Raw genomic sequence first — 57,928 nt, 5'->3', positions numbered from 1 at the left:
CCTGCCTTAAGAACATAATTTTCAATATAGGGACACAAAACTCTTCAAATATTATCCATACCTACATTTTGCAGTGATGATGACCAGTGAGCTACTGGCTTGCAGTAGAGACCACACATGCCATGCTTTAGTGAATGCATACATCTGACCCAGGGGATCCCAGTAAAACACTATGTACCTTCTGGGCACTTGTCAGTTGTCGCCAAGAGGTTCCTGGGTCACAGTCCCCTTGAGGCCATCTCTTCTTTGGGTGCTCGGGAATCTGGAAGGGATTTCCCCAAGGCAGTACAACTGCACCTCTGCCTACATCTCTGCTCTCACTGCCTCCTACCTCCACATTGTCCATACACATCTCCCTTCTAACAGCTCCTGGCATCTCTTTTCCTTCCCTCCAATTGCTTACGACCTTCTTTCATACCTCACAGTGCGGTCCTGTGATCTGCACTGCCTCCTTATGCCTGGATCTGTATGTCCCACTGAAATCAAGATGGCTTTCCTCTCTGTTTTCATTTCTCTTGCAAAGCATTTTTTGCATTTTGCTCAGTTTTGATAGCAAAACCTGTCTGCTCAGTTACTTTTTGGCTTTCAGTACTGAAGTATTGACCTCAGGGAGTCTACTCATTGCTCAAAGGTTAAGCATGTGCTTAACTGCTCTGCTGAATTGGAGCCACAGGGTACATCTGCTCTGCAATCATTGCGTGACTGCAGCACTTGTACACATACCCAAGCTAGTTTTGATCAACCTAGCTCAAACAACAATAGCAGTGAAGCTGCGGCACTATGATAGCACAAGCTCACACAGTACCCTGGGGATGTATTTGAGGGATTAGCCCTTGCCAAGTAGGCTATACCAAACACTCCACTTAGCTCCCTGCTGGACAGTGCTGACATGGTGTGAGGAGGGATAGAGGGCTTCCTTATTTTTTGTTTTTAAGGACTGGAAAAAAAGAAAACAAAATCTTTAGCCATCTTTGGCAATCTCATTCTGTCGCTTTCAATGGAAATGAATGGCCTAAGACTAGCCTCTACAATGCAATGTCAAATAACTGTACAATACAGCTACAATAAATCGAAGAGTGACATTTCATTGTGTGAGGGTTTGTCTATAAGTTAATCTAAGTCGCATATCTGATCTAATAGCCAGAAACTGGACAATTGTTTCCCAAACCAGCACTTTTACTATCTTTAAAGGTTACAAATCCATTTTTCTTCTTGAGGTTAACAATAAATCCTCTTAACTTGATCACTGCACCACCTTGTGGCGAAATACTATTTCACTGACCGTACCCCTGCATCTGAAGCTTATTCTCTCTTTCCGTTTTCTTTTCTGAACACCATCTTCAGTGACATTATTGGCCCGCTGGGAGGATTTGAGGACTGACACTAGCCCTAAGGTAAATTGAGTTTGAGATCCCTGCTTTAAAACGTTCCTTCTTGCACCTATTGAGTCAAATTCTGCTCTCAATTATAATTGTGCCCAGTTCACTGAAGCGAGAGGGGTTGCATGGGTGTAACCCAGAGCAGAGTTTGGCACAATCTATCAGAGCGGGCTTAAAATTCTTTGATAAGTGGAAAATTGAAAAAGACAAAAACACATGAACTGAAGACAGGGAAGATGAAGGATGGCGATATTAGTGATTTTACCATATTGCTAATGCATCACCTTGGCTTTCTCGGTAGCTGCCCATGACTCTATCGTTTGAGCCCAGATAACTATTCCTGTTAGGTTTTCAGGGCAGGCAGTTTTACTGGTAGTTTTTTTCCCCCACACCCATTTGGCACTGATGTACTATCTAAATGGAGAGCATCTGGCCGTCAGATCCTGGGAAAATTATAGAAGCAATGATCTCAGCCTCTGGGCATGAGTGGAGAAGAGAACTTGGCTATTACTGATTTCAGTACCCATACCTAGTGGCCAAGGCTTAGGCACCCACCCTTAGCTCTGCTGAGGAAGATTCAGGTTTTACATCTCTGACCAAGGCATTTTGATAGGCTACAGAAGGGGGAAGTGTTTGCTAGCAGGTAGGGCTCAGAGGAAACAAACTTTTTTTTGCCTCACACTAATATCAGGATAATTATAGTTTGTCAGCAGCATGTGTCCCTTTGGGAGTTCCTCACTTTCCCTTTGCCCCTACTTGGGGATAGGGTGGGGGAGGGAAGGCTGGAAAAAATAAGTACCCTCCCCTCCTTCAAAGCAAAGGAATGAAGTCGCACAGCTGAGCTCCTATTTCATTCTGAAATCAGCTCTCTCTAACTAAGATGATTAATCTCAATTTCCTGAGACCAGCGGAAACTGACTAAGCCTCAAACATTAACATATGTTAAGTAATTTCTTCCCCCCCCACCCCCCATTTTCTAAATAAGAGTGCATTGAGATTTAATCGTAAGAGCAGCCAGCTCGGCAAGAAATGGAGCTTGGCTCACACATTGTAGATTTGAAGTGGGATTTGTTTGCGTTAGTAGCAGGAATTTATTAAATACTGAAATTGTTGTTTCTTCAACAATGGTAACATTAATATGCATGTCTGTCCGATTACTTTACAACAACAACGAAATTGCGAACCTTTAACCAGCACTAAAAGAAAACACCTTGTCATTTATTGTAGATTAAACAGACAAAAGAACTAAAATATTTAAAATTCAGCCACTTTCCTTGAAGACCTTTTTCTATTCCAGATGTATACCGTTATCTACACTGTTATATGACTTTTAGGACATTTAGGTCACTCAGACCACATCCCTACTCTATTCAACTCCTTCCCATAATCCTCTGCCCTCCCATTTCTTGGGGCTTGTTCCTGCAAAGTGTCTGGCACTACAGCCTGTCTCCAGCAAAGCACTTAGGCACATGCTTCACTTTAAGTATGCAACTAGTCCCACTAAGTTACATGAGATCTCAAGTTGAGCATACGCGTAAGTGCTTTGCTGGATCAAGCCCAGAGTACTGAGCACCATGAAGGATTGGAGCCCTACTGAATCAAGTTTCATATGATCGCCCTTGGCTGACAAAGCTCTCCATACTTCCACCCTGCCCTACGTCTCTGTTCTTGTTTCTTATCATGTCCTACCTCACCAGCTTTGCTCCTCCAAATGATACCAGCCACATCACTTCCTTTGTCTCCTGTTTCCATTCCTAGTCCTCTTCCATGCTACTCTCTATGGCTGGGATGACTCCTGCTAGGTCAGCACACCAGGCTCCCACCCTCTATTCATTTAAATTCCTCCTGAAAACCCACTTGTTCCACAAGGCTTACAAACACTAACCCACATCAATCCAATGCCATCACCAATCCCACCTATGAAGAACCCCAAAGGAGATGCAGAGGTTTTGTCTGATCTTTCTTTGTTTTGACTGTAAGCTCCTTGGGGCAAAGACCTCCTATAACTGCCACAAACAGCTGACCACATGTCAGAGCTTAAGAAAGAATAAAACATAATATGTAAAATAGACATCTGTATGGTTTGAGATCTACTGATGCAAAGCACTATGTAAGAACTAGATATTATTATTGTTGGTACTACAAAGCCCTTCCTTGACTACACAATAATTGCTATAATATGAACACAATGCAACACAGAGGCTTTCTTCCCAAAGCACCTTACAAACTAGTGGCCTAACCCTGCCAGAATTTACTAATGAGCGCAGTGCTTACTCTTGAGTAGTCCCATTAGTCAAGAGTGTAAGCACTATGCTTAGCAGTATTAATAGATGGGACTTACATACATACCGCACCTCTGAAATACAGTTGCCTTTGAGATGGAAGGCAACAACCAGGGAGAGAAGAAACTTAGAATAAACCCCCCTCCTCTTTGAAATTACTATGGGTTCAATTATTGGTCACCCAGAGCACAAGGCCTCAAATATTATGACAGCTATCCTAGAAATAGAAGACTTACGTTTTCCAAGAGGCCTTTCATCAAACTCAATTTATCGCCAAAGGGTTGCAGTGCCCAAGCTGGGATCTGAACTTGTGCTTCCAAGGTATCCCTTTGGCTTAGGTCACTCTGTGTTTTGCAGTGGCTAAAATTTCCAATGAAAATAAATGAATCCTTATCGTGTGCACCAAGAGGACATGTCTTTCAGTTAATAAACAAATCTTGTAGGCTTACTTTATAAGGAAACAAAAGTGTCACTTTTTCAAAGCTCACATTTTTCCCCTCCCCCATATAAGGATAAATGTTTGCTCCAAACCTATTTCAATGACTAAGTTCAGAGCCACAGTTTGGTAGCATCCACTAAAACATAGTGAACCTAGCGCTAGCATAGATATGCTTGCATCTCATTTAGCATTTGAAATGTGACTTTTGGGAGTTGGCGTTTAATAGTTAGTTGTTCCTAATTTATTCAATTGAAGTAGCTCACAATTGTCAGTGTTGAGGGACTGATGCTGTTTTAACTTGTCCAAGGGCTGGTGCATTATGGTTACGAATGAACTGCCTGTAAAAAAGGGCTTTCAGAAGAATATTAATGTAGGTCTCCTTAGGAAAGATGTTAAAAAAATAAGAAACACAGAAAACATCTTGACATCTCAACTCTCTATGAGCAAAAACTGGAATTCATTTTATCAGATGAAGATTAATTCAAAAAAATGCCTACATACTCTTGGTAAATACATTGCAGGATTAATCTATAATAGAAGGCAGGCAGAAAAATTTGGACAACTATGTGGTTAGAGAGAGAGAGAACCTGTATTTATTTTATGAAGGACAAAAGTTATTTGTTCAGTGCACCTGAAGGCTAATGATTCATATACAAATCAGGGGATTCCATTGCTGTATCTTGAGTTCAGAGGCCCTGATTCTGCAATGAGACTTAGGAGAGCAGACCCCCGTGCCCATGCAGATCTCATGGCAGGGATGGAGCCAGAGTGTGTTGCTTGCAGGCAGCCTGACTTGCCAAAATGGCTCATCTAAAATAATGGAAGTAGTCCCCTTCAGTCACAGAGTAAAAAGCAACAACATATGAGCACACCCAAATGTAGGATTTCATCTTTGTGTTCAATTTTTAAAGGTCGTGTCTTAGTAACCATCCATAATTATCTGTGGCACTTCCCACAGGCAGGATCTAGTCTTGCTGATGGCGAGATAAACTTTAATATGAAAAACTAAATTCTAAAACAAAATTGTTACACAGGATAAATTAATCATGAAATATATCATATTTAAGAACGCAGCCTATTGTCCAATACAATACAGGAGGAGATGTGTCACATTTTTAGTCCTACTGCTTCTAATACCGAAACTACAAAGGATAAAAAGTGCAGATTTTACACTTGATTAAGATAATTAGTAGTTCATTTCAAAATAGGGATCCTTCTGATATGGCTCATTGAATCAGAAATTGTGGCAATTTTTAGAGTGGTACCACTCAGAGAGAGGGGAAAAAACCTATTAGTAGTAACAATTTATGCTTCATGTCACCATCGGAGGATCTCCCTGACCTTTAACGATATTAATGAAGTAGTAGTACCACCCCGGGTTGACAAGAATCCTCTCTAGCTGACAGACGAGGAGACAAAGGCACAGGCTAATGCCACAACCTGTCCCGGGTCACTCAGCAAGCCTGCGCAGAACCAGGAACTCAACTCCGGTTGCTTTAACCACCAACCAAGCCTACCCTTGATGGAAGTGGTAAGTGGCAGAACTTTGCTATTTCTGGAATTTCAATTCAGTCCTGAAGTTCACGTAGGTACCTTTCCAAACTTTAACCTAAGTGACTTAGAAGCCTAAGTACCATTGACTTTGTGCTGCAGCGAGAGCAGGAGATTGAAAGCAAGAGCTCAGAGGGACAGTGAAATAGAGGATTTACCATTTCTTCCTGCAGTAACAGAAGGAAACAGAAGTATCAGGTGGAACTCCAGTTGTTACCTCCCTGAGAGCACGCCAGCTTTTACTCTTACATTTACAGTGCAAGTTTTTACAGGCACACTGGGTAGTTACGCACCTGCACCCAGATTGGAAACGGAACCTCCACATGAGACCGTTCTTTTCCACTTCACTACAGGTCTAATTCAGCCTTCAGATGCCTACATGTGACTCTCCTTCACGACTGCAGGCACCTCACAAACTCTACGGGCAGAGATCAAAGATCACTACCCTCTGATGGCTGCTTGTTGGCCTATGTAAAAATGAGCTCAGGGGTCTCAGTGATGTTTCTACTAACCAAGTACCTGCAACACAAAAAACAGCCACAAAAGGCATCCTTGGTGGCAGTCTCAGCATAAAAAAGCATCATCACCTTCTCACCACGGCAGTGGCCACTCCGGCTCAGGGTGGAAACTTCCAGTCATAACCTATAGTATGTGTTTGGTGTATCAGGGCACCTTACATCAGCACTGAATACTCTCATAAATAAATTGCAACATGACGTTCCCATCTCTGTCTGGGAGCCATTCTTGCTTTCAGCATCTAATGTGGATCATTATTTTCTTGCTGCCTTAATCTTGTGATAGGTTTTAAATTTATTCATGGACTTGAGTTTAGCTCTCGTTAAGCTCTTGGGGCTCAAGCTGCCACTTTCTCTCAAGCTTTTGCTACTCAAAATAATTTTTATTTCAAGATCTTTCCATTGCTTACTTCCTAATAACCCTGCAGAACCAAATACATTGCAAATGCAATGCAAATGAATCCATTTTATTTTCCCCAGAGAAGGACTGACAGTTATATATTTCATGTTTATGAAACAGAAGTTGGTTCAATCAATGCACAATTTTAATAGGGATGAGCCTTTGCTACACATCCTACTGGGAAACTATATTGTTTATTATCAGAGGGGTAGCCACGTTAGCCTGGATCTGTAAAAGCGGCAAAGAGTCCTGTGGCATCTTATAGACTAACAGACATATTGGAGCATAAGCTTTTGTGGATGAATACCCACTTCATCAGATGCACGTAGTGGAAATTTCCAGAGGCAGGTATAAATATGCAATCAAGAATCAGGCTAGGGATAACAAGGTTAGTTCAATCAGGGAGGATGAGGCCCTCTTCTAGCAGTGAGGTGTGAACACCAAGGGAGGAGGAACTCAACAAACCACCAACAAATTGAAGGTCATTAATGGTGAAGATAGTTAATCTAAAATAGCTATTTATGATAGATACCATTGTCTTATAACTTCAGCCAAATTCCAGCTAATAAAGTGTCTTCTGAATGTAGACAAATATTCCCAAATCAACACCTTATAGTTTATTCAGCAGGAGCACTTCCAATTCGCAAGCTCAATAAACTAACATATATTAGAAAAGAGCCCCATGTTAACAAAAACAAAGGCTTTAAACAAAACACTAGCCACGTAGGCTGCAGCTAATTTATCCACAGACGACATAAAAATAAAAACCCCAGTAAGCTAAACCATCAAGCAAATATTTGCTCAGTTGCTTCAGTCTACCCAAGGTCTGTGAGAGTATATAATGGCCATTAACATCAGAGGTGTTTGTAGTCTTATTTAATCAGAGGTCAGATTCCCTTGCAGCCCAAATTTGCACTCTTTCCAGATGATGTTTTTAAACCTTTAAAATAAATAAACGTTCTCTGTATAACACATCATCTGAGAAATGTATTTGGTTTTGTCTCAACAAAAACTCTGAACAAGTTTACAATATACCAAAACCATGCCAAGAAAAAAAAAAACCCACCTCACATTTGTTGTAATACAAAAAGTGCTTTTGATTACATTTCCATTTCACAACACAGCAGAATAGACTGTGACTCTATTAAGGATTTTAATTAAACAGTGTTTGAACCATCAGTGTTTCCTAGCGCTCTGCTCCCGCATTCCAAAAAGAAGAATCTAATTAGTAACAACATGCAGTTTGCATGCTCCATTGAACAGGTCAGAAACTTACTATAATATATAGTGCTCTATGTTCTCGTTAAACCAAACGTTTTGGGTAACTGTTGCATAGCTATGCCACTTCTTTTGTACCAGCAAGAATGTAGTTTCACTTTGTTATTTATTGTAGCTTACAGAAACATGCTGACTTTTCAAAATATTTGTATATGTGCTTCCTGGGTTCACATACAATATTGATATATTTCTTCAGCACAGACTACATTCTGTACCCTCGCTGGATTACAAATAAGATTTAAAAATGTAAGCCCCAATCCTGCAAAGATTTAGGTATGTGGCGAACATTAATTATGCGAGTAGCTCCAATGGACGAAAGCTTTAACAACATTGGAGCCTTATACTTATTCTGTCCATTTGAGAAAATAAGAAATGGGATAACAAAGATCTATATAAAAAATTCATTTAAATGACCATTTAAAAAGAGTACAACTACAATGTTTTAGGGACATCAAAAACATTTAGCAAAACAGGTTAACGTGAAAGGTAGGGGGCCAATCAGCTTGTGATGCACAAGAAACTCATGATTCAGATAAAAGTTTTGGCTGAACAGGGGTTAGAAAAAAACAAAGATTATTTTTTATATTAACTGTTCCTCATGCTATACAAAAACTGGTTGTTTAGGGAATTACAACCTACCTCCCAGATGGCCTCAGTAGTTTCTTTCGAATATGGATTTCCTTCAAATCCTGGTCTAAGTGGTTGTCATTCAAATCACTCCTACAGATCCACCTCCTTTGCTACAAAACAAATCATGAAAGTGATCAGATGAAGATCGTATTGTTATAAAAATTCTCTCAAGCAACAATTTTATCTGCATCTCAGCCCATTTTGATTTTCTAGGTATGATTTGGGGTTGTAAGTGTTCTGACAAAAGGCACTTCATGTTTACATCTTCTTTCCCCTCCCACTTGTCTATTTAAAATACAGTACAAGCTTTTTAGGGTAGGGACTCTTACTCTGTGTTATACAGTGCCTAGCAGGAGGCCTTGATCTTCATTAGGGCCTATAGGGACTACCACCAAAAATAATTCTTTTACAAAACTTGTACACCACAACAAAGTAGACAAGTGTTGTCATTTTACAGGCCGGCGGTATCCCCATTTCAGAGATAGGTGAAGTGAGTCAGGGATGCTAGAACTATTTTTATGAGGGGGTGCTGATGTTGGAAACCATGGAAACCGTATATTTGGTGTTTGTTAATACTACTTCAAGGTAGGGGCTGCGATGGCACCACTGGAATGGACTGCTGCATGTAGTTTGAAGTCCTTTCACAGGCAGTGACCCCATGCTGTTATTATTAATCATGTTTTTTATAGTAGTGCATAAGGACCAACCAACAGTGGGGCGCCATTGTGCTAGGTGCTGTACAAACAGACTAGTAGATGGTCCTGCCCCAAAGAGCTTACAATCTAAATAGACAAAACCCAGGGGGATGGGGAAAGGGATAGAACATAACAACAGAGTTAACAATATGATGGCAGCAAATGGCAGGTTAGTTCTAATTTTTTTTTTTTCTAAATGGGTTTTGTTAGTTAGGAGGCGGGGGTGGGATCAGCTATATGTAAGGAAAGGGGAAGAGAGGGTGAGGGGGCCAGGGTGGAGTGAAGAGATTGTGAGGGAGGGAGAGGCTTGGAGCACACAGCACAGAGCAGAGAAAGGCCAGTCAGAACTGCAGAAAGTTCTCAATGTCCAGAGCTCTGTGCTTTGGCTGCTTCTGCCCCTACCAGCTAGAGACTCTGGCGGGCTCCTTTCTGCAGTTTTCTCCTAAGCCCACAGGGAAGGGAGAGGAGTGGCCCCAGCTAGGCTCCATTTTTCCTCTCTCCCCTCAGTGCAGCAGTCCTTGATTTGGCTGTTTTTGCCACTACCAGCTAGTGTCTGTGGCTGGCTCCTCTACAGTTTTCATCCCTGCCCCATGTTGATTTTGGGAACCACCCAGGTTCCAGTGCCTTCCAAGTTTGGGGGTCTCCCCTGAACAGTTCTGGGTCCAGGGGATGCTAGAGGGAGGGGAGCTCTGGCTGGGCCCAATTTTCTCCCTTCCCCAGAGTGCGTCCCACTGTGACTGCTTCTGCCCCTACCAGCTGGAGTCTCTGGTCTATGAATACATGAGCATCTCCTTAAATTAGCTGAATATATCTACAGTCAGCTTGGTTTCTATATTGCTAGTAACAAGGTCCAAATTCTTGCAACGTATCTTTAACAATTTTTTTTTGATAAAAAAATCAGCACTACAGGAAGCCAATATTAGCAAAAGCAAACTAAATTTAAAATCTCTCCCATAGTGACACCAAGTGGGCAAACTTCTTCAGTAATTTTTCAGTGGTGTTAAGTGGCTAGTTCCAAAGCCTCAGCAAACATGTTCAAAACCAAAAGAGATTATAATGAAGTAATCTTTGATACCCCACCTTTATACAGTAAAACCAGATACTGGTGTGGTAGCATATCAAATAGCAGACATGAGTGCCACCAGATTCCTCGTTGTTTTTGCAGATACAGACTAACATGGCTACCCCTCCGATAGCAGACATGAAGTTTCTCTATTACTAGAATCCTGGCTTTTTAGCCATTAGCAAAGTTGATCTCAGACTCAGATACCCTGTTTACTTTCCCCGCACAAGGGTTGTAACAAAGTCAAAATGAACAAAATTGTGCCAATTCATCATACTGGTTCACTTTTATACTAAATCCACAGGTGCTACCCCTTCACTTTTTGCATTTTAGTTTGCAGTCCAGGGCAGGGATTAGTTATGTTCACACAGAACTGAACTAGTGTAATATATAAATGCTTACCAACGATAAAGAACATGGGTAAGTTGGACGGAGTCTCCTCTAGGTTGTCCACTGACTGGAAGTGAATGTTACCCATTTTCTACCTAGGCAGTTGTATCCATCTCAGTCAGAGCTAGGACAGGTGGCCTGAAGTAGATTCTTTCAGTTAGTAGCATCATTGACCACTGTTTGCTGACAGAACATGACACCATCACATATCAGCTCCTTAGAGCAAGATCTGGCACTGCAGTGCTCTGCCTCAGTTTCTCCCTCAGGCTCTTGAGCAGGGAACTTCACAGATTCTGCATTTTGGTAACATGTCTTTGGGCTATTAAGACCCACTTAAGTCTTCCAAACCCAAAGATAAAGTCCTCATAGTCCAAATCTGAAAATGTCCAACAGACTAGGAATCATAAACAGGGAATCTTCTGCCACCATCATGCTGACCTTCAACAATGGTCTCACCATGTCTTTAGTAAACAAACTTAAATTCAGCCCCTTTCTTAGGCACCTCTTCTGCATGCTTGGTGTTCCTGGGCTCTGCAGGGTGCTTGCAGTTTTAGCTGAGCACTGTCTCCCACAAGGTCCCTTTTTCCACAGCAGTTTCCCCACTGTCTCCCTTTCCCTTCCTTAATGACAGCCTGACTCCTTATAGGGAACACCTGCCCCTGCCCCCTCAGCTGCATCTCATTAATGAGCAGGCCTGCTCCAAGTTCCTAAACAGGCAGACCAGTTATAGCTGAAATTTAAGCTTATGAGCCCTTTCATTCCAAACCCCATAAATGAACTGAGATAGTAAAAAATACAAATAAGCTATTTGCTTATAAAAACCTATTAACACATAGACATTGACAACTATTGGACACAAGGAGGAAACCGGTACTTCAGACTTATAGGAAAGGAACTTTGATGCCAAATATTAAACCTGAAATGTTGCCTTACCCTACAAAGAGTGGCTAAATGTCACAGCTCAGCCCCCTGGATTCCAAGTGCTGTGCACATCTCACTAGAAAACAGTCTCCTTAACAGGTGAAGAGATGTGGCTTCTTCCTATGCCATTTTCATTACACCCAAGCATGCTACTTCACAGGCCTCACATCTTGCGGGCATTTCCTTTACAGCTTTCAAAATTTGTTAACCAGTTATTTGAAATTAGTATTTGTCTGCAATATACACAACTCTGACTGGAATGCTACCCTGCCCCTGCTACCTCTGCAAATCCTACTGTATACAGGAGATCCTCAGCATCTATTTTTTCCCCAGAGACCCTGCAGTTTAAGGCCAAAGAGGGCGGTGATACAAAAACCCTTTCAATTTTGTTTGCTGTAGAATTACTTGCTTGAAAGTTCCATTGGAGCTCAACCTTTTACCTGTCTACAAAACCTTGTTAATCACCTGGTGTTTTGGATGATTGAGCAATGTATTAATCATTCAATGAGCTACCCACATCAAAGATTGAGATACACATCTACAACACATAGGAAGATTTCCTCTTTTAAGTATTTAAAGAAATCAGTGAATTGTAAACAAGTCTGTAAAAAATGAAGGGCAGCAGCTAGGTATGAAGAGACTGCTGTGCAATCAGCACATTTTAAATCTTACTTGCTCTAACTAAAGGGTCATTGCAAGAAGAATCAGTCATTTAAAGTTATATGCAGTGTTGCAGTTGTGGGTGTTAAAGAGGCAGGTGAGGTGACATCCCTAATTGGACCAGCTTCTGTTGGGAGACAAATTTTCAAGCTTACAGAGCTCTTCACAACCACCTGTCTTTCTCCAACAGAAGCTGGGTCAACACGAGATTCTCTCCTTTAAAGTTAGATTACATCACATGAACAGAGAATTCAGATTCTGTAACTGAGAACAAGTGAAGTGTCCCCTTCCTAACTCCCTGGACTATATCTGAGGAATGTTTCACTAACACTACTTTACCTTAAAGGATGAGCACTCTTTAAAGGAAACAGTCCAGCTACAAGTAGTGTTTTAAAAAGGTAATTGTGTTTAAACTAAGCAAAGAGTCAAAAATCCAGTATGTTCTAGTTACAAAGTTTATTTGTATTACCTTAGATCAGTGATTCTCAAACTTTTGTACTAGTGACCCCTTTCACATAGCAAATCTGAGTGCAACCCCCTTTATAAATTATTAAAAAGGGTTTTTAATTTAACAGCATTGTAAATGCTGGAGGCAAAGCGGAGTTTGGGGTGGAGGTGACAGGGCATGACCCCCCCCACCCCTGCTGTAATAACCTCGCAACCCCAAGGGGTACCAACCCCCAGTTTGAGACATAAACCCTTATGTTTAGTGCAGTTTTTTTTCCAATCTGTTTGTGTAAACAATGCTGTATTTTAAAGTATATAAAGAGGTATTTTCTATTATAAACAATGAGTTTCGATTATGCAAGTTATTTGAAATAAAGACCAAGAGTACAATGATTTGAACATTTTAATTTGTGCACTCAACAGTACACATCTTTTACTTGTACAAGAGTGAGCAGAGACATTTGGTAGTGCTCACCCAAAAAAAAAAAAAGTTGCTAATTCTCAGGCTCAGTTGGATGTTCTTCTATTGCAAGCCTGTTGGGTCTGCGATATGGACACCTGCAACACAATAACACAAATAAGTTACAGTGCAATGTGAACTTCTACCCAACCAATTCATTAGTATACAAGATGTCTTCAGAAAACCTTTGCTCACCACTAGTCAATCTGCCGGTAATTCCAGCTATTTTTGGTGAATTTCATCATTTGATATCTTGTACTGAATGGTACACATTTGTAAATATCTATACAAAATTCCAGGATCATCACTGAAACCTACAATGTTTGAAGCGATGAAAAAAGTTACAAACATGGCTCTAAGTTTTTTTGTTTAGAGTATCATCAGGTTCAATCACCATTGGGATTTGATGTCTTACCACTTAATTTAAATTCTCAGCCATTTCCCCCCCCCCTTTTTTTTTTTACACACTTAACCACATGGGCTTTCACCTCTAGTTCACCAATGTCTCAGTATTATTCAGTCATTTGCACTTGATAAGATTTCAGTGAACAAATATTATGATGCAGGGACAACTCTCTTGTACATCAAGCACATCAGTGGTTAACTTTTTTAGCCATTGAAGTTTAACCTAGCACTGCATCAGTATGTTTTTAGAAAAGGTGGTATCACACTGAGTCTGCTAATCAACTACGCCCCCTAGAATCTAAATTGAATAGAAAGTGTAGCTGACAATTTCTCATTTAAAGTTTATGAACACAACATGTAAGATATTAAAGCTAATGTTAAAATTTAGGTGAATGAATTTAATACAGTTTAGATATCTAGCATCCATACATTCAGGTACATTACTCACGAAAAAAGTTTTACACAGTTGGTGGTGGAAAGCAAAATATATTTGTATTCAAACTCAGCCAAAAAGACTTTCTAGTGCTGTACTTTCTTTACTGCAGGAATCTCATTTAACTTCCCTGATATTTTTTGGAAAAAAAAATGCTGTAACACACAAGTTTCCGAACCAACATTAAAAGGATAAAGGACAGGTTGCAGAGGAAGCTGCTAGTGATGTCTAAACACATTAGTTCTGTGAACTAAGACTCATTATGGGGGAGAGGTTTAGTAAAGAAGGGAAAATTGAGAGTTCACTCAGAGGGGAGGGAAGCAGATTAGTTACAAAACTGAGGGTCTAAACTCACAAGGGATGTGATTAAGAGTTGCTTGACCTCATTTTATTTTCTGATTTCTAAGGATGTACATGTGTAAACAGTTTTTACCAGTACAATTGTGTGAGACTATATACAGGATTCAATCTTTACAGTAGCATCACATTTCAGCAGGAAAGGGAAAAAAGTACCCGTAGACAAGTGATCTGGAATGACAACAGATGGCGGGAGAGGCAATTTTTCTGTCCAGATTCCTGAATGACTGCATTACCAGTCCACTGCTGCCATATTAGAGAACTGTACAGCTGAATTTCACTAGAAGCTATTCTTATGTAGAACAGAACCCTCACACGTCTTCTATTAAGCTAGTGAAATATGACAGACACTTTGCACACTTTAAGCTATAAGCAAGTGCAAGGGGAGAGAGCTGGAGAAATCTGCCTCCTGTGGTGGATGCCCAGGTATTGTGGGGACAGGATGGTCTGTCACAACTTACATAATTATGCAATATCCAGTTTCAGCTCTTGACCTTGAATCTGTGTATTAAGAGCGTCTGAAGAATAGAAGGCTCCACTTTTCCACCAAGTCTTGGTAAGCCATGACCCAAGGTTCTCCTTTCCACCCAGATTAGGTCTGGTCCAAGGCCCTCCATAGCTCAAGGGAGCTGCTTTCCACCTCTCCCGTAGGCATCTCACTCCTCTGAAATATCAAAGTCTACAGATTCTGCAGAGTAAATGGAAACAAGAGAACAAAAATGGACATTACATGATGCCCTGAGTAGACTGAGGCTGGAGTGACAACAGCAAGCATGGAAGAGCCAGTCTTCAGATAAACTGCATGCCTGATTGTCTTTTGGCTCCTAGTACTAATGTCATTTTAGCATATCACAAACAGCCAAGTTCTAGCATACAGGCCTCCAGACAACTTTAATTCAATATACATGTAGCTGTATTTCAGACAAGTTGAGAAGGTTATCGTCAGTTCTCGCATCTGACGGCACTTCCTATTCAAGGGTATCATCATATCAACAGCTTTTTGTTGGTTTAGATAAGCAATTAACACAAGCACAAAACTTGCAAATTTTGCTCTAACTTTCCCCTTGATTAGGAGTAAGTTGCAAGGCATTAGTTGATCAAATCAGTAACTTAATCAAATCTAAGGATCAGCATTAGATTGGAGTATTCACCTGTAAATTACCAAAGTGCTTCTATTTCAACCCTCCTGAAGCAGCTCCAAAAAAATCTTTATCAGCTTTTCCTTAGGTCCAGGTCCATATGGTGCACTACCAGTCAAGTGCCTAACCAGAGTCTGTCCCCCCCACATCCAGAAGTGGATGAATGGGACTGCCATATTTCAACTTAGAGTTTGTCAATATGCAAGTAAAATCCCAAAACTGACTTAAGGATTTATACAAGTTAGTGCAAAAATAAAGCTTACCTTATACTTCAAGACACCATTTTGCCCTAAAAAGAGAAAATATCAATTATTATATGACAATATTACAGTTTTATACAAAGGATATTTTGTAGGTTTATTCAGAAAAACCTTCTCACCACCAACAATCCGTCGGTAATTCCAGCTATTTTCGGTTTATTTCATCATTATGCACCTTTGATTTGACCAATTCTATAGGAATATTAAAATACGGCTTTCAAAATGAGCTTTAAGACTCTAGATTTTTGCACGTAATTATCTGCAAAAAAATTGCCCAGTCATGAATCACTGTCTCTAAAGTTCAGTAATTCCCTTATTACAGCTTGCTATCCGTTAGCCGTAACTTCAGTTTGTGAATTTAACTGCACTGCAGAATCCAGAACTACCACCACTGCTACAATGATTGAGAAGTTTTGTAGTCTGCTCACTAGGCAAACTTTTTTAGCCTGAGAACTATTAAGGAAATTAAATCTTGTATTCCTATTTCTGACTGGAGAAGCGGAGAGCTGCAGATCTTACTCCAACTTCTCAGCCCTTAATATCCAGCATGGGTATCTTTCACAAAAAAAAGTTTCAAACAGTATGGGGCACAAACGCCACTGGCTGAGTCTGATCATCCCTTCCACTCCCTGCTCAGGTTCTACTCTTGATGCCGACGAGAACATTTTGTTTCGGTCACCCATGAGGCCTGCTGAAGGAAAACGGGGTAGAGACCAGAGCTGAATTTAGAAATCGTGAGCCCGTCTTTCGAAGACGCCGAAGGCACCTCTCGTTCCCCTCCCTCTGCGGTGCATTCCCGAGCCGGCCCCTTACACAAGGGAGTCACACTGCGGCAGCGAGTCTCAGTCTCTCCCCCCCCCCCCCCGTGACCCCGTGTTAAGGGACAAGGGGGTCCCGAGCCCGACAGCGAAGCAGGGCGGGCACAACCCCATGGACCCCGCCAGGGCGCCTCCCCAGCCCGGCTGCAAGGGGCAAGCGCCATCTTACCTCAGCCGCGCACGAGGCGCCCAGCCCCGGCCGCGCTCGGGCAACCGCCGCCACCGCCATCTTCTCCCCGGCGCCTCAGGGCCACGCAGGTCACCCAGCTTGCGAGACAGACACACGGCGGCCCCGTCAGTCCCCAATAGCTGCCCCGGGCCCTGCCCCCTCCCCGCAGCGCGCGCAGCCTCGCCCCCTCCCCGCTGGAGCCAGGGGCTCCCGCCCGCCGCACGCGCACTCCGTCCCCAACGGGCTCCCCCCAGGCCCGGCTGCTGCGAGCCCATCCCCCCGCGCCGAGCGCGAGGCGAGGAGAGGAGACAGGCACCCCGCTGCCCCCAGGGTAGTGCACGAGGGGCCCAGCCCCACGCCCCGCTTTCCCGGCACGGGCCCGCCCCCAGCGCCGCTGCCCGCCCCCCAGCCAGACCCGCTCACGCGCAACGTACCGGCGAGAGAGAGCGAGAGCCGAGCGGGCGGCGGCTTTTAAGGGGTTGGAATGTACCATCCTGTGGGGGAGGGGAGGCTAAAGCGATAGTGGAACGTACCATCGCCATCGCAGGATACGGGGGGAGCAAACATGAGCTCGTCTGCCTGCCCTTGGAAGGGACCGAGGGTCTCACTCTGCAGAGCGGACAGTTGCACAGCTCAGGCAGCTGTGGCACAAGAGGCCCGCTGGCGGCTCACGCTTCTGTCAGCAACCCACTTCAGGCCTGACACACTCACTCCCCTCTCACAGCGCTGACCCAGAATGATCTACCAAGACGGTCATGGGGGACATCAGAGGAAAGCTTATAGCATCCTGACCGTCCTGAGCCTTGATGTACCAGCATCACTCCAGGCGGTGTGTGCATGTGCTAAAAAGATCTTTAAATCATGCAACCAGGCAGCTGTTGATAAACGTTTTCCCCAAACAACAGAAATGTTCATTTCCCTCTCTGCCTAGATCTCGGACATAAATTAAGTAGGATAGGTCAAATACAATAGGCGTTCATTTGCACCTGAGGTAAACGAGAACCGAGAAAGCAGCAGGCCGGAGAATCTTATCAGAGTGTACACGTCAAAAGGATACATTTCAAAGGTTTACTGGTCTGTGAGAAGAAGGAAAAAGAAACATTCAGTTGTCTATGGCTAAGGGAGCGAAAAGGACAACATTTTTTACCGCCCATGAAAGTTGAATCCTGAACGCAGTGGGGAGGGGAAAGGGGGAAGGCTAGTAACCCTGAGCAACTTTCTTTAGACAGGGCTTGTAGCCTGCTAAAGTTATGTTCAGTCTCTTATAAGCATATTATTGTGTTTTGTCTTATTTGTAACCAGCACTGTTTCCATTATTCACACTCAGTTATTACTTGAATCTGAGAAGCTCTGGTCTTTGCTAAGACATATTCTGTTTTTACTATAAAATCATCTCAGTGCTGTGATGTTATATAGGATGCGTCTTCTTCGTCGAATCAAGAAAGCAGGTGTGTACACTCTTTCCTTGGAGGTAGCATACATTGTATTTTCTGTGAGCGGCTAGTGACAGGAGGTGGATGCTACAGGGGAATGCTTTTCAACATGGCTTGGGGACCAGGGTGGACCTAGTTAAACTGCAAGGCAAAGTAAAGGCTGACTGCATCTGAGAACATTGTTTGGGGTAGCTAACAGACTGGAGTGACAGGGAGCAGACATCCAGTTTATAACCAGCAAATCTTTCTCTTGCTGAGGCAGGGTGGGGGTAGGGGAGATACCAAGGTGATTTATAAACCTGCGTGCCAAGAAAATGTCACAGTAGCCTAGGGCTATCTACAGGGAGAAGGGGATCATGGGGCTATTTATACTTTGTAGGGTATAGGCAACCTGCAGCTATAAGATAGAGGGATGGATGTGATTATTTTTAGTGTTAAAAGTCTAGAAATCTTTTTGATCACATAGAAACATAGGGCTGGAAGGGACCCCAAAATTACATGAAGTCTAGGCCTCTGCACTGACGCAGGACTAAGTAAACCCAGACCATAAATGTCAGGTACCTGTTCAACATGTCCTTAAAATCCTCCACAATTTCCTTGGAAGCCTATGTCAGATCTTAACAACCCTTGTAGGTAGAAAGTTTTCCTTGTTATCTATCAGCCTAAATAGCCATAGCTACAGAATTAAGCCCATTACAATTAATCACCATCCTCTTCATAACAATATGTAGCAGGGCACACGGTTCCTGGAATTCACCTTTGATAAAAAGGTGAATACTTACATGACCCATCGTCAGCCCTTACACCAATTTCTGTCAGACTCCTAGAACCAAGAGTAACCCAGCTTCAGGAGTTTTTGTGACATACAGGGCCCTGTATTGAGAACCGTACTGAGACCATCAAACACCCATTGAATTGTAACAGCTAAGTCAGTCACTATGACCTAGGCTGTACTCAAACCAGCAGTCAGATGAAAGACTTTCTATCCCTTTACCTACCTAAAGTCCCACAATGTATGCCCTGCAGGTTCTCCCAGACATGGCATAACCAACTCACTATGGCACTGTCCCCCTCGCCTGGCATCCACACTGCATACAGAGTTTGAGATGAGCCTGCTACACCCTGGGCTAATTTTCTGCACAGTGTTTTATTAGGTAATATCAGCATACTGTGATCTGTACAGAACACAGCTGCTGACCTGAGGCATCCCACAATCTACCAGTGGGTGCTTTTCTCCACTGCAATCATTCAGGCTGAACCAGTTGGTTTTTATTCACCAGTTGCTTGAAGGGCTTTTCCTCACATGCACATCTCTGCTGAAGTTTTGCAACACGTCTACGCTAAAAATTAAGTCAACCTATCTTACATTGGCATACAGCCACCACAGTAATTACATTGCTTGTATGTGTCTACACTTTGCTCCTTATGTTGGCAGTACACATCCTCACCGGGAGCAATTGTATCGATTGTACTGTCAGTGTGGGGCATTGTGGGATGGCTCCTGAAAGCCAGTAACACTTGACGAACAACGCAGTGTCTACACTGATGCTGGGTCAACCTAACTACATTGACCTTGACTCTATGCTGCTTGCATAGGTGGAGTTATTAAGTCAGCCTAGCAGGGAAACATCATCAGTCGAAGTGAAATTTACGGATAGACACTTCCAGTTAGATTGATGTAAGCTACCTTGCGTCGACCTAACTCTGTTGTGTAGAGCAGACCTAAGTCTTCAGATTCTACTTGGCAAAGAAAAAGGACACAGCTTCAGTGAATCATTAAGGTCTCATGAGCCTCACTCAAGAGCTTATCTAGACTAGAATACAAAAAGTGCATTTTTAGTACATTAATATATTTTAACATGAGCTGGGTTGAATTTTTTTCATTGAAAAATGGGGTTGTGATAAAATTTGTCCACAAAAAATGTTAATTGAATTTCCTCATATTTCAATGACATTTCTACATGAAAAATTGACAAAAATCTTGATTTTTTTTTTTTGTTTCAAAATTGGGGGTGGGGAATCCACTCACTTTTTTTTTGTTTTAAAAGCTTTACTCACCTCCTCCCACCCTTTTTTTGGACTGTGGGGAAGAAGTAAAATGAAAGAAAGTCGTTTCTCCTACTTTCTCTACCATTTATGGGGGAAAGAAAGTGGACTTTTTCCACAAAGCAAAATGAAAAAAAATCATTTCAATTTTCAAAAACTGTAAACTAATTGAATATTTTTCAACATTTTTTGCAAAACATTTTACCTTTTTCTGATCAGATCTATTTTTAACTAAGGGCTTGTCTACACAGGAAAATTGACTGAAATAACTATTGCAGAATAACTTATTCTGCAAAAGCAATTCTATAATAGCTGTCCATGGGGACACTATTCTGTAATAAAAGTGATTTTATTCCAGAATCATTATTCCCCTCTGGACACACACTAATTATTCCAGCATAAGGTGACTTTTTTATTCCAGAACAGTGTCCACATGGGGAGCTATTCCATAACATCCCTGCGTAAACAAGCTTTAGGTAGTAGGCCCCTTGGAGCAGACTGCCTTTTTGTTAAGTATTTGTACAATGTAGAGCAAAACGAGATCCTTGTGTGCATGAGGCTCCTACATGCCAGCAAAACATTAAGTATTTTAAAACACATTAGCTGATTGAACCTTAAACTCCCCTCCTACCGTCCACCATTGACCATCTAACCCAAATTAGTATTATAAAACATTTATATTGAGGATAGTGTCTTAAAAGGCACAACCCGGTTGAACCTTATTGCACTAGGCACTGTACAAACATGACAACAGTTCCTGCCCTCTTAAATACATCACAAAAGAAAAAAAGGGTTACAAACCCAAATATTTTAAATCATTTGCAAGAACCCTTTACCCAAACCTCAGAAACTAGTAAGGCTCCTTTAACCTTGACATAAGGGAATACCAGTTTGCATTGAAACACCGTATGACCAGTTTGAGTTTGAATTACAGGACCATGAAATAAAACTAAAGGTTGTTTAATCCAGATTAATTTGTTTTTCACCTCCATATAGAGAGGACAATGAAGGGCTAACTGATGCACCCACAGCCTCTATATTAAAATAATCACATCTTTTTCTCTTAATTTATGTAATTGCTAGGGTCCTGACTGTACCGCAATAAGCCCTTTTCAGGAACTGATTTAATATGACTACCCAACAGAATTTCAGTAAAATTGGACGTTAATGTAATTTCTAGCAGTTTTTATTTGGAAGAAGACCAAGCCAACAGACATCAGCAATATCTGCTTAAATAAAGGTTTAAATATTTTCACATTTTTTTTTTTCCAATTCAAGGCAAAGAATATAATGTAATGTTGCTCTCTTCTTCCTCTTGTCTGTTATTGGATGTACTTACCTGAAAGGAAATCTTGATTTTAAAGTCCTAAGGCCTGCTTCTGCCCATGCAGACAGCTTGGAGAATTGAGGCCTAAAATGCCACATGCCCATTTCTTTTGAGAAACAGAATGCAAGTCACCTGAACCACTCACTAAAAGAGGGTTTTTTCCTTTCATAAGAAATGATCTAAAGAAGGTCTTAAGGTGTTCCTATAACAGTTCACTTAGAATTGAGGAATGCTCATTTCCCTTCCTTGGTGTAGGTCCTACGGCAAAACCAGAATATTCATTCCCAAATCTGAGAGACTTTGAACAGACTTCATTTATTCTATTGGCATTCACAGGTCAAATTTCTCACATTCACTATCTGAACATTTATCATCAACATTAATCACTTAAAGGTGCCCATTTTTCCTTTCCTTTTTTGGTTATGTGCTTTTTGCTTCATTATGTTGCAGGCTTAATTCCCCCCCCCCCCCCCAGCTTGCCTTTTATGTCACTAATTTAATTTGTCTTGCACAGAAGACACAGTAATGACTTGAGAACTAGTGAAATGCCAACCAAACAAGAATCAAGAGAGTGCAAAAAGCCAAGCAAAATGGGGGGGGAAGAGGAAGGATTTTTAGTAAATCTGCTTAATACTTTTTCCTGTGTCTTTTGTTAACATCTGCTTAATTTCATTGAGTAATTAACATTTTGGGGAAAGGATATATCTTTGTTAAAAAGACTCATTACCCACTTTTAATGAAGGTGAGAGAAAACAATACACACCCCATCTGAGACAACGGACAGGGTCCTCTAACCAAACCAGACTTTACGCATGTGATACTGGCAAATACCTTTCAAACCCTCTTTATGCTTCATAAAGCAGCAAAAATGGGCACAAGGTCAATTCTAGAAGAGTCCTTTGTACGGTCCCTTTAATAATACACTTACATTACACTCACAATTAGGGCTATGAGGACTCAGGCCTAAAGATTTTAAAGATATTGGACCCTCCTACTGTGAAATGTGTGAAAGGCATAGCCACTTTCTGGCTGAGAAGGAAGACACAGCAGACATGCCCATCAGCAACACTAAAAGCAGATTAAAGGCCCAGTTACTCTGCCTAGGCAGAAACCTGCAAGGGCTCCAGAGCAGTGCCTCTGACATGATCGGGGCCTACACCATCTCTACTTCCAGAAAGAGTAAGATGTGGTATGGGAGTCAAGCCAGCAATACAACCCAAGTAATTTACTAACAGAAACACAGCAGTTAAGGGAACTTTTATCAGGATCTTATATTGATAAGGTGTCAAATGTATTGTTAGATATGGTTCTATTTTAAAGCTTTATAAGGGGAAATATATTAAATGAAAGTACACATCAAAATAATCCATTACAGTGATATTACAGTCATTTACTCTTGTCATGAACAGTATTTTTAGGCAGCCATGTTTACCAGACAATATTCAATATTAAATATATAAAAAAGGGTGAATGTCACAAAAGCAAGGAAATAGTTAAGGCTAGAAGCCCAGTCAGTCCCCAGATTACCCTGTTGTAATTAGTCACTGTAGCTTATCTTCAGTTTCATATACTGCTATTCTTATACAGACACACAGACATAACGGAGGTTAACTGCAGATTCCTTGCTTTTGCAAAACCCCAAACCTATTTCAATATAGTATGAAAAAATTAGAAAAGGGAAGAAAATGTATGTTAAAAAGGAAGAAGGGGAAGGACACTGACATTTTGGGCTAACAGAACGTATGAATTAGATACAATGCAAACAGATTTGCAGGCTGTCAAATCTTGGCAGGTAATATTTTGCTACATGTTCTATTTACCAGAATGTGATATACATTATTCCTTTTCCCGGAGTTGTGGGCAATCAAAATAAATGCCACAATTAAAAAAAATCCAGTTACACATTCATTAACCTTTTTACCTACTAAGGAAGAGGACAAGGGTAAGGAAAGTGAAGTGAATGTAACTCGTCAGCCATGTGCACGTCCACATGTACTATACAATTAGGACATTCAAAAATATTGACATGAAACACTGATCCTATATTTTCCTTTTCTCTTTTAACAGCACATATGAAAACACCACTATAAGCTTTCACTGTAGCCAACAGAATTTTCACAAATATAAAAATTATTTTAAGCTTTTAAATTGTTAGATTTCTTCAAACATAATACAGCTACATTGAAATAATTTTTTAAAATTGTTTCAACATTTAAACTCCAAAAAAATTAATCATCTCAGGAAATTTGCACAATTCTGTCAACAATCCAACTCTGCAGTCTTGAACTTGTCAATCTTCACTTAAAGCAAAAAGTTATCACCAAAACGAATGAAGCAGAATCCTTTCTGAGACTAGTATAGTGGTGCTGCTCTGATGTTATTTTGAAGTATTACTGAACTAGGAGGTCTAGTTTAGATTTACATTCAGTATTTTGGAGGAGTGGGAGACAGCAATCCCTTTATAAGCTTTACCCTTTACTGGCTGCCCACCCAGGAAGCATCATTGTTATTATCCTATGAGGAGAATAAAGGTGCTGGTAACAGCTATAAGGGCAAGGCAATAGTGATTATTCTGAAGTTCCCTGTTCTTTGGATGAACTGTGTAAAACATTTTCTTAAAAGACTCCATGTTAAAAAGATTAAGAACAAAAAGTCTTCTACAAAATCCAGGAGTAGTTCTGCCCCTTCTTTAAAGTTTGAAGCTTGGGGAAAAAATGGTTTTGCAATAACTACAGGTTTGCTGTAATAAATGTATATGACAATGCCCTACACAACACAGGGCCACATATACTGAAGACAAATGTGATTGATTGCTTTAAATGTCAAGTGGTATACAGGTCTTTACTTCTGTGTAAACAGAATGGAGAGGCTCCTGGAACCTCAATCAGAGTCCTGCCACGCTTCCATAATGTTCAGCCTTTGGGCAATGGAAATCTTGCCATGCTGCAGAGTTCAAATCCTGAGGATCAGGGTCTAAAGAGCATCATGATTCAGTATCTGACCCAGAACTACTCTCCCGGCTAATTTCAATTTGTAGAGATGGCAAGTTATCTAATCGGCTTTTCTTCTGGCGAGATTGTTCTTTTTCTTTTATTAGAGCACCCCATGCCCGCTGGAGCTCTGAATCATCCTCCTCTGGAGATGTTACTGAGTTTTCTGATTTATCTGGAGTCTTTTCTTGTGTCTTAGGTGCTGATCCTAAGCGGGTCCATAAATTACCTAATTGGAATAAAAACAACATGTTTGAAAAACACAGAAATGGATAGTAATGAAAAACACTGGAAAAACTTTCATATGTTCAAAAATGTCTTCAATTTTAACCATTGCATTTCCTAAATTTTGAACACTTCAACTATGCAACCTTAATGTTCTCAACATTTTTTTAAGTAGAATTTAATATATTTTAAAGTGGGGGTCTACTCTTAAAAGTAACTATGTAAAATGGCGCTTTTATTCAGTTCTGCGACTGTATGTATCCAGAGCAATCCTTGCTTATAGCAGTGATAGTTAGGGCTCTGTGTTTCTCACAAAGGTTGTGGAAGTCATAGATTCTGTGACTTCTGCAGCAGACAGTGTGGCTGACTCCGGAGCCAGCTGCTGGAGGGGACCTGCAGCCGGCTGCTGCTCTTATGGCCCCAGGGAGCTGGTCCTTGGGACTACCCGAGCAGCGGCCGGTGCAGCTGGCCCCAGAGACTGCCTGAGCAGCGGTCCCAGGGTGGCCGGAGCAGCAGCTGGCCCTCCGGGGCTTCCTTCCCCACGGTGCCCAGAGCAGCAGCTGGTGGTGCAGGCCCCCAGATTCCTCCCCTCCAAGATTCAATCAGGGGTATTGGACAGGTCACGGACCATGATTTTTTGTTTCTTGCCCATGACCTATCCATGACTTTTGCTAAAAATACCCATGATTAAATTGTAGCCTGAGTGATAGTACATTTTAACTAATTTTACTTCTGTTAGAACTGTAGAATCACACGTCTTTGAATAAGGCTTTGTCTACACTAGAAAGTGGTACCACTTTAACTATACGAGTATAGTTAAACTGGTGCAACCCACCCAAAGTGGGCAGTTATATCAGTATAAAGGTGCTTTGTACTGAGATATAACTTATTCTCCTTCCAGTATGAAAATAGCAACCCACAGAAGACACCTTTATGTTGTGTCCATGCTAGGAGCTGTACTAGTAAATGTACATTGGTTAAAAAAAAACAAAACAAAAAAACCCCACACACCCCTTAACAACACAGTTATATTGATAGACCTGGTCTACACACAGATTTTGTAAGAGAGCAGGATTCAAATGCATCATCAAAAGCAAATACAGTCTTCCCCTAATACTTCCCTTATATCTATGCAGCCTCTATGTGGCCTACAGATGCTTTATTACTGGTGATTTACAAGTATGAAAAAAAGACCGTACAATTCCCAGGTTAAGTTTTCAGGGCTGTCACCAAGAAAAGCTTTCTTTCTGTAAACTGAGAAAATGTGACCTAGCTTCACTAAGAAAATTACAGAACTGTATCAAACTATTTCCACGAAGTCTCTTCTGAAAGTAGAGCCACACTTTAAAGAGAATGACAGCGAACATAAATAATTGTATTGCAATTCACAGTCAAAATGAGTAAAGGTTAGGAACGCTAATGAACAGTTTGAAATGCAAATTCCTTGGTTACTATAGTATTGCACTTTTTATTAGCACATTATTACACCTCAGAGTTTGAGATATCTTTAACAGCTGCTCTGTTCAGACAAGCTGAGCAAAAGAATAAAAAATAAAAATCAGGAAAAGTTCAACACTGAGGATAGAGAATAACATTCAGGGAAAATCTGTCTTAAAAGTTCCTTTAGTCTATATTTTGAGAGAAAAGTAGAAATTAAATGCAATAAATTATATAATAATCAGGGCTTTGGAGCTGTGCTCCGGCTCCGCTCCAGAAACCTGCAGTTCCACTGCTCCGAGCTCCGGCTCCAGGCTCCGCTCCAAAGCCCTGATAATAATTCAGCCATCATTCTATGATATTCTCCAAGACCAGATTTTGAAGACATTTCAATCAAATTCTGCCCTCAAAAATGTGCACAAGTCCCATTATCTTTTATGGGAATTGCATACATCTCTCAGGGCAGAATTTGGCACTTGTGATTTCTAATAACCATTAATATACTGCTTTACAATTTCAAAACATTCCACAAACATTCACTACTTGATTTCTAACTTCAGTCACCAGAATATTATTCCTCCAGGTTTTCATTTGAAGTTCCTCTTGTTCCCTAGAATCAAAGCAGTAAAGTATCTTAAAGGGAATAAGCCAACATTTGTGATCTTCATTACAAAAACTGCTTTAGCTATTACAAGTTATTCACATGAGGATTTTGTAATAAAGCTCAGGAGATGCAATCTCTATGCAAAATTATAAAGTCTAGAATTTTATCCACATGAATGGCAAAGCTTTAATGTTTAGGAATAATATTCTGTTTTTAAGTTAATATCCTTTGGTTATTTTCTAGTCAAATGTCACTAAAAGCATCAAGACATCATTGTCATCTGTAGTTACAAGCTACATATGCACCCCTGAAGTAAAGTCACATTTTCTCTCTGTAAAACAAACCTGCTTTCTTCTCTCTGGTGTCAGAGTACAGGCCTTTCACATCTTGTTTGGGTATCCCTAACCGGCTATGTACATCTGATACTGATTCTCGACGAGGGGTGGAGGAGCTACTTGGGGGCTTGACTTCTGGAGAGTGAGGTCTCTTTCCTAGTCTCTGCCGTACATCTGGAAATAACATGTCACAGTGATTAAACTGAATAATCATGTACTACGTTTTTAACTCTTCCAGCTGATCCCATGTCCTTTATCCATTTGCAAAATTTGGAATTAGAGAGGTTATCTATGGCTGTTTTTTCTGAAGTCTTTTCATTAAATCTTAACATAGCTCACTGTCTTTGAAATATTCTGAATTCCTGTATTACAGTTAATCCAGGCTTGAATTATTTCTATGACAGATTTGTCACACGGCATCTTTGCAAGGCACCCCTTTTGGGATGTTTATGCTCAAGCGGCTGGGCTTTGTCCCAAAGATTAAAAAGTAACAACTGTTCTAAAGATCGCCAAAAGCTATCTTTGTTTTGGATTACATTTCTATTTTAGGAATATAAATACTGAAGCAAGAGAAAAGGGTCTCTGTCCAGTGTGAGGCAGTTTACATGAAAAGTATGACTCCTTCATTAATTACTTTTTAGAATACATTAAAAAATCTGCTTTAAAACTACAGTATTGTGTCCTCTAACTTTGAGAGCAGAACTGAAAATCAGAGCAAAAGAATCTTATTGTAAAGATACTTAAACCATGACGTGAACCATACCATATTGAAAACTGCAAGGGCTGGTCTACTCTACCGCGCTAAATCGATCTACGTTATGCAACTTCAGTTACATGAATAACGTAACTGAAGTCGACATAGTTAGATCCACTTACCGCGGTGGCTACACTGCACTGTGTCGAGGGGAGAGCGTCTCCCGTCAACTTCCCTTACGCTTCTCGGGGAGGCAGAGTACACAAATTGATGGGAGAGTGCTCTCCCATCGATTTAGCGTGTCTTCAGCAGACCCACTAAAATCGACACTCGCTGCTGATCTCCTGTAAGTGTAGACGTGCCCTAAGATTTGGATCCCTGCTTCTGCCATAGGACTCAGACAAAAATATGAAAGCAAATGGAACAGGAAGAGATATTTAGAAAGCTGTCAATCTGAAGGACATGAGAGATTAGAGAAAGGTATTAAACAACTGGATCATTTTAGTAAACTTTATATAAAGAAAGTATTCCTTCCAAGTGACAAGAGTAACCTCTAGGCATTACACACATAAGAGGGTAACAGAAGTTACACATGCTCAAGTTTAAAAAAATAATAAAAAAAAGGACCAATCAACTAAGATTAAAACTCAAAACCTGCTAGTCAGAAGCAACCTAAATATTCTGCTCTTAAACAGGATCTCTCATTCAAGACATTCAAAGCAATTCACATTTGTTATTTGTATCACGTTAGCCCCACAACGTGCTAGGTATTTTCACACAGAAATACAGAATCTTTGCCTTAGAGAGCCAGCAACCTAAAAAGACAAATACAAAGAAATGTGGGGAGAACGGATATAAGCAAAGTAATTCAGGCAAGAGTAAACTCTTCATCTCCATCCAACTATTCATTTTTCCCTGTAGCAAGCCCCAGTTTTGTCCCTAATTTTCTTATGCCTGTAATCTGCCCTCTGCATAAGGGAGTAGTTCATTCATCAGATAAAAAACAAAGTAGGCATTATACATTTATCTCCACAAGCTCCTAATATCTGAATACAAGCCACCTGCAATTCCACTAGTACATGAACTGTCAAAGCCTGGTAACGTAAGATTCTTTATATTCCTTATGAGGTGTGAAACATGTGAGAGAATATGGAATTGCATATCTGCAGAACCAACAGTTTAACATAATTCCTACAAGTTTATAGATTTCAGTACTGAACATACCCATTTAAAAATGTGTTACATTAGTTTTCCATTACCTGATTTTGTAGTGCTGACTGGCTGACGTTGCCCTGTGTTATTCTGACGTTTTTCCTCTAACAGTAGTCTTACATCTGCAACTTTTTCTGACGATCCTTTGCTGCCAATCCGGTTTTTGACATTACTGGATGCTATACTATCCGCTCTCATAGAGTTCCTAAATAAAGACATAATGTATTTCTAATCAGCAAATAAATTCCCATGAATGAAGCCCAACAGAGTCTTCAGGAAGGCCCCCTGTGCATAAACACATTTTGGAAGTTAGTGATATCAAGATTTCCCCTATTAAGAAATGGGGGAGAAAACACAAAATCTACCACTTTAAAAAAAAAAAAAAAAATCTGCATTCCAGAATCAGTCTTAGCTCTTCTTCAAACAAATTATCAATATGTTCAGAGCATTATATGCTGCATATCCTGTAAAAAATAGGTAGCAATGTTTTTCCAGTTTTAAACCAGGATTTAAGCATATCTTGTCAAAACAACAATAGACAGAGTACCAATGCTTCTCTAAGTTTAGGTTCATCATCGTTTGTTACTCAAGACTATAAGCAATGTGCACAGGGGCTGCTTGTAAACATCTTACCTCTCAGGGATAATGCAGATAAGGGATACATTTGTAGGCTATGATAGTACAGAGCTTGCAATCCCTTTCGCTACAGAGAAAATGTATTTTCTTTAAAGATATCTGCTACAGTCTCTAGTAATAAGTGCGATCAGCACTATTCTGACCACTATGAGGTACTCTGAAAACTAAAAATAGTGATGTGAACAAGCTCAATCACTATCTGTTTCAAACAGAAATACACCAGGTTAATGTCAACACAGCTGTTCCACTGCGGTCAAAGTAATTCAGAGTAAATGAACAGTCTCAGAATTACTAGACTGATTTAATTCACGTTATAATGGTTCCACCATGTTCTATCATATTATTTACAGGACATGCAGATTTTTATTAGATTATTAATACTGAAAATATTAAAACCTACTTTTACTTTTTACCATTAAAGGGTTGTTGTTGGTTTGTGGTTGGTGTCAGTTTTATGCACATTTCTCCTAGATTCAGCAATGGAAACACACCAGTCAGTTCTATTTATTTTAATCAGGTTCTCATGCATTAACACAATGCTGCAATGTCAGGTTACAAACATTGCAAGGGAATATTTATTTAACAATTTTACGTTTGGATTAAGGGTCAATTTCAGTGAGTTTTCTGTATTTCTTCTTTTAAATATCTTCCACTAAATCATGTCAGAGCTAAAGAGGGCATGCTGATGCTGCCACTTCATTTAAGTCATTACAGCGCTGCCACTGAAATGACAAGTGATTGATCTTACCGAAGAGTCAAATGGGATAAGTTTTCGAGGAGAGTTGTTCCTCAGTGCTAAGGATTTTCAGCATTAAATATACTACACATTGAGATATGCTATAGTAGCTTCAGAAGGGCTCTGTACTGTATCAAGTCAAAGCAGAATACTGCAATTGTTGTTAAGATCTTCATGTGTACTATTGAGTCATTTCTTTTGAAATACATGGTCTAACTGGAACGATCTTAATATACAAGATGTTAATATTGTTCAGGGCACAGAAAAGTAAGTAGCTATTGAACATGTTTTTGGACAATTCTTTTATATTTACTATTTAATAAAAACAGTTACTTCATAGATTTTACATTCTCAGTATATACTTAAAAAATTACAGTCCCAGTCTTGCAGACACTTGTGCACATGAGTAAATTTAAACTTGAGTAGCCCCATTGAATGCAACAGGATAACTCAGATACATAAAATTACTACGTACATATTCGCAGGATCAAACGCCTGTACTACATGGGTTTTAACCATTAAAGGGTGACTCAAAATACTTAAGTTAATGAGTTGAGATCCTGAACAGTTATTGTACTTTTTTTTTTTTAAATTTAAAAGAGCAGGTCAGTTGACTTTGTCAATTCATATAAGTGATTACATTAATTATTTTCAATAGCTTTCAAGCTTTAAAAAAATAATTTTAACCAAATCAAAATAAATATAATATAATGCAACACTTTGTGACTGGGGTTTTTAAGTAATAAAATGCAATAAATTAAAATTTTTACCTAATAGTTTTCAATTGGGATTCCACCTCATCAGCATACATTGTCATTTTCATGCTCTTTTTGGGAGATGGAGTGGATATCATTTTCAGTTCAAGATCATAGTCCATTTCATCAGAATCAGACGCACTGGCACTTGATCGTCTTGCTGCACTGCGATCTCGAGACTGTTTGAAAGCTTGTAGTTCATCCCGGTACTCTACCACAACCCTGTCATCTTCATCCATATCCTCATCTTCCTCCTCCTCCTCCTCTTCTTCCTCAATAGGCTCCTCAGGAACATTCACTAGGCCTGAAGCACAACAATTACTTCTGAGAGATTGCAGCTTATCTTTTTCATAAATATTTGCAGGTTTTTTGAATTCATGTTGGCCCCAGGATACAACACACAAGATGGGTCAGGTGATCTCTTCCACTGGACCAACTTTAAGACCTGAAGAAGAGATCTGTGGAGCTCAAAAGCTTGTCTCTTTCATCAGCAAAAGTTGGTCCAATAAAAAAATATTACCTCACCTATCTTGTCTCTTTTTCATAAAGAGAATTAAAAATCGAGATCTAGAAAAAATGGCAAGTAAATACAGGAAAAAATAAAACTGCTATAAAACATGCCATAATTTGTACCATTCACTGTCTCAGAAGGACAGCTGGATTTTTAAAAATGTCTGAATAAGGGTATGATCAATATGAAGCGATACCTGCTAAAATAAAGATAATTAATTCTAATGCTTGTATAGTGCCTTAAGGTGATCACTGCTGGTGAAAGAGGGAAAGATTTCTCCCGGATCCCATATTCAACACTGGGCAACAGAAAAGGTGCATCATGTATTGCCCAAGTTCTAAATCTATCATATATACTCAGTTAGAAGTAAAACAGTGTTAATCATACACAGTTAAATGGATGATTGTGCACAGTTTCAGCACCCTCTTCCAATCTTCATGTGACTTCATATTCATGGACATATACAGGAATATATTCTAGAAAATGTATTGAATGCACTTTGTATCAGTCTCTTTTTCACAAAGCAGTCAGCACACATGCAGCCTCCTGTACAGCTTTTCCTTAGCACTTTACATATTTCTTCCCATATTATCTCCCTAATACACACACCCATAAATCACGTGACCACTGTAAAGGCTAAAATACCAATTAGAAGCTCATTGATAGGGTTTTCTGGACTATATGCCCCTGGAATATACACCACCCAACTACTTTATTTTTGTCATGCACTGTAAGACAAGAGTTGAAATGGCAAATATGACAGTTTAAGATGAAGTGTAAACAAACCATTAGAGATTTTTGTCTTTTATGTTCCAGGCCCCATTTCCTAAATCTCTAAAAGAAAACAATCAAGTAAAATGAAGTACCTACTGAATTACGCTAGCTAAGTGATTTGATGTTTTGTATCTGAACGGTTGCCTGCAAAACCATAGGACGAAATCTAAGTGCTGGGGAAAAAGCATAGATCTCTTTCACTTATCTGACACTGTTCTATTTATCAAATTAATTATGCACAATCTATGTCAAGCTGACAAACCCAAAGACAGTAACAATTATATTTTGGCAAGTATTCCATTAATACGTATTTCAATTATTGTTTTACTTGAAAGATGCTTTTATTTAATGAAATGTATTATTTTAGAATTTACATTGTGTATATTGATGCTTAGGTTATATTTTGCATTTGCATAGCACCTTTCACAAGGACTCTGCCACTCTGATTTCTCACAACATCCTTGAGATAGTTATCAAGTAAAGGTTAAGAACAGTGTTTAAAGCACTGGACCAACATCTGGACTTGAGTCCTAACTTTGTCACAGATTTCCTAAGGGATCTTGGACAACTGACTTCATTTCTGTGCCTCAGTTCCTCACCTGCAAAGTGGGAGTAACGTTGTCCTGTCACACAGAGGTATTGTAAGAATGATTTGTTCATATACTATGAGTCATATAAAGTGGCTAGACAGATAGGAAAAACGAGGTCATGTAACAAGTAAATCAGTGGCTAAGCAGGGCTAAGAACCCTAGTATCTTGACTCAACTCCATGTTTTAACTATTAGAAATGCCTCCACCCAAAACTAGCATGTGGCAACCACCATTTTCTCCTGGACTAAACTCTGCTTTGGTTAATTATTTAATGAGGCGGAGTGGACAGAAAAGGCAGACCTGTGAAGCATAAAGACCTATATTTTATTTCATTCTGCAGTTTCACAACAGCTGCAACGCAACTGGTTTGAAGATGTAAAGCACTATATATGTTCCCAGTACTGTCATTAATTACCTGAATGCCGGTGTTTATAAGGAGGTGTCAACCCAACATCATCCCCAATGAGTGTCCTTTTCTTTATCACATCACGATGGATTCGACGTGAATGATATCTTCGTTTCCTGGAATGCCAACAAAAGCAAACGCATTTCTGCCACGTAAAAGGCCAAAAGAAAGTGAGGTAAATTCAGCCACGGAGTAACAGCTGCAATTTCCATTGACTTCAATGGCAGTTGAACGCATTTACCCTATGGATCTATTTTGCCCAGTATCAATATCTCAACTATAAGCACTTGTTAATTTTGAATTAAAATTTTTATAAATATAAAGTCAACAGGTCAACTTTGCTAAAATACAGATCAATGCTCCCCACTTCCAAGTCTACAGAACTTTGAAGGATGACACTCAGAAAGTAAATAGCCTTGTAAGCATGGCTGGACACATGCAAGGTTCTACTTCCGTTTATCATGTACTCACCAAGAGTTGCTAAGAATTCCTTTCATGCCACCATAATTAGGGTTGCCATATTTCATATAGTACTGACTTCTTCTTGCAGCTCCAAGCTCTTTTTTATCATCTGAAAATGTGTAATTAAGTTAAAGGAATACTTTTTCTCTAACCACACTGGAGCAAAAATAAAGAGTGCCCAATCAAAGATATGAAGCATATATAGTAATAGGCAGTCTCAACTATTGTTGACCTATAAAATATCTAATCTCCTTCATGTGAGTAAAAGATCTGTGTACTTACTAGGAACAAAATGGATTACAGTAAAAAAGACACTGGCTTCCACTAATTTCATTCCATGGAAATAGGAGTTTCCATTTATCACCTTCCTGTTGTATTATGTATCACTTTAAGAGCTGGAATGTGGAGACTATCTACTTAGAGATGTCCCTACCAGAACTGTATGAAAAAGGACATAGTCAAATTGGAAAAAAGTCGGGACTTGAGTTTGTTTACCTTAAATGCATTAATATTATCTATTGACATGACTGTAGCCGGTAATAGCTTCCACTAACACCACACAAAGAATTCCAACACCATAAGCATGGCAAATAATTCTTGATGCTCAGAAAAGGCAAAATTCACCCTTACGCAGAGCCTATTTTGTGGGCTTCAGTGGAACTGAAGTGGTAGATAGATCTTTTGCTGAATCTTTGCATCAGGCTGAACTTCACCCAGAATAAAGTTTTACATATACGTTCTTCGCACATTAAAAATACACATAAGTACTATGAGATCCTAACATATAATGCTAGACAAACAATCTAATACTTTAATAATTTTATTTTTATCTGTGTTGTAAAGACGTCATTTAGTCATCAGTCACCTTCAAACACTGTATAGTGCCTGTGCAGTGGGTCTTTTACCTTTAGTAGCAAATCTCATGAACAGTTTGTTTCCTTTAGCCAGCTTGTTGGCTGGGCGAAGATCATTACGTAGGAGAGAATCTTCCTCTACCTGGGAGAGCGCATCCAACTTTGGAAACAAAATATTTTAGATACAAAAATAAAATGGTTTTTCAGCACAGATTACATTCAACAGTAAAGCTAACAAATGATTTACTAGAAAGTTTATTTGTGTGTTAGGAGCTTTCCAGCAGATTTGTGAACTCAGCGGTTTTGCATTTCTTTAACAGACTGATTTATTAAAGGAACACTGGCAGGTTAAAATTAATTTTTTTTTTTTAAACAAAAAGATTTCCCTCCCTGTCTTATTAAAACCCTAAGTTACTAAAACTAAGCTTTTTAACATCTAATTTACTTTCCACTACTTCTGACTCCATCTATGTTGCATTAAACCTGGACAATGAAAGGCAACTAGTCAGTTTTATTTTTGCTTACAGTCAGTTTCTAGCCTGTTTATCAGCTTGTCACACACTAGCACAACATCTGGACTGCAAAAACACACAAAAATGTTTAGAAAAGTTTCCATTAAATTTATTAATATTAAATTTGTTTTACACAAACTGAAATTTGGGCCTACATTGACCTGACAGTATTCTATTAAGCAGGTCATCTTAAAATAAAAGGCTTTTTAAAAATTTCTTTCACCTCTAGAAATATTTCAGCTGGTTTCTTTTGAAAAGCAGCATTATTCCAGATGTGCTGTCCCTGCTGTTGTAAGAGTGAAACAAATAAGTGTATGACTTAAATAGATACACTCCCCTGATGCATACCTTTATGTACAGTTTGCCAAAACCGAATAGCTTGACTCCTCTTCATCCTTCCTCCTAATTACTCCCTTTATCTCCTCCTTCCAGTCTTTTCCATACCTGCTGTCATACTGTCCTCACATGGGTGGAGGAGCTTCAAACGTCTCACATGCCAAATGCCCTCCCTCTCCTAAAAACCCACTTTCACAAAGCCATCCTAGGCTGATATCCCCACTGACAAAGTCTCTGGACTTCCCCTTGCCTTAAATGTTTTCTTACGTACTAAATCTGATTTAGCAATTTAATTTATGATACAATAGTCTAGATTCTGTATAATATTTTTGCATTAGGAGTAGAATATCGGAACGAGCTCACTGCCCAAAACTGAATCTCTCATGTTAATGTTTTTCTTTCTGTACTGACCTCAACATCACTTGGATTGTCATCCTCAACCTCTCCTTCCTCGGTCTCATCATCCGAGCTTTCCTCCTGTTGGTCTAAGGATAAACAAATTTTAGGATATTCTTCCTGATTTATGATGTCGCCAGCATTTGGTTTTCATTTCCTTATATTTTCTGAAATCAAACTGAGTAAGTTATCAATTGTTCCTGTGTAGCCTGGAGAATAATTAAGATAGTAAACGTCTGCAAAAACTTTAAACAGGTGTGTACACAAGATAACTGTAACTAATCAGAGAGCTTCCTTCATGCTGGCGCTCTCTATTAATGTATGTGGTTGAAGCAGTAGGGATGGATTACCAGTTTAATTCTCTGTTAATATAAGAAGACACACTGTGTTTCAGTTTATCAATAGCAGAGAGGTCATTAAATGCCTTAATTTAGCTGCCACTTAAAAAATATTTGAGTTAATGTTCAATAGTTAGAAAGCTACTGAGATAATCTCTGCAGCTAAAAAATTATGAGTCATTTCATTTCAAGAATCTAACGTAAGTAATTTTGGAAGCAACCTTTTAACCAGTAATAACTGATTACACTAGTCTATTGGTTGTATACACTGTGCATTGCTAGTTGATGGCAGATATTTTCAGTTTAATTTTTGGGGAATAAGAAAAAGATTTTGTTTATATTGTCAGCAGAATCTTGTTTCAAATATTTCTGAAAGACAACTTAACAGTCCTTTAACGGTGCCTCTCGCTCAGATATCTCAAAGCACTTTACCAACACTGGGTAAGCGTCTCAGCAGCCCTGTTTAGTAAGGAAATATAGAGATTCTTCACCTAGCAACTAAATACAGCAACTGTCAGGGTGCATACAACAGCTGGTTACAGCACACAGCAACTACACAAAAGTTATGGGCAGGAACCAAGGAATACTGAACCCAAATGAAACCCTGGAGGATATTCAGACAGCAGAATGTAATTACTGCGGTGGAATTTGGCCAAGTTATCAGGGCTAGCATCCTGCCTCTTACAAAAAGGGCCACAGGATCTTTAATTACTGCAAGGGTTTTTAATGACAAAATTCCAAAATTATTTTAAAAAAGGAATATATCTGAGCCAAAGCCTCCCTAATCTTTTGGATTTATCAGATTCCTCATACCTTAACTTACTTCATAAATTCTTCCCAACTGAAGAAGTCTGAACTTCGCCCAGTATCCTGCTTTTCCAGATGCAGAAATGTATGTGGGAGTTTAGATCAATACATATTTTACTACTGTTGATATACATAATAATTACTTTGCACCTGACAGGATCAATGTGAAAATATATGTCCTCAATATAAATAAGGTCTTTCCCTAGTCTCCAAAAATAACACAAGATGTATTTTAAGAAAGTTACATTTTGTAGCATCTTGGTATTTGCCAGAAATCAAAGGTTATGTTGTGTTTTAAAACTGCACAAAAAAGTTTTCAGTACAAAGAAATAAGACATAGTATAAAGGAGGCTGGTAAAATGGTATAAAAAGCACTGTTATCTTCCTCACAATACCTATTTTTGTATAGACTTAGTTTTCCCAAGGCAGGAAGGGGGTTGCTAGAAAGCCCCTGAGTTGCAGTGGAAAGCTGCAAGGAGAAATCTGCTATGAAGGCGTCTGGAAGCATAACAGAGTTGTGAAAACAAACTACATATGATGGCTTCTACTAGTGCATAACGTACAGAAAGTGAAGATTGGTAATCCTGATTTTGTTCATGCAACTCATACCTCAGCAAAATTTAGTGTCTCAGTTAAACCAAATGTTTTTATGAATTGCATTGTCACTATTGGTTGATAATGTGCAATTCAATATCTTGGTTTGAACCACATCACAGGAAGTTAACACATCACCTAGCAGCGAAACAGTTGCATATAGTCAAAGTAATAAAGCCACAAATTGCTGTCTGTGGAAGTATAATGGGGTTATGATTAGGGGGATGTTGTCAGCAAGTAGATTCCACGGTTATCACAATTTGAAGGTACACCTTAGCCGCTTCAGTTTATACAACTTACTTGGCAGTATGCTCTGACTGGCAAAGGAGACTATGGGCACTGTGACAGAGTGGAATATGTCCGAGTCAAATTATGAACATTATCTTGTTCTATGTGTGAAAATGTTGGACACTGTGACTGCACAAGCCTGGACATGCACAAATACTCCTTAAAGGACTAACACTAAGAGCCATCAAGACTGAAATCTGGGGTCAACAACTTTGATTGCCTTTCCACTACTGGCCCATCCCCATGGAACAATGGGTTTTCTACACAGGGTCCTGCACTGGGAAAGGGGCAAGCATGACTGAGGGGTCACTAGCATTTCAATCTGAGCACATGGCTCAGAGAAGAAACCCTATTTAAGGGCGAGGTTCTGCTGAGCGGGGAGGGGGTGGGGTGGGGAGAGTGACCACTGGCTACATTCAAGGTCTGGCAGGAGAGAGAGAGACTAGTACACGCAGAGACACGCACAGGACGGACTCTGTCCAGCTTAAAATACTGGTAAAACCTTAGACTCACACAAGGGGCTAGCTCATACTAGGTCTCAGGATTTTTGTTTTCAAAGATCTAACTCAAACGTTTTAAGAATAAGGTCACTGTGGTTAAACAATTCCTGTGTTACTTGCTTTCCTGCCATGCTGTCCCCAACGGGGTAAAGCTACAAGCCCAGAGTGCTCACAGCCCAGGTGGAACTCTGGGGAGTGTATGTGACTGGGGGACTCAGGAGGTCTCTGACATTGATTTCAAAGTCCTGGATGGCGGCATCCCACATCCCAAGGAAGGGCATTAGACAAGAGGTCAGAGCCTGGGAATGTGCCCTAGGGTCTCAAAGCTAGAAACAGTGGCTAGACTCTAGCCAGACGCAGTTGGCTTGGAAGCACATGGGACCCAGCAATTGGGTCCATTTGCAATAGATTTGTGAACACCCAGTGGGGTACTGGGTCAGGTTTTAACTGGGTCACATTCAGAGATAATATAAATAGTGATGGAAGTTACACATTGGTAAATCAATGTCATTTGCAGAAAGGACAGTGTAGTAACAAGAAAAAACAACCAACGGGAGGGTTTAAGAAGATAAAGCACCTTCTTACACCCACTTGTTTGTTTCTCATTGTTACCACCCCACCCTTCCACCCACTCAGCTTGTGAGTTACAAGTACTGTGTAACTTTCCCCACTACTTACAACACCTCTGAATTTGTTCTTATGTTTAGAATGTTCAGTACAGACCTTATTACTGATTTTGGTATCTCTCCAACCCACCTTTTAGGAAGCAGCTCCTTCAAAAGGTTTCCAAGATGAAAGCCTTTTTTAAAGTGGCAGAATACCATTACCTGAAACTACATGACAGAACCTCCTTCAGTAACTCAAATTATGCAGCACCCAAGCCAAGAAAATATATTTTAAAGAATGCGGATTTTTCACTGCATGACCTGTATCTTCTGTGCATCTACCTTTCTTGTTTTTTTCAGTTGCTTTCTCCTCGTTGTTTTCTCTGTTTTTGAGTTTATCCTGATCAGGCATAGAGCTCATATTTATAAGAGCTCGTGTTGCTGTCACTTCATCAAGCCAGACCACATTACCTAAAACAAAAAACCCACACAAAAATAGTTCTAGTTAGCTGAAATTTTCCACACAGGCTCTTAAGATTATATCCTTTATCTTACAGTCCTGTATGTAGAAGACAAATTACTGGTATAAAACTTCAGTCACATAATAAGTTATATGCACTAGTAGGAAGGGAGATCATCAGATGTGTTTCATAAAGGGAAAACAAATCCTTAAGCATGTTTGATCAGCAAGAGACAACTCTTTTCACACAGCACTAACAAAGGCCATAAGCCACATTATTTTCTGATCAAAACTAAAAGAACGCTGAAATGATTAAGGTCTACATAAATAATAGGGGCTCATTTATTTGCACCAATAACTAGAAGACCCACTCAAGATTAATGCACTTTCTGAATATGCTAGTGAGCAACTATGATCAAATCAAGGATACTGGCTCATAAAATGATCTGTTCATTTATTTTGAAGCGTGTTGTTTAGTTTCACTGTGTAAAACTCTTGACAGTATTCTAGAAGTATGACTGAAATATATTTTGTAAAATAATTAAGTTTAAGTAACTAGAGACCTCATTGTAGAACTCTGCTGTTAATCTTTGCTGAGAAGAAAGGAGAGACTGTTAAGGGTTTTTTGTACGGATTATCAAATTTGTAGATTAGTGATGCAAGGATTAGCAAGGTTCTCACGCACTGAAGAAAATACAATGCAGATTTGTTACATATAAGAAAAATGCCTGTAAGAAGAGATAGAATTAAAATTATATGCAGTAAAACTGATCATATGTCAGGTCAATGATAACGCTGTTAGAAATGTGATGATGAAAGACAGGAAAAAGAAGATTTGAGAGGTGCTTCTTAAAAATAAGTATTGAGCAAAAGTCCTTTTATTGAGATGCATTCAGTCCAGATACAGCCACAAGCGTTATATGCTGCTCTGCTGTTTAATGATTCTGGAAAAACCAGAGCAATAAATTTTATTTTGTTTTATATTAAGATGCCCGAACAGATAAGATTCACTGTAAGGGAAAACACTCATATTCTAAATGTAAAGGCAGGCTGAAGAAAGAAAAACTACATATAAACCAAATACCTAAAGCACCCTTCAACCTTTGGATTTTTGAAGACTACACCTTTTCTTTGATTCTCACTCTGAAGAACAAGGACATTACCTCAGTATGTCTCGGACCTTTAAAAATGCTACAATACTGTTGCACCAATTTAAGACACACTGCTGCAGCTTGTCATTTTCACCAGTGTTAGCCTCTTTCACAACATTCTATATTGCAGCAGGGTGTAGCCAACCTAACCTGCTAGAGCTGGGGTAATTTTTCTCACTAACCAATAACTTAGCTATATATTGCTTTTGATATTCACAGTTCTTTATTAACTAGTTCTTTCAAACACCCCTTTGAGGTAGTAAGTTTACAGATGGGGAAGCTAACCCACAGAAGGGTCAGCAACTTGCCCAAAAGGCAGAACTAGTAATAGAATCCAAGAGCTCTGGAATATGAAAAATATTAAGAACTATAGGCTAAAGACTTAGTTTACTTACACGAAGTGTCATCTAGCCACTCAATATGAGCAGGAGGATACTCTTTAAAATAGGCAAAGATGTCCTGGGTACTCATCTCATCTACCCCGCAAATGTGGACTGTATCCAGCCTCACTTTAGGGATTGCTGTAAACAAGAAACAAAACCACTGCTCATTTTTACAAAATGAGTTTATGTCTTAGAAACATGTTCAATTAAAAATCAAAATCATTTTTAAAAAATGGAGAATAGTTTATTAAAGACAGGTACATCCTATACCATGATCTTCAAGTCTAATGGCCTGGAACTTAACTTATAATTTCAAAATGTTTTGACCTTTCTAGTTGAAAATAAAAATCGGATACCATAAACACAAAATCATTACGAATATTAAAATGTATTGCTATAGAAATTCTACTGCCAATCATTGATTATAATTTAATTTTAAAGACAGCATGCAAGTGGTTATTAACTTTTCAATATGAATGTAAAATCTTCAGCTTAATTTAAAGGTACAGGATCAAATAAAAAAACAAATCATGCCATTCTGAAAGTTTTTTACCTAGTATTGTTACAAGCAGTAGTAAGGTTACCCATAACTGAAAATTAATGATATTATTTTCCCTCTGTTTTCAATGTCTTCATCATGTATTTCACAACCATCTGTACAGTCAATTTCAAGTTTCCTCTGTATAATCAATGGCCTAGGTCTTGATCCTGCAAGTGTATCTGCACAGAAGGACCGTTAGGGCCTAGGTCCTGCAACTGCATCCACATGGGTGGACCTCTATGACCACACTGAGCACCACTAACTTCAACAGGATAACATGCACATGGATCCACCCGCACTAATGCAGTTGCATGATTGGGGCTTTAGTTTCTTTTTTGTATGTTCTTCACACAGCAACAAAGAGAAATATTTTAAATAATATGGGAAAACGTGGTCGTAAAACCACAAAGATTGGCAAGGGATTCAGAGACAGGTGCCAAATGGTTTTCAGATGACATTTAACCCTTAAAAAAAAGAATTTAAAGTTGATAACATCGCTTTCATTAAATATTGAACGGACAACCTACTGGAGCCTTGTAACCGTGTGTGTGCCGACAGCTTCTGCTGTGTCAACTGACAGAAAAGCCTTGGACAGCCAATCTACCCGCAGCTGTGAATACTGCTGCCACGTCAGGAAAAAAATGATGTCTGCCCAAAATGGTTCTGTTTCTTTTAAGTGTCATCATCCTCCCACAATAATTTTAATTGTATTTATTTTTTTTATTGTCTTCAAGATTTTTTTTAAAATGGGAAAGTGAACAGAAAAAAAAGGAAAGTGAAAAATACAAGATATTACTCGTACCGAGGCTTGCTTTTTCAGGAGCATCTGGAAGGGAGTGAGGTAGTATGGCCATCAAGGCAGGAAACGGGAAGGAAGCAATCTAGAGATTCTGCCTTTCGTTCAGTTTGATAAACTCATGGTACTTTCCCTACCTTTCTTCATCATGTCTCGCTCTAATGCCACATTCCTTTGGGAAAGGTTCACTTCAGCTCGAAAATGAAAGCGCTTCGCTCTTTGCTCCTTTTTCTCAATTGCTTCCTGCAGGAAACAAGGTCCAATGGAAGAGGAAATTGGTGCTTTGGCCCAAACACGTTTCATAGTAATACCAGACATTTAATAAAACACAAATGGCCAGAAATTAATCATTACAAAGTTTCTATTAGTTGTCAATAGGCATGGCTGAGTCAACAAAAAAAGAAAATTATGTTAAAAAGCACAAAATTAAAAACTCTTTCACAGCTTGACTAAGAGTCAAAGGATTATTGTCTTGTGGCCCAAACAGCATAACGGGAATCATGATGTGTTGTCCGTCACTGACTCTGTGTGACCTTGGACACGTGCTTAACCTTTCTGATGGATAACCATATTAACTTATCCTTAAAATGAGTATACATCAAAGGCAAAATTCAGCAAACCTTTACTTGAAACAAATGTTTCCTCTACCAGGCAGACTAATCTTTTATTTTGAGAAGGCTGGCTTGTTTTCTTGGAGGAAGAGAGAAAAACACATTGAGAAGATACAGATCACGCAGTTTCCAGACAGTTACAAAAAATAATGTGGAGATCTGTGGCCCTTGGGAATATCCCTTTGTGTCTGTACTGTGGCCTGTGGGAATATCCCTTTGTGTTTGCACTTCACTAGTACTAACTGGAATCCTGCAGAGAGAAATCTTGCTGGGATTGGTAATCCAAACTATTTCCAGGGAGCCCATCAACAGATTCTCTAAACACCAGTAATACAAAAGATGTTATGCAAGCCCCCAGAAATGGTAATTTTCTTTCTTGCGACTGATTAAGAATGCCTCCGTCTAAAAAAAATAATAAGAGTGTTTTAAATATCTCTCAATCAACTAAAATGAAACTTGTCTCATAAAAATATCCTTAAGCAAGAACTGCCCTCTGATATCACTACAAGATAAATTTGACCTTTTAATCACAGTTTTATTAGATTTCCCAGCCAACTCATTTTCATTATTCAGCCCTGTATATCTTTATCCATAATTATGTATGCCATTTTGAAGCTGTACTAAGGAATGTAAGAAAAGAGGGAGATTTTCTAACTGATACTATAACTTTAATTGCTTCCTGAACTACAAGTCTCTGACATACAGAAGTTATCAATTTGTAACCAAGAATGCTGATTTTCCATCTCTAACACCAGCTCCATTTGTGCTCTTGGGCAAGTAACAAGTTCTCTGACTAAGCTTTCTCTAGGCAAAATGGAAATAAAACTCATGCACCATCTCTCACAGTGCTGTTGTGAAGATTCCTATTTTATCATGTTCTGAAAATGTAAAGTCCTAATAATACCACCGAACACTTAACACAGAACATGGAACAATAAATTTTATTTTCAATTTCCTGATACAACGTACAGTGGTCTGTCATACAGTGATGCCAATTATTTAAAAATTGCAGTGTGTCAGGGAGACCAGCTGCAAGTTTAAGCTTCTACAGAACCACAAAATGATCAAACCTTGTTTTGAAGTGGCCGTTAATTTATGTATTTAAGGCCCAGTGTTTGGAAACACACAATGATGCCCTTTGAAGACTCAAGACAATGGAACTCGATTTTCCTGCCAAACACTTGTTTTTCCTTCTCTGTCACACACACAATAAGAAAAATTCAGCTGACCTGACTCTGAAGGGCTTTGCTTTGCACTACAGAGTAGCATCACTGCAATTCCAAGAGAGTCTCCTTGTTTTTTGGCAAATGCACTGAACATTTAGAAACAGTATCACAAATTCTTGTTGGGGTATGAGAACTTTGTCTACAAATAAATCTTTCAGTATAAAATCATAGAAAGAGATGTTTGTCTCAGCATTTTCATAGAGATTGTTTATTTTTGTATATTTTGTGACTTACGAATTGATGACTAATAATTTACACGAGACAGACATCACAGCAGGAGAAAAAATTTCACCAACCTAACATCAAAACAAGAGCTCTCCAGTTATAAAAGAGTGTCTAAAGTCAGTAATCAGTGGTCCAGGAGCCAAATTAGTGATCAGCATTGCCCAAAAGAGCCCCAGTAGTGTGAATTCATTGTTTCATATACTATTGTACTATATACAATTCTCACAGCAAAATGACTGATCAAGTATTATTATTTTATCAACTACAATTGGTTAATAACATAGTAAAAGCATCCTGATTGATTAATAATTAAGGCTCATATTTTGTCACAGATATGTTTAGTAAAAATCATGGACAGGTTGCGGGCAATAAACAAAAATTCACGGAAGCCGGTCCGTGATTTTTACTAAAAATATCCTTGACAAAATGGGGAGGGAGGCGGGTCCAGCACCCACAGCGGCTGGGCTGCTGGGGTGTGCACGCATGGGGGTGATTCCCCTGCTCTCCCCCACCGCGGCTGGGCTGCTGGGGGGGTTCCCCCTACCCCCACGGCTGGGCAGCTGCAGGGGGGTTCCTGCCTCCCACGGGAGGTGGGAGCTCTAGGGGACCCCCCAGAGAGCTCTGGGGTCTCCCTGCTGCCCAGCAGCTAGGAGCTGTGGGGCTGCCTGCTGACAGCAGTCCAGCCCTGGGACAGAAAATGTCACAGAGGTCTCTGGAAGTCACAGATTCCATGACATAATTGTAGCCCTATTAATAATTAAATCACACAGTGTTTTAACATCAAAACAGCCGCAGGAGACACATTAAAGAGCCAATCAGTGGTCTAAGTGTACCTGAAAATGGCCATTTATCTGAATTTCCTGAAGACCAGCTAACAATGCTTCCTATCCAACAACAGTAATACAAAACTTGAAAAAGACCTACAGCACAATATTACCTTGGAGGTGACATCTATTCCTGTGATGAAACTTCCAGCTTTGTTTTCATACCTTCTACTAGTGTCCTGAAAAAAAGCAGAACTGTGATGAAGGCTAAATGCAACAAACCAGTTAGACTGATAAAATCTCGCCTGGTAATCAGCTCTAAAATAAATCCATTCCTTTCTACTCTCTCCTAACTCTAAGCTCCAGTATGTTCTTGTCCCAGATGTGTACAACACTCAGTGGAATTACGTACCAACAGAATGGATCAAAACACATGCAGCTTCCTTTGGTGTAAGTAATCTTTAGCAGTAGTTAAAAATCTAGTACATCCACAATCACAGGGGGAAATATATTCTGCCACAGCAAGAAGTGGAGGTGATAATCAAACAGCTTTACCAACTCTAACTTCCATGGCTGCAGCTATAACTGTCTTCCAACAGAAAAATGTGTGTGTTTAACATAATCATATCAAGACATTAGACTCTCTAAAAGTTACAACGTACCAATATTAAGTTATCAAGCAACCTTTTAGCACAAGATAACATTAAACTCAACTTTCATATTAAAAAAGTAACTTTTAAGGCTCTTGGCGTCATTGGTTCTAGTCCCTTTCCCAAAATATCGCAGTCCGAATCACTGCCTTTGTTTTGTTAAATCACCTTATTAATGTCATAAAAATGAAGTGCGAGGTGAAGGGGAAAAACCAGGGTTTTTCTTTGTCGTCAGTTAGTTCTGCTGAATTCACCAGATTGCACTAGCCCATGTACACTGTACACCAATAATCCAATTTCTTCTCCTCCACCCTCTAGCTGAATGGCCATTGACCATCTCGTCCTGGCTTTGAGGCCTCAGCATTTCCCTGGGCTCTCCCCCCCTCCCCCACGCCCCGATCTGTTAGGGCTGACACGCCGGCCCGTCCTCACTAGGGTTCTACCTCGTGTTAGCCCGCTCGAGTTACTCCCTAGCGCACAGCCTCAGAGATTCGCCCCCGCTACCTCGGCCCCCGCCCCACACAGGCCCCCCCTCCCGGAGAGGAGCTGCTGCACATTCACCGCCTCGCCCTCTGTGCGCCCCCCACCCCCATCTCCCACTGCCCAACCTCCCCCTCCCGCCAGCTTCCCGCCTCCACTGTCTGCCCCCTCCCTCCATTGTCTCTTCGCCCGCCCGCCCGCACCGGGAGCAGCTCCCGCAGCGAGCGCCGCACGGGGACGGTCTCCAGCTCGCCCTCCTCCACCTCCATGGGCTCGGGCTCGGGGCCGCGGGGCGGCTGCGGCTGCTGCTGCTCCTCCTCCGCCGCCGCCTTCACCGAGATCCGCAGGCCCCGCACGGCCGCCATCGCTCCGCCAGGCTCGCCCGCCCGCAGGACACAACCAGCGAGAGCGGCCCGCCGGATGGAGGGAGCGCCGCGCCGCGCCGCCTCCGAGCCGGCCTCCACGAGCACAGAGACGGGGTGGCGGATAGAGCGCCGCCGGCAGGGCCATAGAGACGGCAGCTGGCCGGCCAGAGCGCTCTTAATGCCATAGAGACAGGGAGGGAGCGCGACCAGCTCGGTCCTCCAGGGCCATGGAGTTCGGAGAGGAGGCTAGAGTGGCCAGTTGCCTGTTTGGAGCCTGGCTCTGCCCGCCTCAGAAAACCCTACAGCCTGGCCCCAGAGCAGGGGCCTCCCCTGGCTTGTCACCCCGCTGGCACCCCACAGCCTAGCATGAGGGGGCCTGGCGTGATATGGCACAGCACAAGAGGGCCTGGCAACATCACATCACAACAGCACTGTCCGCTTGTATCAGATGGAGCTTCGAGTCACGTCCTCGTGATACTGTAGTGCCAACGTTCGGCCCCGGGGGCTTAGGTTGGCAGAGCTGTGGTGCTCAGGAGTGCGAATTTTTGAGCGCCATAGCTTTGTTGACCTACGTTTTAAGTGTAGGGCTCAGAAGGATAACATGGGTATCGTTTGCCCAATCTGAAGCATTGTTTTAAATGCATGTTTATATCCCTGAGGAAGTAATAAATTCCATGGAAAGACTCTGTGGTCGAGTCTGTAAAAAACTACAGTGTCCAGGGACTCAGTCACAACATGGTCATCTCCTAATGCAGTTAACCTTGGGTCTAGGGTTTTGATTTAGCTCGTCTTTAGCTGCAATATTGTTGGGAACTGGGGGGCTTTGTGACTGCCAAATACTTATTAGTGTATGTATCTGTATATCCACCTAACGGGATGTACTTAGCTGAGCTTCCAAAAGAGATCTTTGTGTTGGAGAATGAAGCCCCATTGAATGGTATCAGGTCAGGTAGCTTCCCAACTCCAAACTTTTAGAGTCAGGCCTAAATTGGAAATAATACTCCCACCCCGCGACACTCCTGAACTTTGAAAGTTTGGATCAAATGGAGCCTAGATCCTAAAATAACCTTTGAAAAACAACAACCTTGTCCTAGAGGCTTTACCCAGTATTTGCTTTTTCCTGTGCTTTTGTATGAAAGTGCTTGGGTTATAACTGTCCACCAGAGGGAGGTCTTGCAACAAGATTCCCTAACCGCTGTAGGATGAAGGATAGAGTATAATTAAAGTTTGCACTGTCAGTTTTGTGAGTAAGCTAAAAATAGGGGGATGTAGAGAGCAAGAGCACTCTGAGGGCACCTGATCAAAGGGGTCTTTTTTGGAACAATCTGCAATGAGTTTCAAAGATGGAAAATTTGGCTGTTGTGGGACAGTAAACGAAGTTCCCGTGACCTCTTGAACAGACCAGAGACATTTTACTCACCACAATGCATTTTTTTGTTATCTTGTCTGGCCACTATGACTCAGAGCGGGACCTGAGAGCTGCAGCCCTTTAAAATGCAGTGAATCACACAATGAGCGAGTGTGGGAGCTGATCAAGGACAGGTATTTCTGCAACTGGTGAACCCATAGAATCACCAGGATAAAATGGGAAAGGAGTGCAGAGCTGATACTGATAGATGGCTATCTAATCACCCAAAGGAAAACATCCTGATCAAATCTGGAAGGATAACAAGCCCATGAAATGATGGATGGTCAGTGGTGTTACCTTAGCACTCAGGGGAACCTGCTTTATTACAGACTTCCTGGGTAACCCTGTCAAATTATTTAATCTATATGAGCCTCAGCTACCCTCCCCCCCATAAAATGGGGATAATCATACTGCTCTGTCTCACAGGGGATCGTGAGGTGCTCAGATACTACAGTAACAGAGGCCCATCTATGTCCCTCAACTGGATAGATTTATCTGTTACATGGCAAGAATGAGACCATCAGTGCCTGTATGTGCTACAAGTTTAACCTCCAGCGTTACAGAGATGGTGACCATACAAGTACCCAGGCTGAGAGAGATTGTGTGCTAGCGCAGTTATCTCACAGATGGGGCATCTCTGTTCTAATGGGATTTTTTTATTGCTGTTAAGAAGAGACAAAACAGTTTTAAATGTGGTTTACCTTATGGAAAAGTCTTACAGAATTCAACAGGGCTGAAACAGAATTTCACAGAAATTTAAATAGGGATCTATAGACATCCCTCTAAAAACCTATGGAATATCAAAAATCAGTTCCTTTCAGGGTTTTTGAACCTATAGAATTCTCCAATAAATTTTATAGGCTGCTTTGGAAAACCTATACAAAGGTCTATTTATTTTGGTAAGGCCCTTCCCTAATGGATAAAAGAGCTGTGTTACAGAACAGTGTAGTCTTGTCCACATGAGCAACAAACACTTTAGATTTATGACCAGAAAAACGTCACTGAAAGAGATGTCAGTTGGCCAAATAAACACGAGATGGAAAAGTCTGTTAATGACTGTGTTTCCTTTCATCTTGGACTCAGTAAAGACAGTTCTGAGATTTAGTTACCAAAACAATACCATCGTATAGGGAAGCCCATATGCAGCACCTTGTTTTCAAAGCTGTGTTTCTGGACTGGTCCTGGGATCCGATCCATGTGAACTACAGTTGTGTTTAAACCATGGCACCATTCCCTGACATCAGTGTCAGAAACTTAACAAGGCCTGGGCAGGCCTTCCTCCTGCCCTGGTTGAAAGGGCGTAGTGCATCAGTTCTCAACCAGGTCTGTGCGCCCTCCGGGGAGGGGCGGGTCATGACCAGGTTTCAGGGGGTCCACAAAGCAGAGCTGGCATTGAACTCGCTGGGGCCCAGGGCAGAAAGCCCAAGCCCTGCTGTGGTGGGGCTGAAGCCCGAGCAACTTAGCATCGCGGAGCTCCTTGTGGTGTTAGGTGATGGGCAGTTTCCCTGCTTACTATCCCCTAATGCTGGCCCTAGGTTTTATATGCAGAAAACCAGTTATTGTGGCACAGGTGAGCTGTGGAGTTTTTATAGCATGTTGGGGGAGGAGGGGCTCAGAAAGAAACGGTTGAGAACCGCTGGTGTAGTGGGCTCTGCTGTTGTGTGCATTCCTCCAGCCTTCTTGGGCTCTGATCTGGCTTCCACTGAAGCCAATGACGTAAATCCCCTGGACTTCAAAGATGCAGAATCAGGTCCTTGAACTCATTGGCTCAGATCGTCAGTAGCGAGGATGGTGGTGAGCGCAGGTACAATGTCTGTAGGAGCTGTTGGCAGAGCAGTGCACCTTCATACATTTTACTGCCATGGACAGTGGTTTGAAACCACAGCGTACTAAGCAGCATCGAAAAGGAAATGAATCCCTTTCTGTTCACAGCAAAAAGAGATTATGAACTCTAAAGTAATGCTTTATAGGTATCATCCTTACCACACACACACACGCACACACACGGTGTGTGCCTTAATATCCCCCATGCAGTTATGGCAGGGCTTCCACACTTTGTTAACGATGGTGTACCTTGCTGCTCAGACTGAGTTCTATCATTCAGATCAAGGATAAATCCGTGGCTGGAAGCTAGAGTTTTCAATTTAAACAACTTCTGCAGAAATGCCAGCAGGAGACAGATATTTGGAAAGGTTTTCATAACAGGCATGTGGATCCAAGTTTGCAGCTATAAGTTCCATATGTGAGCAGACGGAGCCAGTAAGTAGACAGGCAGATCTGATTGGCTGCTGTTCTTAGGGTTCTGGAGGAAGGTGTTATAAAAGAACAGCTGTACCATTCTCCATGGAGGAACATGGCGCTTTTTGTAAACGACACAATTCAGCCACTATTCCTTTCTTTCAAAGCTGCGTTCACATTCTCCTTTCAAAATATTGACCGATCACCACAGTGAGGATAGACTGACTGATGTTTATGGCAAATAGCGAAAGAATGCTGCCTAGTGGTTTGTTCAGGGTCTAGGAAATCAGGACACCTGAGTTCTAGTTCTGATTCAGCTCCTGATCTGGAGCCAGATTATGCCCCCAGATTTGCATGGAGAGGAGACTCTTGGTGTGTGTATCCTATCCCTGCTGCCCAGAATCCCACCCCCCCGCTTCCCAGGACCCCACAGAGGGCTGTCCTGGGGGTTGAAAGCCACTTACAGGGTGAAGTGAGACTTGGCAGACTGAAGGCAAGGAGTGAGCAGCCTCGCCTTGGATGGAGGTGGAGCCCGGTGAGACTTTCATTGTCTCACCTTTGGCCCTGATTAAAGTCTCCAGGAAAAGAAACAGCCTGGGGCTGTACTGTGGAATTTCCCACTGCAATAGACTCCAGTGAAGCCATGATGCAGAGTGGTGCCAGGGGCACAAAACTGGGGCCAAGCGTGGGTGGTCCTATCTTTCCATTGATCTAGCGGGAGTTTACAGACTGGGAGCTGGGACTGTCCCATGGCTTATTCTGGGAGTAGTAAACCTCACCTCTGCAATGGGATGCTTGGGGAAGAACTCTGTAAGGGAAACTTCACAGTGATATTCACCCCTCCTATGGGTGCTACCCGCAGTAGGGAAGGGTCAGCCGTCAGTGGGAGTGGGGGGGCTAATTGCTTCATCTCTGTGTCCCAATTTCCACACATACCATGGCTGAAACCTCACTTGCCTACCTCACAGGGCTATTCCTAAGGGTAATTAATTAACGTTTCAAAAGTGCTTTGAAATCCTTGTTGTGTCGGTGCTATTTCCATGTGACTATTAAAATAGCTATGTGTATTTGCATGCAGACAGCTTCTTTTCCTCTCAGATCTAGCATCAAAGTTTTAATCACCAAGGCAATATAAACAGATGGAGATTAAATTCCCATTCTTTAATACAGACTCCCTAGCCCTTTAATGTTTCAATTTAAAACAATCCTGCTGCAGTGTCTGGTTTCTTGCAGTGGAATCAGTGTTTGCACGTGGAAAATCTCAGCCCTGGCAGGTTGACTTTTGGTTTGAAATGATCTGATTATTAAATCTTGTTTAAATTAATCTGAAGCTCTATCTTGTTGTAAATCACATGGGTTAGAGTCTCACACCTGGCAGTGTATTAGCAGTGTGCCTAGCCAGTGGCTCGAAAAGCTACAGCTGGAGCAAACCTTTTTGTTTTTCAGAATATGAATATCCAAATTCATCCCTGGTGTGTATCCACTCAAGCCAATAACTTTACACCAGGAACAAATTTGTCTGAGTCCTGCTCCAAATGAAGTCAAGGGAGTTTTGCCCATTGACGTCAGTGGGAGCAGGATCAGGCCCAGTGTTTTATATTTTTACAGTCCTGTTAGACCAATGTGGAGCTAATGGTCAGAGTAATTTAATCTGGGGTTTCATACATACAGCTTTCATCTTAATCCACCTTCTGGTCGGAATCTGCTGTCTGTGTGTGAGGGGGAAACCATGAAAGAACCATTCACTAATATATAAATCTCCTCTGTCACTTGAGGGTCCTGAGAGAAAGGGTTTGCTTATCCTGTTTTAAATCCAATAAATTATAATCTTCACCCACTGTCTCGGAGCAGAGCTTGCTTGTCATTATCTCCCACTCGTTTCTGCTGAATTTGTTGGTGCAAAATCAAAAGTTCTGCATTATAAAAAGGAAAGGAAAAGGAAAGAAATAAAACACAACAGTACAGATAAAGACAGTAGAAAGTAATGAGACTGTGACCTCTTTGAGGCAGGGACCATCTTTGTGTTCTGTGTTTGTACAGCGCCTGGCACAATGGTGGACTGGGGCTGCTATGGCGATACAGATACATAAATAATATCTATGTGTTTGTACAGCTTTATGGGGACCTGATCTTGACTGATGCTACTGCAATAGAAACAAAAAATAATAGATCACCAACAAATAGCCCCCCAAACCCTAGATATGCTTCTTTTAACTGAGGTTTTTTTTACTATAGTTTAAATTCAACCCCCTGTAGGATTTATATTCCCAGTCAAAGTGGCTGAATCCAATTCTGGTTGTCCTAAGGAAGCCACTTCCAAAATAAGTGGAACCCTCACCCCCACCCCCAAACCTTGTGTGAAATAGCCTGAATTGGCTAACTTTTCCAACATTTTCTTAGGAGAGCGGCTGACAAAGCAAATATTGACGGGGGTAAAGTATAGAGAAAATGGTGTATTAGGTAAATTTTCACATTGCTGATTATTTAGTTGTACTGGGTATTACAGGGCTTGCTGTTTCTTTTTTGGATGCATTGTGTTTATTTTTCCGAGGCATCCACAAGGGTTAGTTAGGTGCCTCATGTTATTGTGTGTGTTATGTGTGGGCTCATTTAAAAATTAATATAATGAACAAATGAATACATTGGATGAAGCTTAAATTTACTAAAAACTCTCCTCTTTTCAAAACATAGGTGCTGGAAGTAGGAGTGCAGGGGGTGATGCAGCACCCTGTGACTTGAATTGGTTTACATTATATACAGGCTTTACCATTTGGTTCAGTGGGTCTCAGCACCGCCATTATAAAGATTGTTCCAGCACCCTTTTCAAAATGCCTTTGTGTCCCCTTGCCTGACAATGAGTCTCCACTGGATCATCTGGCACGGTCAGATCTTAATGTCAAGATTATAATTTGTAGATTTCATCTGCAGCAGGATGTTAATTACACTAATGGATGCTTGCACTTTCAGTACAAGGAGTGTTAACACTCTTCTGAATGCTGATTTACTAGAGGTTACTTCTCCTTTCTGTAAAACCCTCTCTCCCAGGTGTCGCCTGAGATCTTTGTGTAACTGGAATTCTGTTGGTCATCTCTTTTACCACTAGATCATAAAACCTATAGAAGAGCCCAATCCTGCCCCCCATTGAATTCAGTGGGAGTTTTGCCTTCACATTAATTGGGAGTAGGATTGGGCCCTGTTTTTTTTCCCATTGACTAGGACTGGCAAATATCAATGAACCTTGCTTAGTATAGTGAAATTATTTTTCTTTCTACGCTAAGGATCATCACAGGAAATAAGAAATGTAGAAATTAGGGAGGGAGACGATCTATTAGTTCATCTAGTCTGTCACGTGGCTGGTGCAAGTCATTCCCATAGGCCTTTCTATTATCCTGCATAGGTCACAGCCGCCCTGCGGACCTTTACAAACATGCTCAGGCCTGTGGTTCCTGCTGTGTCCAATGATTTACCCCTTCAGAGAAATGCCAAGACTAGACAAAGCCATTTATGGACCATCTAAGGATAATGAGAACGACAGGCATCTTCCTGGGGCAATTTGCACTTTCAAGTGACTTTATTTCTCCTCTACCACATGACTTTTCTACCAAATCAGCAAACATAAGAACGGTCAGACTGGGTCAGACCAAAGGTCCATTTAGCCCAGTGTCCTGTCTTCCGACAGTGGCCAATGCCAGGTGCCCCAGGGGGAATGAACAGAACAGGTAATCAAGTGATCCATCCCCTGTCGCCCATTCCCAGCTTCTGGCAAACAGAGGCTAGGGACACCATCCCTGCCCATCCTGGCTAATAGCCATTGATGGACCTATTCTCCATGAATTTAATCTAGTTCTTTTTTGGACCCTATTATAGTCTTGGCCTTCACATCATCCTCTGGCAAGGAGTTCCGCAGAGTGACTGTGCCTTGTGTGAAAAAATACTTCCTTGTGTTTGTTTTAAACCTGCTGCCTATTAATTTCATTTGATGACCCCTAGTTCTTGTGTTATGAGAAGGAGTAAATAACACTTCCTTGTTTACTTTCAAAGCGACATATTTGTCTTTGAAAACTACCGTCTCATTAGCCTATAAAGAGAGATCAGCCAGCTCTAATCCACTCCTTTGTTCACAAGGGATGAAACTCACTCTGGTGGAAAGGGACAGCACACAGCGTAGGCATTGTCTCAAGCGTAATTTAAGGGCTGAAGTGGGACTCAAATGGTGCACAGACCTTGTGCTGGCCCTCTGCACAGAGGGGGAATTTTACCACTGGAATTGACTGTACTTGTATGTAGAGATGGATCAAAATGAAAACTCAGAGCCAAACACCCCAACTTTACCCCAAGGCTGGATTTGGTCCTTAGACCTAGGAGGTAACATGGACTAGTGGAACTCAAATGTAGAAACTGTTGAGTTCTAGCCATGGCTTTGCCACTGACGGGCTGGGTGACCTGCTGTGCAAGTCACATCACTTCCCTGTGCCTGAGTTTCCCCAACTAAAAAATGGGAATAATACTTCTCACCCAGACACAATTTTGGGATTCATTATTATGTTTGCAGAATGTGCAAAGTACTAAGATTTGCATTAGCTTACGGACACCTATCCTGCTTGGCATGAGTTCAGAGAGGTTAGTTCTAGAGGCTACCCATAAAAACTTCATTTGCCTGAGAAAACAGAGTATTTTTGTCTCAGTGTACTAAGATTGGGGAAGTTAGGCAGGATCCGAAATACCAGGGAAATGTTATCTAAGTGCAAGGGCAACATTGGGAAGGTTTTAAGAGCTGGGTATCCTGTTGGTTTTGTCATGCAAGGGTTCTGGGTGGTAAGACCTGTGTGAACAGCCAAAGAGTTTGCTCTCTGATTGGATTCAATTCTTGAAGCAAAGGTCCTCCCCAGGAACTGGGCATTGGCACTCCTGAAAGAAGAGATTGCCTGCATGCTGTTTGTGACTACCTCTGCTCCAGGACAGGAGTAACTCCTGTTATTGCCATGTTTATAGAGCCACAATGCTGATTTCTCATGCATTGGGAAGCTGACCTGCAAGGCCACAGACATTTGCTTCCTGGTTGGCAGAAGGGCAACAATTCAAACGAGGAAAAAGACAGGGCGTGAACAGAGAAGGGGACCGTCGCAGGTATGAGCAATCCTCAGCGTGCCGAAGAAGTTGCTCATGTACTCCTCGCTTTGGCCTCACTCTGGCTACTAGGCAGCAGTGCTCTCCTTAACACAGAAGACAGTGCTGCAACACAACCTGACTTGCAGTTTCAATCTTGTGCCTGTACTTGCAGCATTGTGCAGGATCAAACCCTACCAGCATTACTGAAGGCTGTCATTCTCCTTCATTGCACAATGTTCCCTCTCAGGTCTCAATTCAGGAAGGTACTATAAGCACGTGAGTAGCCAACGCAACTCTTCTGGAACTTAGAGACAGGCTTGTAGGACTTATGTACGCCGCAGAATTGAGATCTCAGATTGTCTTAGAGATGCAATTCCTTAAGGAGGCCTTATGGATGGGGCTGGCGGAAACAAATGGCTGGGCAGACAGGGAAATATTTGAAGCGCAGACGTCAGAGCATAGAGAAGCCCCCGTCTCACTCCAAGACAAGCTAGGGTGGCTGCGGTGCGGGGTTCTGTCTCCTGGCAAGCCTCAGGCTGCATCTTCTGGGCGAGCATTGATTGGGCATGATATTGAAGCGGGGGGAGAGCTGTGTGATCACAGCTATGCGTGATAAGGGAACCCAAAGGGCTCTGTGGATCCTGAGCCTTCTCCAAGCTGAGGGGACGTCTGAAGAGAAAAGTAGCATATGCTTGGACAGACAGTACAGATTGCAGCGTGAAGCCAAGGCTTTTGGAGAGGAGGGGAGCTAGTCAGTCACCAGCTGACATTGTATTCCAGGGAAATACAGCTGGCTGAAAGGCTTCGGAGTTATATGGGACATTTCAGGACTGATCTAGGGCTCTGCAATTCACAGTTCTGCAAGATGGCTGGACTACTCTGTTCTCTGGATCCTTCTGCTTCCTCACCTGATTCTTAATGAACGGACCGATGGATTTCTAAAGGCCTAACTCACCCGCCCCAGAGCCTGGGCCCAGCCTGCTCATTCATCTGGGCACCAAAGAGGAGGAGGAGGCGAAAGAGCAGGCCTAAGGCCTGCAGTGGTCTCCACGGCTCTAGCGCCTTCTCCAGGCGTATGGCAGTTCATCTCCCTGCCTAGCCTTGAGCCTCCTCTGGGCAGCAGCATGCAGGGGATGCAGTAGGGATCTGGGTTCAGTGCTGTGCAGGGGAGAGTCACCCACTGGGGGGCCTTGCCCAGTCCTAAAGAACTGCATCCCTTCTGTGTGTGGGGCCCTCTGCACAAGAATTAAAGTGTGGCAGGAATTGCCCCTGAGCACAGGTACAAAAATTTAAATATCCTGTTCCTATGGACTGGATGGATTCCCTCCCCTACGTAATTCAGTACTCACCCAACCCTTCTGGGAAAGGCTGGAGGGACAGACCTTAGTCCCACTGAAGTCAATGGCAATGGGACCAGGATTTGGTCTTAAGTCAGAGCCTGGCCCTAATAAACCAGCATCAGGGAGTGAATTCCACTCTTCAGGCCCCTCCACTAAGAATGTCTGACCACCAACCAGCTTGGGGACAGTAGGCTGATCCATTGCCCATTGAAGTCACAACTACAATGGGGAATGGGGATAGCAGAGGAGAATCGGGCAGATGATGTCTACAATTTTTCCAGAACTAAATCGTAAAGAGATTTTTCTGGACACTAGAGCCCTGACAACTTTAGCTACCCACTGCAAATGCTGGAGATGCCACAACCAATAGCTAACCTGTCCCCACTATTTTTTCTTGCCACCAATTACAAAAATATCATGTTGCATCCGATGAAGTGAGCTGTAGCTCACGAAAGCTTATGCTCAAATAAATTTGTTAGTCTCTAGGGTGCCACAAGTCCTCCTTTTCTTTTTAAAAATATCAGAGCGATATATACAAAGATTTCCCCACAGTTCTGAATACAGTGATTAGTAGAAAACTTTAATACTCAGGTAACAGACATCTAACACACCGACAGGGTATTCAGAATGGCTGAATCACATAGAATCACAGAAATGTAGGGCTGGAAGGGACCTCGAGAAGTCATCAAATCCAACACCCTGTGCTGGGGCAGGACCAAGTAAACCTAGACCATCCCTGGCAGGTGTTTGTTCAACTTGTTCTTAAAACCCTCGAATGATGGGGAGTCCACAACCTGCCCTGGAAGTCTGTTCCACAGGTTAACTGCTCTCTTGGAGAAAGCTACTTTGAATCTTTGTTCATCGGATACTTTGTTGCATCCAATGTAGTGAGCTGTAGCTCACGAAAGCTTATCCTCAAATAAATTGGTTAGTCTCTAAGGTGCCACAAGTACTCCTTTTCTTTCTACTTTGAATCTGTGACAACATAAGAGGGAACTCTAAAATTTGGCGTCATTTAGATGCATTAAGGCAGCTATAAATGCCCTGTGTCTTACATGCATCACCTCAGTTCCAAAAACATCAATT

The 57,928-nt window shown here is 41.1% G+C and overlaps 1 protein-coding gene, 1 long non-coding RNA gene and 3 other non-coding genes across 5 annotated transcripts; all 5 read right to left on the bottom strand.

Moving 5' to 3' along the window:
* Positions 1-12,914: 12,914 nt before the first annotated feature.
* LOC142000330 (uncharacterized) lies at positions 12,915-17,145 on the bottom strand. Its single transcript, XR_012642210.1, has 5 exons — positions 17,126-17,145; positions 16,692-16,789; positions 15,708-15,733; positions 14,767-14,993; positions 12,915-13,208 (listed from the first exon to the last, which is right to left on the bottom strand). It is a non-coding gene; the product is annotated as an uncharacterized LOC142000330 (long non-coding RNA).
* Positions 13,285-13,357, bottom strand: LOC142000640 (small nucleolar RNA SNORD65). The gene has a single exon (XR_012642294.1). It is a non-coding gene; the product is annotated as a small nucleolar RNA SNORD65 (small nucleolar RNA).
* Positions 15,222-15,297, bottom strand: LOC142000635 (small nucleolar RNA SNORD49). The gene has a single exon (XR_012642288.1). It is a non-coding gene; the product is annotated as a small nucleolar RNA SNORD49 (small nucleolar RNA).
* Positions 15,804-15,874, bottom strand: LOC142000642 (small nucleolar RNA SNORD65). Its single transcript, XR_012642297.1, has one exon. It is a non-coding gene; the product is annotated as a small nucleolar RNA SNORD65 (small nucleolar RNA).
* Positions 17,146-21,994: 4,849 nt separating the features above from the next.
* NCBP3 (nuclear cap binding subunit 3) lies at positions 21,995-46,797 on the bottom strand. Its single transcript, XM_074974573.1, has 13 exons — positions 46,586-46,797; positions 45,426-45,491; positions 42,564-42,669; positions 41,102-41,227; positions 39,438-39,566; positions 35,979-36,052; positions 34,771-34,879; positions 33,875-33,974; positions 33,413-33,519; positions 31,137-31,425; positions 29,042-29,199; positions 27,098-27,262; positions 21,995-24,716 (listed from the first exon to the last, which is right to left on the bottom strand). The coding sequence occupies exons 1-13, from the start codon at positions 46,745-46,747 to the stop codon at positions 24,481-24,483; spliced, it is 1,827 nt and encodes a 608-aa protein (XP_074830674.1). The 5' UTR covers positions 46,748-46,797; the 3' UTR covers positions 21,995-24,480.
* Between the last annotated feature and the right edge of the window lie 11,131 nt (positions 46,798-57,928).

The sequence above is a fragment of the Natator depressus genome, chromosome 17 (genome assembly GCF_965152275.1).
Source record: "Natator depressus isolate rNatDep1 chromosome 17, rNatDep2.hap1, whole genome shotgun sequence".
Lineage (NCBI taxonomy): Eukaryota > Metazoa > Chordata > Testudines > Cheloniidae > Natator > Natator depressus.
Note: the sequence above shows the minus strand (reverse complement) of the source record. Positions and strands in the feature narration are given on the sequence as shown.

Bases quoted from the DNA above. Each gene is read 5' to 3' on its own strand.
- NCBP3 (XM_074974573.1), bottom strand. From the start codon at position 46,747: ATGGCGGCCGTGCGGGGCCTGCGGATCTCGGTGAAGGCGGCGGCGGAG. The intron at 41,228-42,563 runs GTAGGGAAAGTA...TCTTGTTTACAG, and splicing joins GCGAGACATGATGAAGAAAG to CAATCCCTAAAGTGAGGCTG. The intron at 29,200-31,136 runs GTAAAAATTTTA...GTCTTTATTTAG, and splicing joins TCCCAATTGAAAACTATTAG to GAACTCTATGAGAGCGGATA.